Raw genomic sequence first — 72,089 nt, forward strand, 5'->3', positions numbered from 1 at the left:
ATTACTGGTCAAAAAACATTGGAGTAATTTGAGATATGAACTCTTCCAGCGTGCAAGATAGCTCATAATCTTCCACAATTATAGCTGCAGCCTCAGCAGGTGTTCTTCCTACTATTCTGTGAGCCTTTCTGCTGTCCCACTTCTTGCCGTAACGCATGATGAAAACTTTCAATACTTCATTTGTGATGGCATCTGTCACCAAATATTCATACAGAATGAAAACTATAAAGTATTAACAACAGAAGGGATTAAAGAGACAGCAAAGTTATACACACACATCCATCTCTCATTTTTATAGGTTTTGCAGTAATGGGAACGTAGATACATCTGCTTCGGGATATGGAAAGACATGCATAGGAGGAATCAGATAGAAGATAGTAACATTCAAGTGGAGAGGAGAGACACCTGTATTCAGAAGTGTACCATCCAAGTCAAGAATGACATGCGAGGTAGCTCGTGGCACAAAGTTGCTATCAGCCATTCCAAAGGTCAAACTAACTTCAAACGGTATGTGAGTTGTTAGGCAATGAAACTATGCAACACTGATGGACACATGAAAACATTATACATTTGTTATAAATCACCAAAAGAAGATATTGCACCAAATCAAAGTAACATAATGATGAAAAAAATCAGGACTCTTATCAATTTTTTTATTAGCTTTCTTAGAAATTCTATACTGCTTCTTACTGCAAAATATATTGCTTTTTAGAAACTTTATATTGTTCCAAATCCAATGTCTCGTGGGTAACTAATTTTGGATTTAGAAGTTGCCTTCTGCAGTGTGGAACTGGAATAAACATTAAGAATTGTCAATAACCTTTTAAAACATAAAGATCAAAATAACTAAAAAGGAATGTAATCTCAAGCCGTGCCGCCCAAAACGGACGGTTTTTACCGTTCAGACACGGGACTGGCAACGATCAGCACTAGCAACAATTTCGCGTGCGTCATTGTGTGCGTCACGCGCGCGCAACAGAAGGAAGAAGGAATAAATTTGGGGATGAAGACTTACCTGGAAGCATAGGGCAAGGCCATCGGCGAGGCGGCGGCAACGCGGCGCGGTGGCGGCGGCGACGCGGCGCGGTGGCGGCGGCGAGGCGGCGCGGTGGCGGCGGCGACGCGGCGCGGTGGCGGCGGCGAGGCGGCGGCGGCGAGGCGGCGCGGTGGCGGCGGCGAGGAGGTGGTCGCAAGGGGAAGCGTAATCAATAATGCGTAGAAAAGAGGAAAGCTAGGGTTTTATTAAATGTTTAAAGTGAAAATTTAAATGAAGACCTTATCACAACTAAATTTTACACGCAGTCTAGCGTAAAAAAAAATTATTTCCACTCTTAACTTAAATATAATAAATATAATTGATATAATTACCGCTCATACTTGATATATAAAAAATTTTAAAATAAATATAATTTTTTTTTAAATTTAAGCTATTAAATTAGAATTTAATATATTTTCTATCAAATTAAACATAATTTTTTTCCACCTCAATTGAATAAAAAATATACTAGATGGTGTTTCTATCAAATTAAACATAACTTTTTTCCACCTCAATTGAATAAAAAATATATTAGATGGTGTTGATAAATTATATTAAGCAAAAAAAATCGTACTCAATTTTAATTTAAAATACTAAATTTAAGAGAAATTATACTCATTTTTAGATTTTTTTTATACCTAAAAATATACGAGGAGTACTTATATAACAATATTTGTACGAGAGAGTTGAAACTTTGTAAGAGTGGAAATAAATTTTTTTTTTTTTTTAAGATGGAGAGTTGGAGACTACTTGCAAAGTTAAAATTATATTTAAATGTTTTTCTTCGATTTACCAATATTTTAATTACTGTTAAATTATAATATATATAATTAACTATTATATAAATTAAATTGTTAATTAATTAATATAATTATAATATGGTAATTTTATATTTTTATTTAAAATATAAAAATAATAGATAGTTAATATAATATATAGTTATATAATTTAAAATAATTTTAAAATAAAACTTTATTTTTTTAATTAAAATGATTAAACTTTATAAAAATAATTAAAATAATTTTAAAAGTTTATAAATAATTTTAAAAAAATAATTATTAAAAATATATAATTTTTAAATAAAATTAATTTTAGAATGCAATATAAACTATAATATTCAATATATATTATTTAGAATAATTATAAACTATAATTATTTAAATATATATTATATAAATTCAAAACTAAATAAATAATTTATATAATTATTATATATATATTAGAATTAATTTATATAATTATTATAAATAATAATTTTTCATCTTATTATCAATTTGAGATTTGGAACCACAAATATTAACATACTTAACTCTTTATTTTTGGTTAGTCTCGGTGTGGCCGGTAAGAGGAGAATGAATTGTCCTATAAGAAAAAAATAACACTTTTGTTTTTTTCTTTAGCAAAATCAAGGCACATTAGTTAGCCAAAAATAATAATATAAAAAGAATATAAGAGACTCAAGATTTACTTGGTGTGTAATAGGGAGGTTACTAATCTAAGACAGAATTAAATTCACTAAAAAGTCTCCTTTCTTGAATGTGAAGAAGCCCTTATAGTGTTGAAAGCACAAGTAGCTAGATTAGAGTACAAAGTTCGTAAACGAGTGTTGTACAAATGAAGAGGACCAAGGTTCTATTTATAGTCTGCTGGTCAAAAGTGTCCATTGGCTAACATGGCATCTCCGGGCGCCTAGAGTGGGTCCAGGCGTCCTCAGCGGTGCACTTTCTCTGCTCGTAATGACTCTTCAACAACACGATGATAAATCTTTTTCGGTACCCGAGCACTTGGATTGGTTCGGGCGCTTGGACTATCACTGACATGAATCTAAATTTTTTCTGTAGCAACGTCTCGACTAAGGTTGCAAACGAATCGAGCCGGCTCGCAAGCTTTTCGAGCCGACTCGAAAAATATTCAATTCGTATTCGAATTTATCGAATTCGAGCCGAACTCGAACATGTTCGAACTTTTTTCGAGTCGAACTTAAGCCCAAATTATATTGCTCGAGCAGCTCGCGAACCTTAATATTTATTAATATAAGTTAAATATATATTAAATAAATAAATTTCGAGCCTTTCGAACCTATTTTCGAGCAATAATTCGAATAGTTCGCAAACATGTTCGAATATTTCGAGCCGAACTCGAACCCGAGCCCTAATTTCAACCGAACTTGAACCAAACATTTTGAATTTTTCGAGCTTCGAATTGAGCTCGAACTCGAATATATTTATTTCGAGCCGAATTCGAGCCTTAAATTTTTCTGCATATTCGGCTCGATTCGATTCATTTACACCCCTAGTCTCGACAATAGGGCGCCTATTTGGTACTAGGCTAGTCCGGGCCCGGACCTAGTCTGGGGGCCTAGAGTATAGGCTCCTGGACAAAGTCAACACAGAGTTGACTTTGTCCGGCTGCTGCTCCGGTCGCTTGGGTGATTTTCCGACCATCTAGAGTTGAGCTCACCTGAACCCAACTTCGGCCTTCTCCTCGAGCAAACTTCCGCTCCATTTTCTTGTCCCTCGGAAGGCGTTTTCACATCTTTCTCGTCCATTAGTGTACTCTTTCCAGCACTTCGTCCCTCGGATGCACCGAGCCCGTCGACTTGCTTCTCGTGTCATCCTTTTCGCTAACTACATATTCCGCTCGACTTCTTGTGTTCCTAAGTCCCTACACAATTAAACACAAGATATCAAATACACAAAGTCTAACTTGACTTGGTTGATTACATCAAAACTTTCTCAAATATTTACAATCTTCCTCTTTTTAATATGCATCAACATCAACATAAGTTAAGTTAGCGTAAAAAAATAAACATTAAAATAACTAAATATGAATATTACAATTTATTACAATAATTTTATAATTAAAATAATCTTTAACACCCCTAAACTTAATTCCTATTCTCCCCTGTCATCACAGCCAAAACTAGGGGTATATTCCGAAAAAATTGAAAAAGTTTTTGAGGTTGACCAAGTTTGGGAAAAAAAAAATTCAAGAATTGTTTTATGAATATCCAAATTTTTAAAAGTTAAAATTTATGTTTGATAAAAATAATTTTTAAGTTAGGAAAAATACTAAAAAAATTTCTGATTGTCACACAGAAAGATTAAAATAAAAATTTTGATGATAAATAAATATTTATTTTTATCAGTACAAATTATTTAATCAGAAATAATAATTTTTGAAATTTAGACGTTTAAAAATAGAATTTGTTATCTAAAACTCGTAATAATTTTTATGAATATATAAAATTTAATGTCTATCCATAGAAAAATTAAAATTTTTATAAATAATGTCTATATAATTTTTAATTATAAAAATATTATTTTAATAAATAATTCAGAATAAATCAAATAATAGTTAAAAAATATTGAATTTTTTTCTTTAATAGAGAATATAATGTTTTATCAACAAAAAATAAAGTTTTATAAAAATACATCTGCAAGATATTTTTAATTTTTAAAATATGATTTTTGTTAAGAAATTATTTAATAATCAAAAAATTCTGAATTTTTTTCTATGGATAGAAAATAAATTCCCCCTTTAAAAAAGTAAAATCTATTTAATTGCGTAAAAGGTAGAAGGAATACAAAATAATTTATTTAATTTAATAATTGCAACTGTAAGACAATTTAAGTATGTAATTTAAAAAATTAAGGGAAATTAAAATTAAAACTTATATAAAAATTAAAATTAAAGCATGCAAAAAAATTTAAATTAAGTATGATTTAGAACCCAAAGTAAATTCCTTAACTATTAGATTTATCAAAAATTTTATATGGTATATAATTTCTAGGAATTTTTTTTATTTAATCTTGTGAAATCTAAAATACTAATTTAGCTCTTGATAATTCCTTAAATTTAGAACAATAAAATTTTTAAATTTTCTATTTATTCTTTTAACTTTTCATTTTTAATTTTAGTTTATCAAACTTCTAAAGCATGATTTTGCTAAGGTTACTCTTAATTCTAATTCTCCTTTTTTTTTTTCAATTATTCAATTTCTGTCTCTAGTTTACATGAATTTCTAAAAAGGTATTTTGATAAACTTCTCACTCAGAAATACGGTGCTAAATAATAATTAAATAATAAAGTTATTAGAGAAATAATATTATTGAATTTTAAAAAAAATTTGAGAATTTTTCGGAGCCCGTTTGACGTATTTTATGGGATCATTTATAGGCTAAGTGGAAGCCTGTTGGAACACCATTTTGGTGGGAGTTAATTGAGGAGTTATCTTATAGTTTAATTAACTTAATCTTAATAAACCCTAAGCCTTAAGTTCCCGATTCCTTCCTCATTCATGTCAACTCCTCTCCCCCTACCATCTCCACCCGACGCCACCTTCTCTGCCCCCTCTCGCCGCGATCGCCTCTTCTTCTCACCTTCATTGCCGATGCTAATCCACACCATCGCCCGACGGTTTTCATCTCCTCCCGATCCTCCATCACTGACGCCTGATCGACGTTCATTGTACCCCTCGGCACTAAGCCCTTGCGACTTCACCGCAAGTCGACGCCACTGCTGAGCTTGTGTCCCGATTTCCCGTCTACCTCACTCTCCTCTGCCGACACGAGCCACTTGTGAAGCGATCTCGACGTCGTAGCTGCGCCAACACAATTTCTCCATCGACCGTGCCCTAGATCCCTTCAATTGACCTCCGGTAACCTCTATCTGTGCCCTAGATCTGATCCAGTGAGGTGTTGGTCTTGGCCTAGACCAACAGTGCGGGAAGCCGACTACAACTGAGAGGTAGCTTGGTTCTGTACCCCTTGCACGGCTGAGCTGTTAGCCTGAGATCCATTGCCGCCCCTTTTTGCTCGATCTGATTTCACCACGGGCATGAGTCGACCGCTGCCGATCACCACCAAATCTCTCCTTTCTTCGCTAGACAGTGACCACCAGTCGGGTGCCCTCGCTTAGACCACTCATCCACCTGTTTGGTCTCCAAGCCTATAGACAGGGTGCGGCTCCACCTAACCATTGGTTGCATTTGGCTCCTTCACCGAGAAAATGCTGCAGATCTGGAATTGAGGTAACAAAACTAAATCTGAGCAGGATAATGAAGTGTGGTTAATTGTTAGCTTGGATGTGATTAGTGTGATATGTATTGGTTTGGAGTTAGTTAATCTATCGTTAAGAGATAGGTGGAGTAGATAGTCTTCATACGATGATTAAATCAATCTTTGGATTGGTTAACGATCTCGATAGATTGGTTTATTGTTACATGTAGATCAATGCAAGGGATGGATTTTATTTATGGAATAGAAATTGATTTAAGTTGTATTGGATTTATGATGCTTAGGTTGATAGTTGATTAGAAGTTGTGGATTCAGTTGTGATGTGTTGATTAAATAGCATTGGATTGATTAATGGATGAATTTGGTGAGTATTTGGATAGACCGTTGTTAATTGGACTTGGATCATCAGGTGAAATTAAATGAGATTACCTAATCGAATTAGGATTGAGTTTTGGGTTTAGCTAGTTGTCGTATATACGATTAGCTAAATTGTATATCGTGTCATTTGCAGGACATTGACTCGAGACGAGCATCGTGACATGGGATTTGTTTCGATACAGGTTCAGACTACATTTAGAGGCGGGTACTTCTTGCTTTATCTCTTTAGTATTTTGACCCTAGTGCATGAACTTTATATTCGGATAGATACTGTATTTATCTTGACTCCACTCTTATTTTTCCTGCGTTTGATACTTCCACTCAAGCTTTGAGCTACTCATTTCTATTTCTATACAGTCTCACGTTGCTATCTACGATATTTAGCAGATACCAGTACCATATACTAGATATTAGGTATTCGATACCAGATACTAGATACCTGATACTAGATGTTAGATATTGAATATATGGATACTAGTTGCCATGTTTACCTGCTTTGTATGTTGTACGTTTACATACCTTATTGAGCATGCTGGCTTCATGTAGCATACCTATTTTCTATTTATATATATGATGACTGCTGCATATTACGCATCATGTCCTTGCATGCATGTCGGCGACCATGTCTCCCTTGTGGTTGAGAGGGTCGTTGGCCAGAGCCGCACGCTCAGCCACTCATGGGTAGTGGCGGCTGGAGTAGTGAGTAACAGGGACCCTATTGCTACGTAGCTATATAGCTACTATGCGAACTGTCCACTCGGTCACTCGAGAGTAGTGGCGACTGGAGTGTCGTGCAGTTGTCATTGATCCGGCCTCTCGGCCATACAGGGGTCGTGGTGCAGAGAGGTGGGCGAGGTGACCATCCATGCATACGTTGTTGTTATTATGCTTGTGCTACTAGCTGCTTACTTATGTTGTTATTGCTAGTTTATGTTGCTGTTGTTTATGCTGTTATGTTTACATATGTTGAGATATACATCGATTGTATGTATTTAGACTGACTCACTTATTGGTATTATGTATATACCTCACATGCTATCCTTGTAGTATAAGCAGTACTGTAGCAGATCTTTGCTACTTGTGACCTATTACTAGCCTAGGATATGATTTCAGGTATGGACATTTACTATGATATCACTGTAGTATCTGCTATATTCCCTACGAGACTGTATACCTTTGTGTATCTCTAGTTCTTTACTATACTCATGCACTATATGTCTATTACCCGCTGAGTCTTTATACTCACCATCCCATATATTGGTAATTTCGCCAGGTAGCAGGTAAAGGATTTATGGAGTCGCCTGGAGAACCTGTCCGCCATGTCCCACGTCACATTTGAGGACGATCTTATGATTTTAGTATTCCTTACGCTATTTGTATTTGGTTTTGTACTTGTTCTTGTACTTGTGTATTACATTATTTGGAGTATCGTTTATGGTATCTTGTATTTGGTTGGTTAATATTGTGTCAGAGCAGCCTCGGGATTAGTTTTTCGGTATTTTATGTTCCTTATGTTTGTTTTCCATTGTGTTATGTTTGATGGTGTGTCTTATATTAGCTCTGGTTGTGTTATTTACCCACCGTGTGAACTATTGTATTCTATTGATGGTATATGTGGTTATATGTACTTATGTTTCATATTGTCACCGGTACAGGAGAGATGCTGTCAAAATTTTATCGGTAGGGACTCCTCTGGGGGCGTGACATCTACAATTTATTGAGAGATAGAGAACGTACCTCACTTACCAAGTGGATCTCGTTATTCGACGCTCCCCCTTTATTGTTGTTTTCTTCAGAAGTGTCTCCCCCCTTTATCAATGCTCATTTCTAATGAAGTCTCGTCTTCTCAGTGACTTGCCATTAGCGCAAATCCAGCATACTAATTTATCTCGAATTCGGATGAAGTCTCGTCCTAAGTTGCCCTCATATTTTTATGCTTCGTTCGTCTTGGTCTTTTGTCCTTATCTTTTTCTTTGATCTTCAATTTTGGGGCATTGTCTTTAATGTGTCCTTCGTGACAATTATAGTACTGAACCTTTTGTTTGCTTCGTAAAAGTTTCTTAGCTTGTGATTTATTAAACTTATTAGTCTTAAGGAACTTACTAAACTTTCTTATTATAAAGGCTGCTTCATTTTCGTCGAGTGATGTGTCAAAATTTGGGTCGTCTTTCTGGTTAGCTTTTAGTGCTAAGTTTTAAATTGACTCCTTTTTCCTTTTTAGACCTATGCATCTCAACTCGTGTAATTAAAAAGTGAAAAATAAATTTTCTAATGTGCTTACCTCAAGGTCTTTGGAGATGTAGAAAGAGTCTACAATCAACGTCCACTCAGGTGTTATTGGAAAAGCATTTAAAGTATACCTTAGTGGATCTCGATTTGTTATCATTTCTCCGAGATTTGTGAGTTCGGTGATCAACTCCTTGATTCTTGGATGTAGATGAGTGACTGTTTCTTCTTTCTCCATTTGGAGGCTACTGAGTTGATTCCAGAGCAAATCTCGTCTTGCGAGTTTGGCCTTTGAGGTCTCTTCATGCAACTGTAGGAACTTTTCCCAGAGCTCTTTAGCTGACTCGTAGGTTTCGATCTAGTTGATTTCTTGTGGTGGTAGAATGCTCAACAGATGAAATTCTGTTTTGTCGTTTGTCACGAAGTCGGTTTGCTCCTTCTTGCTCCAAAGATGTTCTTCTTTTTGTCGCCGTGTTGATCTTTGGGGTGCTACAAATCCATATTTGATAGTTTACACAAATTCAAAACAAGTCTTAAAGAATACCTCCATTCTTTTCTTCCATGTGGCCAAATCTCCCTCGAACTTTGGCGGTGAATACTCACTCTGGTCATCTCTGCGTTGCTTCAGTCAACGGTTAGTCCTTCTAAGTGTTGGGTTGTAAGGTTACAAACAAAGTCCAACACTAAAAACACATAGAAAAAATCATGAGTTAAAACACATGGAAAAAATCATGGGTTTATAAGGGAATGATATCTCTATTGGTATGAGGTCTTTTGAGTATAACCCAAGAGCAAAATCATGAGGGCTTAAACCCAAAGTAGATAATATTATATCATTGTGGAGATATGTAAATTCCTTTTGGTCCTAACAATTAGTATCAGAACCTGGACTGCCAAAAAGTCTAGGGTTTAGGGTTTAGGGTTTAACTGTTGGAGATCGCTACGTTGCAAAAGATTTGCAACTTTTATGTTGAGGAGATGACTGGTTCATCTCCCTCTATGTATATTGTGATTAAGAGCAATCAAAGCATCAGTGTGTAACTGATGCTTTCATCTTATAAATTTATGTGTCCAAGAGATAGCAGATGGGGTGCATCGAGGAGGTGATCGCAGGCAAAGTGAAGAACATTCGGGCAGCAGAGGGTTTTAGTTCATGAATCTTGCGGAGAGCTTTTCGATATCATTTCATGATCACTCATCTGACATCAAGCAGTAACCAAGTTCGTCTAGGGAGATCACTGTAAGTTGATTACCTGCTTTATTTGTGTTTCATGCGGTTAGCTTTTACAATGGTATCAGAGTCATTAGTTCTAAGTGCCCTGGAATTTTTCTTTGTTCTGCTCGTGATTTTGTTGATAAAATCATGATCTGCAGCTACTGAACAAAATCACGAACTGTGATTAATCGTTGGCAGGCTACCGACTTTCATGGTCGGTGAATATAGAGAATCATGTTTGAAAGGCCGGTGATCTGCTGACCACCGTATTTGTTACGAGAAAAGAAGCACGAAAAAAAGGGAAAACGAGGAAGATGAATAGTATTTTTATCGACAAAGTAATTTTTCCTTGTTTTTAATCGATTAATCAATCGATTCATTTAATCAAATTGATTAAATAAAATCTTAATCGATTAAGAAAAAGGATGTTTAATGTTTTTGACAAAGCACAGTAATGATGAGAAATTGTTTGATTTCTCTAAATCAAAAAGAAAGTCAGTTCTATGTCACTAATCAAGTTTTTTTATTAGTTAAAAAAAAAAGATAAATGACGTCTTTTAATTAGCTTTTGAAAATATTTAATTAATTAAATACATGTTCAATTAATTTATGATTTAATTAATTGAAAATTACACCAACTCTTAGTCTAATTAAATTTATGTCTGGTTTAAATTATTGATTGATTTAACTTTACCAGTTTAATTCAATAATACCTAAATCTGGTTCAAATCATTGATTGGTTTAACTAGAACAGTTTATTATTATATTTATTTGGATAATTTGATTACATGTGTTGGGCTAATCAAATCAGACTAGATTCATTCTAATAGGTCGGATTTGATCAAATGAGTCAAATTACCTAATGAGTCAAGATTTAATAAAAATCAGTTAGATATAAACCAGAGCAAACATAGATAAGACATCCCTGTCTAATTAAATTAATTCTAATTGGAAAATAGATCTAACACATGAGCTAGTCAACATACCCAATGTGTCAGTCACATGAGACTCCCAAATAAAAAAATATATATTTTTCTTATTTGCTTATGTATTATGTATATATTTGTTCTAGTGAGAATTGAATTGACTTGACTGGTTTTGTTACTGATTTATCAATTTTGTGCTGACATCAATTTTCAATTCCAGATATCACAAACAATATACACAATGACTGGACGTTATAAACGACAACATGAGCTTTGGGAGGAGATCAAGGAGTTAGAATATTACCCGGATCATGGAGTCAGATGGCTTATTGGTTGGCTCGATCGAGTATTCTCGAAACTCAAGCAAGAAGGGTATCTAGTCTAGGACAAAAACAGAAGATGGACTCTTGTTCAGTTACTGACAGAACATCTCAGTGATATATGTCACGCCCCAGAGGAGTCCCTGTCCGAAGAAATTTCGGCAGCATCTCCCTTGTACGGCGGACAATCTGAAACTTCTACATAACCCATATACCTCAGCCACATGCGGCTGGAATATTAACAATAAATAAAAACAATCACCACGCAGTTTATATAGATATTCAGCCTCTGGCTGTCACAACCACGCAGTTAATAATAATAATCACAATACTACACTGACTCGAAATCCACCCTACTCCACTACACTCGTAAAACTCAAATCCGACGAAACTCACCTCTTCTGTCATCCAGGCAGGCATGTAGTAAAAACATATCGAATAGAGCATCCATCAATATCAAAAGAAAAACATACGATGTCCAAGTATCCAAATAACCAAGTACACACATAAGCAAATAAAAACCAAACCAAATGGTAAATAAATCCTCGAGGTCTGCAGGGATCTAGCACTACGTGCAGTGAGGACTAGCAACTGGAACTCCCTCCGGACAGCATCAACCTGAAAATAACAACAATGGAGGCGGGGTGAGTCCAACACTCAGCAGGTACAATTGATATACAAAGTAGGGAAATAACACCTAGCACTAATCATGTGTACAGTCTCCTGATAAGAAAGATAAAAATGCATCTGAAGTAAACAGGAGAATCTTCTAACCAGTCTGAGTATAAGGTCAAACAATCAGAGGGATAGGGAAATCTATGCATGTCAAACATGGGTATCGAAACAATATGCGGCATATAAATGCGGCAAACACAAACCAGCAATAAATGCATCATGCATATGATGCCAATGATGCGTCCTGGTCACCCCTGACGCCAGTCGATCATCTCACACAATAGTGAGGCCGAGTGGGTAGGGCTGTGACAACCGTGCACTCTGTAGTCACTACTCCTGATGAGTGACCGAGTGGACGGGATGCTGTCGGAGTACACCTATCCTCCTACCCCAAATCATAAATGGGGGAGCGCAATGCTCTCAACTCCCGGTACACGATGACGGGGAGGAATCCCTGCCGGATAACACATTGTGTCACACTACCCATGAGCGGACCAACGGTGCCTAACAGAGTCCCTGCTGCAACACACTCTGCCTGAATCGACCACTAACCCATGAGTGGTGGTGTGTGCAGATTCATGTAACTGGCGATGTGCTCAACAATAATGGAGCGGACTATCGCACAGCATGCAATCATGCAAATGGTGCATGGCACTAACCACAAAATATCCTGACCTAATCCATGTGTATATAAAAGTGCACCATAGGTCAACGAATCAAATCAAATCAAAGGTACACAAAAGGTATAAAACCTAGGTCCTGAACATGGTGAAACATGGCATATCACTACCCCTTATAAGCATGTATAAACAAATAAAGTATACATGGGATGCAAATCAAGCAATCAATCAATCATGTATCAGATATTGGGTAGTGACTAACCGAAACAAATAAAGGACATAATTAATGCAACTTGTTAAATTCACTACTATGTATATCAAATGGCATAAGTCAAAAGTACCCGCCTCCGATAAAATGGTCCAAATCCGATAATCAAGATACCCGTCGAGATACGGTCTCGAATCAGAGTCCTGCGTTTATCAAACAGATAATGTATTTAGCTATATAGCTAAATAAAAATCTCTAACCCATTTAATAACCTTATCCTTCCTTAGAAATGGATTGATCCCATGTAACGAAACAAGCAATGGATTAAATTCAATACCAATCCAATTCTATACATAACCTCATTCATCATACTAATGATAACATAATTCTAGATCAATCTGTGCAACTCACCTTCAATCACAGCCACTGTGGCTCAATAGCAAAGATCGTTGTTGTTGGACCTAGGGTGGCTGCTGGACTAAAGGTCCTCCACAGTCAAGACCTCCTGCTAGAACTTCACTGCCGGAATAGAAATAGCCCACAACAAATCCTACTTCACCTCACAAATATCAAGAGAACCCAACAGGATGTCACTGATCAAGCATCAAACCTCTAATCTCTGTCGGCCCTCCTCCTTGAATCTGAACAACGCACGCATGAAACATTAGGGCACGGTAAAGAGATGACAGTGAAGATTCGGTGAAAGAAAAATCTAGTGATGACTGAATAATACCTAATCCGACAACAAGAGGAAACCTAAGGCACAATGCGGCTCAGGAAGGAGGTGAAAGTGAGACCGGCGTCGCTGTGGTGATCGGGCTGGCTAGGGCACACAGAATGCCGGCGGCACCTCCGTGCGGCAGCGGCACGGCTAGGGCACTAGTGGCCAGCGCTAGGAACTCCACGACAAAGGCTAGGGCTCCGGGTGGTCGACGGTGGCGCCGGCTCTGTGCAGTGGCGCTTGGCTTCAAGGCGGCAGTGAGGAGGGGGCGTCGGCGATTAGGGCAAGGAGGAGAGCAGGGTGTGCGCGCGAGGGAGATGAGGAGAAAGAAGAAAAGTAGGTGGCCGAGGGGTTTAAAGCTTCGGCGAGGAAGAAACCGCCGGGCCGACAGTTAGGGCTCGGCGTCGGACTTCGGCACGCGCGGGAGGGGAAAGGAAATGGCACGGGTTCGGCGTCAAGGGAAGAAAAAGAAAACGGGAAATCAAAATAAGGAAAAAGAAAATAAGAATTAAATATATAAACTTTTCCTCACTTAAATGGGGTAGCCTAAACAGGCTTTTCTTGACCCCGTTTTTATCCCCGTCAACTCGTCCGTACGAGCTCCGAAAAATTCTCGAAAAATTTCCAAAAATTCCGGAAAATTCCCTTATTAATATTCGCCTTATTTTCCGGTATTTTACATTCTCCCCCACTAATAAAAATTTGGTCCCCAAATTTCGTTATCTACCATCAGCAAATACCAACAACAGGTATAAATGCTGAACGGTAAGCCGAATCACATACCTCACGTAAAAAGATGAGGATATCGAGCTCGAATCGTATCCTCGAGCTCCCAAGTAGCCTCCTCGTCCGAATGATGCTGCCATCCGACTTTAACCAGCCGGATAGTCTTGTTCCGCAACTGACGTTCTTTCCGGTCTAGAATCCATACCGGAACCTCCTCATAGGTGACGTCAGGCTGAAAGGAGAACTGAGATTATCTATCAACACATGTATCAGATCAGGTACGTATCTCCTCAGCATAGATACGTGAAAAACATCGTGAACGCCTGACAGGGACGGCAATAGTGCCAACCGATAAGCTACTGCTCCAATCCTTTCCGAGATCTGGAAAGGTCCAATGTATCGCGGAGCTAGTTTACTTCTGAGGCCAATCTCTTCACCCCTTTCGTGGGTGAAACTCGTAGAAATAACTGGTCGCAAATGGAGAACTCTAAGGGTCTCCGACTCCGGTCAGCATAACACTTCTGGCAGTCTTATGCCTCTGACATCCTCTATCTGATAATATGGACCACTTTGCTTCACGTTGAACTCTATGAGGTCTCAACAACTGGGTCTCTCGGATTCTTGTCCTGATCGACGACTGAGCAACTATGGTAACAAGAATACCCTGCTCTGTCCGTCCCTTCTCCTCAATGTCTAATTCAGAGAAATCCTGAATCAAATCTGTGACCACAACTCGGTGGCAAGCTAAAGTCCCTCTGGACCTCTAGCTAAGTGCATCGGTAACCACATTAGCTTTTCCCAGATGATAGCTAATGGTACAATCATAATCCTTCAGGAACTTCATCTATCTCCTCGGTCGAAGATTAAGTTCCTTCTGAGTGAACAGATATTTGAGACTCCGATGGTCAGTGAGAATCTCAATGTAATATCATACAGGTACTGCCGCCAAATCTTTAGGGCAAAAATAATAGCGGCCAACTCGAGATCATGAACTGAGTATTTTCTTCTCGGGCTCCCTCAACTATCGAGAAGCATATAAGAATACTCTACCGTGCTGCACAGAATAGCACCCATACCCAGAGAAACGCGTCGGTGTAGAGGACAAATCCGTCCTCTCCAGAATGTAAAACCAAAAATCGAAGCCGACACTAGTCTCCGCTTCAACTCCTAGAAGCCGATCTTGCAATCCTCAATCCAAGTAAACTTTATGCATTTCATGGTCAGGCGTGTAGGTAGCATAGCAATCCGTGAGAAACCCTCAACGTATCTCAGGAAATATCGGCCAAACAAAGGAGGTTGCAAGCCTCTTCTATTGACTCTGTCTACTCCCGACGATAACAATCTCGATCTCATGTGGAACCACGATATACTTCTATTGGTGACGTGTGGCTCAAACATCTCACATAAGACAAACCCAAAACGCACTACTGAACTTCGCATATAGATGTTCCCATCGAAACATCTCTAGACTATGCAAAAAATGATGTGCGCGACTCACCGCGGATCCGAAATAGATCACAACATCGTCCACAAAGACAATGGAAACCTATCCAAACATCTCGGAAATACCAAAATCACCAAGTCTCTAAAAAACCTCTAAGGCACTGTAAGCCTAGGGATGGCAATTTTCCCCGCGGGTTTGGGGCCCCGCGGGGAAAACCCGAAATGGAGATGGGGATCCCCGATTTTTCGGGGATGGGGCGGGTTTGGGGCGGGTATGGGAATACTATCCACATCCCCGAACCCGCCCCGAATATATTATTATTAATATTAATAAATAATAATATGATTTTTTTTAAAAAGTATTAATAATAGTGTTAATATTAATATTAAAAATTTTGAAAATATTATTATTAATAATATTATTAATATTGATATTAATATTAATGGTTGGTGATGAATGATGATGATATATGTTCTTCAGTTTAGGAATACTTTCATAAATCATATTGTATAATTACTTTAAAAGGAACAAATAATTAAGTGGAAAAACTTGGTCTAACAACTCAGATCATTTTGTACTCTTCTCATTCAATTTCGCTGATGCACAAGGAACCTGAAAGCTCAGCCCATGTTTCATAACTTGTCGTGACCAAAGTTGTTCTCTAATTCGGTTCAAATACTAAATTTGAGAATGGGGCGGGGATGGGGAATCCCCGAACCCGTGGGTTCAGGTTCGGGGAATCCCCGAACCCGAAAAAATGAAAACGGGGCGGGGATGGGAATGGCAAACCCGCCCCGCCCCGTTGCCATCCCTATGTAAGCCTATATGGCAAAACCCAAGACACAAAATGTCCGTATAACAGACATTCCTATCCATAAGATCTTCGATAATAAATCGAAATATCTTATCATCAACAACATAAATCACCAAAGAATAAATCCTCCAGTGTGAGAGCAACGCTCCATCACAGGAAACACCACATATGTGGGAGCAACACTCCACCACAAATAATCTGAAATATGTATCTGCAATAAATATAGGAGCAATGCTCCGCTACCAGCAATCCGTGATATGTGGGAGCAACGCTCCACCACAAAATAATACATAAGTACCCCAAGGCACCTAACTATCCAGCTAGAGGCTATACAAGATCTCTCTACCACAATTCACTGTGGTTAGCCTAGGCTATAACAACCTAGTAACTAATCAAATCCATCAACTCTATCAGCATCCTAGTGGGTCATCCACTAATAGGAAAATTAATTGATGGGTTAATCCAACAAATGACATAATGCAGTCACTCCACATTCTGCATTCAGTATAAGTAGAATCATCATACTGCTACCAATAATACACCTAGCACACATGCTCACACAACATATGTATGATCAACAAAAACCTCCAATTATTATACACCAAACAAACTCACAACTCAGGTATATTCAGTATGATACCTCCAACAATACATACCGAACACGTGTGCAAAATCAATGCAGGTAAAATCAACAATACATCTCAAACAACACTCACATGACATATCTTCACCTATGCCAAGAGTATAACCAACATATACTTCCAATAAAGCATACTAAACCCAGGTGCACTCACATATCAAACATAATCAAAAAGATACCTCAGATATCACACCAAACACATATGTACATATCACAACTCAGATTAAATCGACAAAATGCCTCCATCAAAACACCACCGATGTACTTATACTACATCTCGGATTTAATCAACAAGCTATCTTCAATAATACCTCCAGATACATACACCGAACTACTTATCTATGATCCATAAGGAACCTTCAAATCATATCAGAAAATGGATACATATACTACTTGCAAATGGACAGTCTACCACAGGACTCCTACAACTCAAAACAATCATGATATACATGCAAAATCAGCATACCAGCTCAATCAAAGAGACCAACCTTATGCTACCAAAACTCATGGGTTATCGGTATATCTAAACAAAATTCATGCATATGTATCAAGCATGAATACATCAATCAAAAGCAACCCAAAATAAAGCAGCCTAATCATCCAGTAACAACCCTGCTCTAGGTTCAAAGGAACTGGTATCGGACAAGAATGATATACACACCGTGGTATAACATTGCCAGTCAATGTCATACACTACCAAGACTATATCCAATGGGAAAAATTTTATCATCATAAATCCAAATGTACTCTCCCAGTATATACTAGTAACGATTGTATCTCATAAGTGTTAAGCAATTAGCTCTACACTTCCTTACACCAGCGGGGTCACATATCCCAACGCACCCTCTAAGTTATCCCACCAGGTATATACAGTCCACGGTCAAAGTCTTCATGGAATAGGATACATCGATCATTTATAAACTATCCAAGATGAAAATGATTTATGACTAAATCAGTCCTTCCCACGTCAGTACAAAACATGTACTCAAAGGTGCTCTAGATACATAACTAAGCACAAATAACCTAAAGGTTCGAACCTCTAAAAATAGAGTATGACAATCCTCTACTGATCAACCAACAAAACTAAATCATTCATCTACTAACTAATCAAGAATACATTAATCCTCCACAAGCAACTAAGGTATATCTAACCACATAATATCATATGTATAAATGTGTACGACCCAAAAGAAAAAGTCAGAATTTAATAACATCAAGACACTCTCATCTTCATCCTCAAAAACATCAGCCCACACTATATCAGATGAATAAATCTCTACTCCCCATGAGGGTAAGTTAGCATTCAAAACATCAATCATTATTTATCCACATAGTCCCATATCAGAGGAAGCATATATCATTTTTTTTTATATATCATCCTGTTAACTATCCATAACCAACCAGGTTTATTAAAATCTCATAGGCACATTCAACCGTAAAACTCTCTAGCACCCAATTTATAATCTGATCACCAACCATAATCATCAAACCTGCGAATATCATAAATGACACTCACTATGTCACCATCAATGACAACCCAAATATAAATCATCAAAATAGTTATCCACTAATAGATCATCAAAACAAATATCTAGTAATTGATCATCAAATAACCACATAACATTTACTCTCATAAATCATTAGAAATCAACATATCATAATGTCTTTGTTGGTGCAACATCCCTCAGGTCAAGGTTGACCTGGTTAACCAAGCTGAGTCTTGGTTTGGGTTTAGATGTTTGACAATAAGATATTGATCGAAGAAGAGTCAAGTAGGTCAAGGTTGACCGGATACTTGACTGGGAAGTCCTAACTGGCATGTTAGGCAGGTGAAAATCCTGGTGAGTGAAGCCAGGTGAAAGTCCTAGTGAGTGAAGCTAGGCAGAAGGAAATCCTGGTGAGTGAAGCCAGGTGAAAGTCCTAGTGAGTGAAGCTAGGCAGATGGAAAACCCTAGTGAGTGAAGCTAGGTGAAAGTCCTGGTGAGTGAAGCCAGACAAAGGAAATCCAGATGGATCAAGGATGATCGGACATCTGGTGTTGGGAAGTCCGAGTAGGTCAAAGGATTGACTGGATACTTGGCAAGGAAGGAAATCCAGATGGGTCAAGGTTGACCAGACATCTGGTGGAAGTCCAAGTAGGTCAAAGGATTGGCTGGATACTTGGCAAGGAAGGAAATCCAGATGGATCAAGGATGATCGGACATCCGGTGTTGGGAAGTCCAGGTGGGTCGAGGGTGACCGGACTACTGGAGTGGAAAAGTCCAAGTGGATCAAAGGGATTGACCGGACACTTGGTGGGGAGTCCTGGCAGTCAAGGGAGTGACCGGATGCTAGGCATGATGTACCAACAGGTCAAGGTTGACCGGATGTTGGTTAGAGGTTCGGGACTTGGTTTTGGGCAAAAACTCGGATCGATCCGTTGATCGATTCAGCTCGGATCGATCCGTGGATCGATCCGCATTCTTCAGAGCTTACGGATCGATCCGTGGATCGATCGAGGTCTGATCGATCACCGATCGACGGACGATCGCCGCGATAGCGCGCCGGATCGATCCGTGGATCGATCCAGCGCGCTTCAGTGTCTGGATCGATCCGTGATCGATCCAGCCTTCGATTCGGAACATTTGAATCGATCGGATCCGACCGTTGGCGTCGTATGCGTGCGATGGCTGCGAGTAGATCTTCACCGATTCATTCCGGCTCTTCACCGGCTTCTCCACGCTCTCTACAAGCACGTGATCGCCAGCTCAAGGTTCTTGGAGGCTTTCCAAGTCAAGAGGCGGATCCATTGCAAGAGGAAGAAGTTAGGGTTAGGGTTTTCACTGCATTTCTTGTAAGCTTTTACTTAATCTTTACTACCCTTTCTTCTTCTTGTAGAGTCTCTTCTAGGGCCCTCGGTAGTTACCAAAAGGAGTGTTTCAGTGGAGGGTGCGTGCGTGGTGTGGATCCTTGGATTAGTCACCTCCTTTGAGGTGGATACCAAGTAAAATCCTAGTGTTAGCGTGGTTGTATTTGTTTATGTATTTTGCATATCCTTGAAGAAACAAGCAATGCCAAGCGACGAGCACGCGACGAGCTATTCACCCCCTCTAGCTACTTTTGGTCCTAACAAGTGGTATCAGAGCAAGGCCGCTCTTCACCGGAATCATCGCCGGAAGGGTCAAGCATATCAAGAAAAGATAGAGGGTGAAGAAGTTGGAGCAAATTCTTCAAGCTCAAGATCTTATCAAGCTCAACTTCAAGATGCAATTCCAAGATGGACTTGGATTTGACACAAGGGTGGCTCCACCATACACATCCACAAGCTTCGATTCTTGGAAATCAAGAATCGAAACCTTTCTTATGATGGAGATAGAGCAATGGTTTGCTCTAATGGAAGGCTTCAAGCTCCAACAAACTCCAAGGGCAAGCTTCTCAAGAAAAGCAAATGGAGCTCGGAGAAAATCCAAAGGTGCGAGGCCAATGAAAAGTGACCAAGCTTTTGGTCAATTTATTGCCAAGCACCATCCTTTGTAAAGTTGGAGAATTTGAAGATGCAAAGGACTTATGGAGCAAATTGGCCAAGCTTCATGAAGAGATCCTCCACTGTACAAGAGCAAGCAGAATCCAGAGAGGGTGACTCTTTGGAGCAAGACCAAGAGGAGGATTCCGAGGTTGAGAGATGCTCAACCTCCGAAGAAGAGGAAATCCAAGAAGCTTCATCCTCAAGGGAATGCAACGAAGGGAACAAGGAGGGAGCATACTCCTTGTTTCATATTCAAGATGATGAAGCCTCCACCTCTAGGATTGAGGGGGAGCAATCCTTGGTGACACCGGGTCAAGAAGAAGGAGAAGCTTCTACATCCGGGTCAAGAGAAGAAGAGGAGGAAGAAGCTTCTACCTCCACAAGTCAAGAAAAATCAAATGGAGGAGAATCAAGGTCCGATCAAGAGGAAGCTTCTACCTCCGGATCCAAAGAAAAAGATGCCACCCCTACAAGCAAAGGTATAAATATTTCAATTAATAATAAAAATCATATTATATGCTTTGAATGTAGGGAACATGGGCACTACAAGAGCAAGTGCCCTAAATTAGCCAAGAAGAAGGGCCAAGTGGCACAAAAGGGCAAGGTGAAGCCAAAGGAGACCATCCCCAACACAAAGAAGAGCAAGGAGCATATTATATGCTTCTCTTGCAATCAAAAGGGGCATTACCGGAGTCAATGCCTCAAGGGGAAGAAGATGGTCAAGGCTCAAGGAGGCATTAGTCAAGGGGGAGCCTCCAAGGTAAAGAAGAAGGTAACATTTATTGAGCCTACTCCTTTACATTATGGTAAAAAGCATGATAGTTCTAATTTTTATCATTTTAATGCGATTTACCATAAGAATAGGAAGCATGAGGGCTTTAAGGAAAAGCATGTGGCCCTACATGCCAAAACTACTACACCTAAGGCTAGGAATGTAGGTAAAAGTCTAGGCAAGAACTCTAAGGATTTTAGATACAAGCCTAGAAACCAAAATGCTCATGGACTTAATGAAAAACCAAATTCTAAGGATTTAATGATAGAAAATCAAGTCTTGAGATCAAGACTTGATAAAATGGAAAAGACCCTAAAAAGGATGGAAAATATCCTAAAAGGGCAAAATGAGCAAAACCTAGGGCTAGGAAAGTCAAAGCCATCAAATAGCCATAGAGGTTTGGGATACAAACCAAAGGCTAAGAAGGATGTGCCTAGTTATCATAGGGTTCCATATAGTTATGGAACAAACCCTAGGTTTAGTGGTCAAGTCAAGAATACTAGGGAAGTCATCCCTAAGAGTATTTTTGCAACCAAAGTGACTAAGACTTCTAAGAAGTCTAAGAAAGTCACTAACAAGGTCACAAGGAGGCTATCCCTAGGGTTGACCTAGAAAATGTGACCAAGGCTTCTAAGAAGCCCAACAAGGTCACTAGGAAGTTATCCCTAGTGAGTACCTAGAGCATCCAAGGAGCACCAATAGGTGTTGGGTTCCTAGGAGCATCTTCTCTACTCCATAAATGGGTTAGAGAATGTCAACTCCGATTAGAAGGGTAGTTAACCCAACTTTGAGGAAATTGACACTCAAGGAGCATTTTCAAGGTTTTTGTTAACCTTTGAAAATGAAATGGAACTATTATTTACTCCTTGAAAGAGTAAAATGTGCCTAGTGGTGAAAAGTTGATTTTAATCTTAAAAGGCACATATTGGGAAATTCATAAGAGCTACCAAGTTGGGATTTTGGTATGTTCTTAGGAAATTTAAGGCAATCCGGCCTTAACTTTAAAGTGCTACTCTTGTGGAAAAATGAAATATGCCAACATTTGAGGAATATGCTTAATTTCAATTGGCATAAATTAATCAAGGAAATTAGAAATGCCAATTTGGCGTTTTCTTGACGCACTTAAGGGCAATATAGGTTTAAGTTGTAAGTTTAGCTAAGGTTTTAAGGATACTTAGATAGTTAATCTAGGTATATTTTATTTATGCTAAATCTTGCCATGATTGTGTGTCCATCATATGCCATGACATCATGTCTACTTTTGCATTCATGACTTATTATGAAAAATACAAAAATAGCATGTCATGACATTCATACATCATGTAGTTATAGGATATTTTCTTTTGAAAATTATTTCCTTTTGATGTATGCCATAACATTATCATGCATTAAGCTTAATTCCTTGTAATCAAGGACAAAAGGCATTTAACAACACTTATTAACAAGTGACATCCTAGGTGGGTGTCTAATATCTCCAAAATGCCTAGATAGTATGCATGATCCCTAGATTAGGGCAAAACCAATCTCTACATCTCACAAAGACCTATAAGATGACTTGTATGTGTTTTAGTGCACATTAGATACAAGTGAGATGTTAGGATGATGAACAAAACTCAAGATGTTGATTTAGTGCATTCTTTTGAGTTTTAGTTTCATCAAAACACATAGATATGTGTTTTCCCATCATTGGGAAAGCTAATGTACAAGTCATGTGCATTAAGCCCAAGGAATATGGTGGGATATTGGTTTGAAAAAGTTTTCAAAATGATTTTGGAAAACCTTGGTGAAGGCTATCTTTTGATAGTAATCACCATTGAATAGTTAGACACAAACTTGAAGAAAACACTAAAGTTTTTGCAAGTTTTCAAGTTTGTGTCAATCTTTGAAAATATGATGTATTTTCATAGAAAACTATTTTTCCTTGATAATATATGCCTAAACAATGTCTACACGAAATTTCATAATTTTGGATTTTTGTAGAATTTTCTAGGGGTTTCGAGAATGAAATGGAATTTCAGCAACTATCGAGCTCGATCGATCCATGGATCGATTGGGTGCCTAAATCGATCCATGGATCGATTCAGGAAAGCAAATCAGGAACTCGGATCGATCAGCCGATCGATCCGGTAGCCGAATCGATCGGTGGATCGATTGAAAAATTCAATCGATTGGAACCCAACTCCAATCGATCCAAGTTGCTGATTTTGGCTGGGAAAGCCTGATTTCAGCACTTTGAACCTATTTTAGTCTAGGTAACCATTCCAAACCCTTAAAATACATTTGTATACATAAAAAGGGTGTTTTCGTGTTGAAAACAAGGATGGAATGGTTAAGGAAGACTTCATTGAAGTTTAGGTTGAGGTTTGTTTCAAATTTTGAACATTTGAACCTCAAAACTTCTAAATCTGGGTTTCCTAAAGGTTTAGGGATTCCAAGTCATTGTTGGTGCAATGACAGAAGTTACCACCATGTCTTTAGGGGGAGGGACTCTTTAAAGACATGAAAATTTATTTTTTTTATGAACCTTGGAAGGTGGTTAACCTTCTGTTTGAAAATGCTCAAGGTTGAGCGATTGAACTTTAATGGGGAGTGGATATCCTCATTGTTCAAGTGTTTTCAAAGGATAATGCTCAAGAATGGGCATTTACCTACATTGGGGGAGAATGTAGGGTAAGGATAATGAAGGGTATGGGACCTTCAGTATCGTGTTGATCACAATAAGTGATGTTGTGAACAACGATGAGCAACTCTTCAGGGGGAGAGTTTTTCAACAATGGATTTGTTGAAGTGTGCCCAAAATTGGAGCATCGGTTGATGTGTGTCCAAAGATGGGTTGATGTGTTTTATTAGTAAGGGGTTGATGTGTGCCAATAGGGGGAGAATGAAAGGGCTTGTGAAAGGGAGTAAGTTAGGCTTTCATTACCTAGAGGGAGTTTGCCCTCTTAGGGGGAGAATGAAGAGCTTAACTTATGCTTTCATTACCTAGTGGCATGAAGAATGAGGCTATGGGATTAGCCTAACTTACATGTGGTATTGTAAGTGTGATTGTAGTATTGTCAAACATCAAAAAGGGGGAGATTGTTGGTGCAACATCCCTCAGGTCAAGGTTGACCTGGTTAACCAAGCTGAGTCTTGGTTTGGGTTTAGATGTTTGACAATAAGATATTGATCGAAGAAGAGTCAAGTAGGTCAAGGTTGACCGGATACTTGACTGGGAAGTCCTAACTAGCATGTTAGGCAGGTGAAAATCCTGGTGAGTGAAGCCAGGTGAAAGTCCTAGTGAGTGAAGCTAGGCAGATGGAAAACTCTAGTGAGTGAAGCTAGGTGAAAGTCCTGGTGAGTGAAGCCAGACAAAGGAAATCCAGATGGATCAAGGATGATCGGACATCTGGTGTTGGGAAGTCCGAGTAGGTCAAAGGATTGACTGGATACTTGGCAAGGAAGGAAATCCAGATGGGTCAAGGTTGACCAGACATCTGGTGGAAGTCCAAGTAGGTCAAAGGATTGGCTGGATACTTGGCAAGGAAGGAAATCCAGATGGATCAAGGATGATCGGACATCTGGTGTTGGGAAGTCCAAGTAGGTCAAGGGAGTGACCGGATACTTGGCACGACGAGTAAAAGTCCAAGTGGGTCAAAGGGATTGACCGGACACTGGTGGGGAGTCTGGCAGGTCAAGGGTGACCGATGCTAGGCATGATGTACCAACAGTCAAGGTTGACCGGATGTTGGTTAGGGAGGTTTGGGACTTGGTTTGGGCAAAATCTTTGGATCGATCCGTGGATCGATCCGAGCTCGATCGATCCGTGGATCGATCCGATTCTTCAATGATCGAGCCACGGATCGATCCGTGGATCGATCGAGAGGTCTGATCACCGTCGATGCTGCTTCGCGCGATAAGCGCGGATCGATCCGTGGATCGATCCAGCGCGCTTCAGAGCACGGGACTCGATCGGATCGATCGATCAAGCCTCCCGATCGATTCGGAACATTTGAATCGATCGGGATCCGACCGTTGGCGTTAAGCTGCAGGCGCACGATGGCTGCGGTAGATCTTCACCGATTCATTCCAGCTCTTCACCGCTTCTCCACAGCTCTCTACAAGCACGTGATCGCCAGTTCTTGAAGGTTCTTGGAGGCTTTCCAAGTCAAGAGGCGGATCCATTGCAAGAGGAAGAAGTTAGGGTTAGGGTTTTCACTGCATTTCTTGTAAGCTTTTACTTAATCTTTACTACTCTTTCTTCTTCTTGTACTGAGAGTCTTGTAGGGCTTCTCCGCCCTCGGTAGTTACCGAAAAGGAGTGTTTCATAGTGGAGGGTGTGTGCGTGGTGTGGATCCTTGGATTAGTCACCTCCTTTGGAGGTGGATACCAAGTAAAATCCTAGTGTTAGCGTGGTTGTATTTGTTTCTGTATTTTTCGCTGCATATCCTTGAAGAAACAAGCAACGCCAAGCGACGAGCACGCGACGAGCTATTCACTATCCCTCAACCTCAAACCATTCTCAACAATGATCAAACATGGTAACCCCCAATGACCAATTTCCATCGTACCTGGTACCCTAATATCCAAAAGATATGAGTATAAAACTCTCCTGGCTAAGTCAATAGAAATATGTAGGTATCATCCACTACCCAGCTAACAATAGCAGAGGCTGGTATGTGCATCCATCTCCTACGAGTAGTAACAGAAGCTAACACTACTGATGGTATGATAAGAAAAATCACCAGAGATTATAATCCTTTATCTCTAATAAGGTCAACCATCCTCAATGGCTAACTCATCACAAGTAATATGTGCTACAGCAACCAGACAGGTACTAAATAAAGAATGCTAATACCTATCATAAACTATAAAATTAAACATCATACCTATATACCGTCTGGAGATGTTCCGTCGCTGTCCAGTCCCCAACTTGAACTCAAAATTTCCGATCATAAAAATCACCGGAAATCCATATAAATCCGAAACGGAAATCCAAACACAATTGTAATGGAAAAATCCATGTCACTCAAACAACTACCTAGTTTGACTCGCAAACTTGGGCTAATCCAAAAATCCAGAATACCTAAAGCAGGTGTCATAACCCACTCTAATACCAATAAATTGGTATCAGCCAAATCTCAAAAATCCGTAACACGAAAATAAATCAAACAAGTATCGCCAACCTCGACACTCTGATACCAAATAAATTGGTATCAGGTTATCCCAAATGTCCAAAATACGAAATCAAAGAATCGTATAACCTCGCTCTGATACCACTAAATTGGTATCAGATAAATCTCGAAAATCCGAAACCCGAAGGTCAACAAGTATCGCCAACCTGGCTCTGATACCACTAAATTGTCACGCCCCAGAGGAGTCCCTGTCCGAAGAAATTTCGGCAGCATCTCCCCTGTACGGCGGACAATCTGAAACTTCTACATAACTCATATACCTCAGCCACAGGCGGCTGGAATATTAACAATAAATAAAAACAATCACCACGCAGTTTATATAGATATTCAGCCTCTGGCTGTCACAACCACGCAGTTAATAATAATAATCATAATACTACACTGACTCGAAATCCACCCTACTCCACTATACTCGTAAAACTCAAATCCGACGAAACTCACATCTTCTGCCATCCAGGCAGGCATGTAGTAAAAACATATCGAATAGAGCATCCATCAATATCAAAAGAAAAACATACGATGTCCAAGTATCCAAATAACCAAGTACACACATAAGCAAATAAAAACCAAACCAAATGGTAAATAAATCCTCGAGGTCTGCAGGGATCTAGCACTACGTGCAGTGAGGACTAGCGACTGGAACTCCCTCCGGACAGCATCAACCTGAAAATAACAACAATGGAGGCGGGGTGAGTCCAACACTCAGCAGGTACAATTGATATACAAAGTAGGGAAATAACACCTAGCACTAATCATGCGTACAGTCTCCTGATAAGAAAGATAAAAATGCATCTGAAGTAAACAGGAGAATACTGTACTAACCAGGTCCTGAGTATAAGGTCAAACAGTCCGAGGGATGAAAACCTGTATGTATGTCAAATATAGGTATCCAACAATATGCAGTATAAATGCAGCAAACACAGCAATAAATGCATCATGCGTATGATGCCAATGACACCCCTGACGTCAGTCGATCATCTCACACAATAGTGAGGCCGAGTGGGTAGAAACGTGCACTCTGTCGTCACTACTCCCGATGAGTGACCGAGTGGACGGATCTTGAGTATACCTATCCTCCACCCCAAATCATAAATGGGGAGCGAATGCTCTCAACTCCCAGACACGACGGGGAGGAATCACGGATAACACATTGTGTCACACTACCCATGAGCGGACCAACGGTGCCTAACAGAGTCCCTGCTGCAACACACTCTGCCTGAATCGACCACTAACCCATGAGTGGTGGTGTGTGCAGATCCATGTAACTGGCGATGTGCTCAACAATAATGGAGCGGACTATCGCACAGCATGCAATCATGCAAATGGTGCATGGCACTAACCACAAAATATCCTGACCTAATCCATGTGTATATAAAAGTGCACCATAGGTCAACGAATCAAATCAAATCAAAGGTACACAAAAGGTATAAAACCTAGGTCCTGAACATGGTGAAACATGGCATATCACTACCCCTTATAAGCATGTATAAACAAATAAAGTATACATTGGATGCAAATCAAGCAATCAATCAATCATGTATCAGATATTGGGTAGTGACTAACCGAAACAAATAAAGGACATAATTAATGCAACTTGTTAAATTCACTACTATGTATATCAAATGGCATAAGTCAAAAGTACCCGCCTCCGATAAAATGGTCCAAATCCGATAATCAAGATACCCGTCGAGATACGGTCTCGAATCAGAGTCCTGCGTTTATCAAACAGATAATGTATTTAGCTATATAGCTAAATAAAAATCTCTAACCCATTTAATAACCTTATCCTTCCTTAGAAATGGATTGATCCCATGTAACGAAACAAGCAATGGATTAAATTCAATACCAATCCAATTCTATACATAACCTCATTCATCATACTAATGATAACATAATTCTAGATCAATCTGTGCAACTCACCTTCAATCACAGCCACTGCGGCTCAATAGCAAAGATCGTTGTTGCTGGACCTAGGGTGGCTGCTGGACTAAAGGTCCTCCACAGTCAAGACCTCCTGCTAGAACTTCACTGCCGGAATAGAAATAGCCCACAACAAATCCTACTTCACCTCACAAATATCAACCGAACCCAACAGGATGTCACTGATCAAGCATCAAACCTCTAATCTCTGTCGGCCCTCCTCCTTGAATCTGAACAATGCACGCATGAAACATTAGGGCACGGTAAAGAGATGACAGTGAAGATTCGGTGAAAGAAAAATCTAGTGATGACTGAATAATACCTAATCCGACAACAAGAGGAAACCTAAGGCACGATGCGGCTCAGGAAGGAGGTGAAAGTGAGACCGGCGTCGCTGTGGTGATCGGGCTGGCTAGGGCACAGAGAATGCCGGCGGCACCTCCGTGCGGCAGCGGCACGGCTAGGGCGCCGGCTCTGTGCAGTGGCGCTTGGCTTCAAGGCGGCAGTGAGGAGGGGGCGTCGGCGATTAGGGCAAGGAGGAGAGCAGGGTGTGCGCGCGAGGGAGATGAGGAGAAAGAAGAAAAGTAGGTGGCCGAGGGGTTTAAAGCTTCGGCGAGGAAGAAACCGCCGGGCCGACAGTTAGGGCTCGGCGTCGGACTTCGGCACGCGCGGGAGGGGAAAGGAAATGGCACGGGTTCGGCGTCAAGGGAAGAAAAAGAAAACGGGAAATCAAAATAAGGAAAAAGAAAATAAGAATTAAATATATAAACTTTTCCTCACTTAAATGGGGTAGCCTAAACAGGCTTTTCTTGACCCCGTTTTTATCCCCGTCAACTCGTCCGTACGAGCTCCGAAAAATTTCCAAAAATTCCGGAAAATTCCCTTATTAATATTCGCCTTATTTTCTGGTATTTTACAATATAACACACCAACTATGGGATTATTCTAAAGGGTGCATCTCATATTCGGAGATGTGCCAAAGTTACTTCAATTGGAATGGAATCCTGAAGAATCTGAAGAGGATCTAGATCCCGAAGAAATAGATCTTGCAGAATCTAAGGAGAATCCAAATCCCGTAGACATGAACCTCAAAGAATTTAAAGAAGATCTAGAAATGGATCTCGAAGAATTTGAGGATGATCCAAAAATATATCTCGCAGGGGATCTAGAGATGGATCTTGAAAAATCAGAGGAGGGTCCAAAAGAATGTGTGGTGGATCTAGAAATGGATCTAATGAATACATCTGAGGCTGGTCTTGCCATTGTCGAGTCCGGCATAAATAGGATAGCAGTACACACTGCACTAGTATATTTTCTAGTGGGAGTAGTGCTAGTTTATTTATGTTATTAGTGTTATGTTTATTGTCGTTATGTACAAACAATCTTAGCTCATTTTATTTTTTTTTGAAAATAATGGAGTGGAAACTATTATTTTTGTACAAGCAGTATTATATTCTATGAAAAAGAAAAACAATTATGTAATATGATTCATTCATATTCAATGATTAGTTTATGTGAAAATGATTAGTTCATTTTATTTATGATTAGTTCATATGATCCGTTCATATTAAATAATTAGTTCATTAGATGGAATGTGTGTAATATAATTGATCAATGTTGATTAAATTGTTACATACAAATGATGAGTGAAAACATAGTTATTACTTGATTTTGTAAACCAATTCTAATTTACACTGAGTCAATAATTAATTGCATATACATGAATTACACTGAAATAATAAATAATGTGTGTATTTATATAGATTATGGCAACTAAGAAGATCATAGCTGAACTTAATAAAGGAGATATTATATGAAGATAACTATAAAATCTGGCACCTCAAAATACAATACGTTCTTAAGGAATAAGAAGTTCTAGAGACTGTAAATCGATTCATGGAAGAACCGGCTGATGGTTCTACAGCGCAGTACAGACGTAACCTTGATGTCTAGAAAGCATGGAAAAGAAAGTACTCCATTGCTAAGGGATTATTGATTAGTTCAATGGTGGATGACCTGGTATTTGAGTATGAGACATTACCATCAGTTCATGCTGTTGTTAGAATGTATACTAAAAGTCTAGCTTTTGGTATAAAACATTTATCTAGAAATAAGAATCACATTGGTCAAATGTCTACATTTGTGATAAATGTAGTTGTTCAATTAATTTATATTGTAGATAACATGGTGTGTGGTGTCACACACAGAAAATCATGTTATCAGTACCTTATAAATTATAAACAGTAGCTCACGACCATGATGGAAAGGAACAAACCATTGGAAGGTCGTAGTGTAATTAGGTGTTAGTTTATTTTAACTATATAATTACACTAGTACACTAAGAGTGTATTGAGTAGGACCATTAGAGGTCGTTTCTTTTATACTGACTTTATAAAGGAACAAAGACCTCAGTTATTATGGAAGTGTGTGCTCTTAATCCTAATATAATAACAAGCACATATATTTGATATTTATTTCTTTAATTTATCAATGGGTGAGATTTAGTTCGATGAATCAATAAGTCCGATAAGTTGGGAAATGATATCACTTATAGTGTGTGTTGTTGATTATAGAAAGAAACTGTATCCTAGTAATCTAGGTTGAGAATGTCCCCAAGAAGAGCTCATAAGGATTGTCATGTTAAACCCTGTAGGTGGACTTAAGTCTGACATGATGATGAAGTTGAGTGGTACTACTCTTGGAGCTAGATATTAATTAAGTAAGTTGTCAGTAACTTACTTAATTAATGGACGTTTGTTATCTTAAACACAGGGAGACTAACACACTCATGATAAGAAGGAGCCCAAAATGTAATTTGGGATTGGTGCGGTAGTTCAATAATAGTTCTCTAGTGGAATGAATTATTATTGATAAAATTAAGTTGTGTGTTAAGGCGAGCACGGGATGCTTAATTTTATCGGGAGACCAAAACCAATTCCTCCTCTCGGTCCCTATCGTAGCCTCTAGTATATAGAGATTTATACCCACCGCATACCCACCTTCTTACCCATCCAATGGGGCCGGCCAAGCTAGCTTGGAACCCAAGCTAGGGCCGGCCAAGGCCAAGTGGATGAGCCATGTAGGTGGCCGGCCAAAGCTTGGGTCCCAAGCTTAGGTGGCCGGCCACTAGAATATTAAAAGGATTTTATTAAAATTATTTCTTATGTGGATATCATGATTTTAAAAGAGAGTTTAAAAATTAAAAATTTCCTTTTATAGTTTTCTACAAAAGATTAAGAGAAGAGATTAATCTCTTTCCTTATTTGTAGTTTAAAAGGATGATTTTAATTTTTTGTAAAAACTTTCCTAATTTGTAAATCATCTACATGTTTAAAAGAAAGTTTAAAATTTGAAATCTTTCCTTATTTGTTGATTAAAGAAGGATTTTAAATTTTAAGAAAACTTTCCTTTTTAACCATGTTCATGATTTAAAAGAGAGTTTAAAAATTAATAATTCTCTTTTATTAGTTTCTACAAAAGATTGAGAAAAGATTTGATATCTTTCCTTATTTGTAGATTAAAAGAGATTTTAATTTTTAGAGATAACTTTCTTTTTATCCACATGTTTAAAAGAAATATTTTAATTTATTAAATTTCCTTTTTATAAACCAATCATGAAGGGATAAAAATTATTGAGAAATTTTTATAAATTTCCGGAAGCAAATAAGGAAGTTTTAATTGGTGTTTAAAATTTTATTTGCTTGGAGATTTCTTGGTGTGGCCGGCCATTGCAAAATTGAAAATAAAAATTATTTTTAATTAAATAAATTTTTCTTTTCAATGGCAAAAGAATTAAGGAAGTTTTTATTAAATTTTCCTTATTTGCCAAGACCAAGGATTATAAAAGAGGGGGTAGAGGAGGCTTCAAGGAGAACAACTCTATTATTTTTCTCCCTCTTTTCTTCCTTGAGTGTGGCCGGCCCTTTCTTTCCTCTCCTCTCCTTTGTGTGGCCGAAACCTTCTCATGGTGGAGATAGCTTTGGTGGCCGGAACTAAGAAGGAGAAGAAGGAGAGAAAAGAAGCCTCTTTTCTAGCATATCTTGGAGCATGGTGGTGGCGGCCGAACCTCTTCATCCTAGGAGAAGTTTTGATGGCCAAAACTTGTAAGGAAGAAGAAGGTGCTAGGTGGTTTTCATCTCGGAAGATCGTTGCCCACACAACGTCCGAGGTTAGAAGAGGAATACGGTAGAAGATCAAGAGGTCTTTCTAAAAGGTATAACTAGTAATTTTTCTTTCCGCATCATACTAGTTATTTTTGGAAATAATACTAAATACAAGAGGCATACGATTCTAGTGTTTCGAATTTGTTTTCGATATAGTGTTCTTTTGTTTTTCTTTTCCTTGTGATTTGATTGTTCTTTTCAGTTGACCTAAAGTTATTTTAGGATATTAAATATTAGCTTTCCTTAAAAGGTTTTGTCTAGTCGGTGGTGGTTGCTCCCATATCCAAGAAGGTCATGTGCCTCGCCACGTCAGTACTGGGAACCAATTTTGGAAATTAATATTTAATGGAATTAATAACTTAGGTGATTTGGATCAAGCGTGTTAAGTTCCGCAGGAGATCCAAGTCAAAACCTAAAAGAACAAATAGATTAAGTTTTGGATCAAACGTGTTAAGTTCCGCAGGCGATCCAAAATTTAATTTAAAAGAACACATGGTAGCTAGGAAAGGTTCAGACCTTTGTACAAAATTTTTATGCAGTGGAACCTCTAGGTTTTCCGAGTAGCAACCAACAATTGGTATCGAGCTAGGGTTTTGCCTCTGTGTATTTGGTATTAGTTTAATTACGCATATGTCATACATAATTTATGCAGGTTAATAGTAGGATGTGCTAACTTTGTGAATCGAGATCCAACTATTATGGCTTATAGTTATTATGTGTGATTGGACCCTGACATGTCGAGGGCATTTTATTGTGTGTGCGTGATTGTATTATAAAATACAGGAGGTGGATTTAGTTTTATTAGGATTTTATTTTTGATCTAGTTACACGTACATTCCTTTTATGGAATATAAGATCGATGGATGTAAATTTTATTTTATGTTCGATCTAGTTTACATGTACATTCCTTCCGGAATATAGGATCAAATGTAAAATTCTATTTATGTCGGATCGAATCTTGCAAAGCGTGGAACCTTCTAAGGACCGAGGCGCAATGAACTAGGAGCAAGATGGATGCGACAGAGACCCGGTGGCGGTGGCGAAATATGGCAAGCTTGGGATGACAACACACTGAGGACAACAAGAGAAAAAACCATAATAGTTGAAAATTAGATTTTCTATTTATTGCTTTTATATTGTCTTGTGTGTGTGCATGTTAGTTTATATATTTAGTAGGCTAGCATAGTTAAAATTCCTCATTTATAAATAACTAAGTGGAGAGGGATTTTAAGTAAATCCATGGTCTCCATTCTTGGTTTGTAAGTGATGCAAACAAGCTTGGCGTTGGCTCTAAGTGTCTTCCTCATCGGATGAGCTTGTTTGTGGATCACTAGAACGACTTCCATTTTGGATGACTATAGGAAGTTAATTAAGAGCGTGTGATCTTCCCCAACGGAAGGGGCATAATCTTATTAATGGACTTAGTGTCAAGTAATGGTATACACTTAGACACATCTAATAGTATCCTCCCCATCGGAGTCACTGCTATTATTTGTGTGACCAAATGAAACCAACTATTAATTTGTCATAAAACTAGGTTGACAAGATAATAAAATTAAAGGGTTAAAACCCCTCTTACAAATGATTGATTTTGTATACGTCCACACTAACGTGGCATGCAAAATTCACGGTGTTTGAGGTGTTGGTGAATTTAAATAATATTGTTTGAGGAATCAATATTTTTTTAAAATTCAAAAGTTTTTGACCAAATATTTGATCAAAGACAGATCAACTATTAATTTTATTCATCATAAAGTAAAGTTGACGAGATAATAAAATTAATGAATAAAATCTCCTCTTCGATTTTGTATACGTCCACACTATCGTGGCATACAAAATTCATGGGGATTTTTAAGGAGTTGATCTTGACCAAGTATTTTTGTGATTCTTAGGATTTAAAATGTTTGTCAATCCCCTAGTAGTCATACTATAAGAAAGACTTAGTAATCCCAATTGTAATGATTGGAAATAGGACTTGGACATTAAGGTAAACTGTCTTCTTAGAACTAAGAACAATATAGGTGTATTTAATTCATTAGTTGAAACATGTTTAGTGGTGTTATCTACCAGAACCTGGAGTGTAGATACAGATGTCATTAATCATGTCCGCAATTCATTGCAGGGTTCCAGGAAACCCGGCAACTAAATGAAAATTAAAACACCGTCCACATGGGCACTACTGTAAAAATGGTAGCTGTTGCAGTGGGAGATGTTTATCTTTTGATAAGAATAAAACATGGATTTTTGAGTAATTGTCTTTACGCACCAAGTTTAGAAAGAACTAGTTTTCAGTTTCTAAACTATTCAAAGAACTTGATATTCTGCCTCTTTTAATAACAAAGTTGTTATTAAGAAAAAGAGGGAAGTACGTTGGTTGGCAATTTATAAATCCAATAACTCTCACGATGCAACAAATGGAAATTAGTAACACATCTTCTAACTTTAAGAGAAAGTAACCTTTGAAAATGAACCAATTATATCTTTGGCTTCTAAGGCTAGGTTATATTAACTTGAGTAGGATTCATTGGTAGCTGATGAAATTTTGGGTTCATTAGTAGTGAAAATCTTTCCAACCTACGAGTCTTACTTGGAAGGAAAAATAACCAAGAAGCTTTTAAGTCTAAGGGGTAAGGAGTCAAAGATATATTGGAATTGGTTCATTCTGATTTGTGTGATCCTATGAGCATCCAGGCAAGAGGTTGTTTCAAAGACAACTATTTGAGATACGGATATATTTACTTGATGTGCCGCAAGTCTAAGTGCTTTGATTAGTTCAAAGAGTACGAGGCTGATGTGGAGAAACGATAAAGTAAAAGTATCAAGACACTACGGTAAGATCGTAGTGGCAAGTACCTCTTGGGAGAATTTAGGAGTCATTTATCAGAAGTAGGGATTCAATCCAAACTAACTGCACCTGGTACACTCCAACAGAATGGTGTAGGAAAAGGAAGGTATAGGACTCTTATGGAAATAAGTAGATTGATGAGTTATTAAAGAATATTATCAAAATCATTTTAAGGATATACTATGGAAATGGGAGTGAATATAGTACCTTCTAAAGTCAGAACTCTCTACTCATATAGAATTGCTGAATATGCGTAAGCCTATTTCGAAGCATAGTCCAGCACATATGCAGAAGAGAGACAATGATAAGTTGGACAGGAATTCACTTGTTTGTGGGTTATCCTAGTAAAATGAAAGTAGGTTTATAGTCTTAAAAATCATAAGGTCATTGTTAGCATCAATGACCGATTTTTAGAAAAGGACTATATAATAAACCATGTGCCCATAAGAAAATTTGTTCTTAAGGAAATAATAAAAGGCATGTCTAATCTAGTACCAACTGTACAAGATGAGATACCACAAGGAAATTGCAACACATATCACAAATGATACACAATTGCAGAAAGTGTCTTGTCATAGTGGGAGGGTTGTTAGGCAACCTAAAAAGATTCATGTTTTGGGAGAGTTTTTGGACTCGATCCCTGGAGGACATGAACCTGATCTCCGGACATATGACGAAACACTCCAAGATAAAGATGCAATATCTTGGTAAATAGTAATAAATAACAGAATTAGAATATATGTATTCTAATAAATTCTGGAAGCTTGTAGAACCACCAAATGGTGTAAAAGCCTTTGGGTGTAAAAAGGTCTATAATAGGAAAAGAGAGATAGAAAGGAAGGTAGTAACTTTCAAAGCAAGGCTTGATGAAAAAGGAAACTTTTTCACTGGTAGCCATGCTTAAGTCTATTCAGATTCTTTTATCTATTTGGCAAGTGGATGTCAAGACAGCATTCCTTAATGGAAGTCTTGATGAAAGCATCCATATAAAGCAACCAGAAGGGTTCATTGCAAAGGGCTAAGAGCATCTTGTGTGCAAGCTCAATCAGTCTATGGACTGAGGCAAAGCTTCAAGGTCTTGGAACATCCGGTTTATCAAAGTAATCCAGACCTATGGATTTATTGAGTAAACGGATAAGTCTTGTGTATACAAAAGGTGTGATGGAAACGCGGTGGTATTTCTTGAACTATACGTAGATAACATTTTTGGTAGTTGGAAACAATATCAAAATGTTGTCAGAAGTAAGGGTATGGTTGTCCAAATAATTCGATATAAAGGACTTGGGAGAATGTATATATTTTTGAGATCAAAGTAATAAGGGATCGAAAGAAAAATATATTTTACTTATCCCAAGCTTGATACATCGGAAAATCCTTGCTCGTTTAAGCATGCAAAACTCTCGAAAGGTTTCTTACCTTTTAGGCGTGGAGTGTCTTTATCTAAAGAGATGTCTTGATGACATCAAAGGAGATTGAGGACATGTAGGCGTTCTTTATGCTGCAGTTAGACAACCTAATGTATGCTATGCGAGATGAAACTGTTTAAAGGGCATAGTTAGGAGATATCAAAGTAACCTAGACAAGGACATTGGACAGGAAAGCATATATTAAAGTACCTTAGAGCGCAGAGATTATATGCTAGCTTACAAGGCGATTAATTTGGTCCCTCACGAGTTTTGACTTCCAATCGGATAGGGACATAATAAGTCGACCTCGGGTTTTGTGTTTACTTTAGGAGGAAAAGTCATAACTATGGAAGAGTGATAAGCATAGGTGTTTTTGGACTCCACCATGAGTATATGGCAAGCCTCGAGGTAGCCATAAAAGTTGAATGACAATTACCTCAAGATAGACTTAGATATGATTTCTGTTTGTCAAAGATTATTACAATTTAATGTAATAATAATGGTGCATGTAGAACAAACTCGAAGAAACCATGAGTCTATAAGGCAAGTAAACACAATAGAGCGCAAGTACTACCCAATACGAGAAATTGTATAACGAGGAGAAGTTGTTGCCGCCTAGATTGCATCAGATGATAACCTAAGGTCCTTAAGGCAAGAGCTTTTTGAAAGGCATGGGAATCAGATGTATGGCAGCAGATCTGGCAACTTAGTCTTTTAGTATAAGTGGGAGATTGTTAGAATGTATACTAAAAGCCTAGCTTTTGGTATAAAACATTTATCTAGAAATAAGAATCACATTGGTCAAATGTCTACATTTGTGATAAATGTAGTTGTTCAATTAATTTATATTGTAGATAACATGGTGTGTGGTGTCACACACAGAAGATCATGTTATCAGTACCTTATAAATTATAAACAGTAGCTCACGACCATGATGGAAAGGAACAAACCATTGGAAGGTCATAGTGTAATTAGGTGTTAGTTTATCTTAACTATATAATTACACTAGTACACTAAGAGTGTATTGAGTAGGACCATTAGAGGTCGTTTCTTTTATACTGACTTTATAAAGGAACAAAGACCTCAGTTATTATGGAAGTGTGTGCTCTTAATCCTAATATAATAACAAGCACATATATTTGATATTTATTTCTTTAATTTATCAATGGGTGAGATTTAGTTCGATGAATCAATAAGCCCGATAAGTTGGGAAATGATATCACTTATAGTGTGTGTTGTTGATTATAGAAGGAAACTGTGTCCTAGTAATCTAGGTTGAGAATGTCCCCAAGAGGAGCTCATAAGGATTGTCATGTTAAACCCTGCAGGTGGACTTAGTCCGACATGATGATGAAGTTGAGTGGTACTACTCTTGGAGCTAGATATTAATTAAGTAAGTTGTCGAACTTACTTAATTAGTGGACGTTGTTATCTTAAACACGTGGAGACTAACACACTCATGATAAGAAGAGCCAAATGTAATTTGGGATTGGTGCGGTAGTTCAATAATAGTTCTCTAGTGGAATGAATTATTATTGATAAAATTAAGTTGTGTATTCGGGGCGAGCACGGGATGCTTAATTTTATCGGGAGACCAAAACCAATTCCTCCTCTCGGTCCCTATCGTAGCCTCTAGTATATAGAGATTTATACCCACCGCATACTCACCTTCTTACCCATCCAATGGGGCCGGCCAAGCTAGCTTGGAACCCAAGCTAGGGTCGGCCAAGGCCAAGTGGATGAGCCATGTAGGTGGCCGGCCAAAGCTTGGGTCCCAAGCTTAGGTGGCCGGCCACTAGAATATTAAAAAGGATTTTTATTAAAATTATTTCTTATGTGGATATCATGATTTTAAAAGAGAGTTTAAAAATTAAAAATTTCCTTTTATAGTTTTCTACAAAAGATTAAGAGAAGAGATTAATCTCTTTCCTTATTTGTAGTTTAAAAGGATGATTTTAATTTTTTGTAAAAACTTTCCTAATTTGTAAATCATCTACATGTTTAAAAGAAAGTTTAAAATTTGAAATCTTTCCTTATTTGTTGATTAACGGAGGATTTTAAATTTTAAGAAAACTTTCCTTTTTAACCATGTTCATGATTTAAAAGAGAGTTTAAAAATTAATAATTCTCTTTTATTAGTTTCTACAAAAGATTGAGAAAAGATTTGATATCTTTCCTTATTTGTAGATTAAAAGAGATTTTAATTTTTAGAGATAACTTTCTTTTTATCCACATGTTTAAAAGAAATATTTTAATTTATTAAATTTCCTTTTTATAAACCAATCATGAAGGGATAAAAATTATTGAAAAATTTTTATAAATTTCCGGAAGCAAATAAGGAAGTTTTAATTGGTGTTTAAAATTTTATTTGCTTGGAGATTTCTTGGTGTGGCCGACCATTGCAAAATTGAAAAGAAAAATTGTTTTTAATTAAATAAAATTTTCTTTTCAATGGCAAAAGAATTAAGGAAGTTTTTATTAAATTTTCCTTATTTGCCAAGACCAAGGATTATAAAAGAGGGGGTAGAGGAGGCTTCAAGGAGAACAACTCTATTATTTTTCTCCCTCTTTTCTTCCTTGGGTGTGGCCGGCCCTTTCTTTCCTCTCCTCTCCTTTGTGTGGCCGAAACCTTCTCATGGTGGAGATAGCTTTGGTGGCCGGAACTAAGAAGGAGAAGAAGGAGAGAAAAGAAGCCTCTTTTCTAGCATCCCTTGGAGCATGGTGGTGGTGGCCGAACCTCTTCATCCTAGGAGAAGTTTTGATGGCCAAAACTTGTAAGGAAGAAGAAGGTGCTAGGTGGTTCTCATCTCGGAAGATCGTTGCCCACACAACGTCCGAGGTTAGAAGAGGAATACGTTAGAAGATCAAGAGGTCTTTCTAAAAGGTATAACTAGTAATTTTTCTTTCCGCATCATACTAGTTATTTTTGGAAATAATACTAAATACAAGAGGCATACGATTCTAGTGTTTCGAATTTGTTTTCGATATAGTGTTCTTTTATTTTTCTTTTCCTTGTGATTTGATTGTTCTTTTCGGTTGACCTAAAGTTATTTTAGGATATTAAATATTAGCTTTCCTTAAAAGGTTTTGTCTAGTCGGTGACGGTTGCTCCCATATCCAAGAAGGTCATGTGCCTCGCCACGTCAGTACTGGGAACCAATTTTGGAAATTAATATTTAATGGAATTAATAACTTAGGTGATTTGGATCAAACGTGTTAAGTTCCGCAGGAGATCCAAGTCAAAACCTAAAAGAACAAATAGATTAAGTTTTGGATCAAACGTGTTAAGTTCCGCAGGCGATCCAAAATTTAATTTAAAAGAACACATGGTAGCTAGGAAAAGGTTCAGACCTTTGTACAAAATTTTTGTACAGTGGAACCTCTAGGTTTTCTGAGTAGCAACCAACAACTGTTTAGGCAGCCCTTAGAGAGAAATACAGTGGAGTAAATCTCAAGAAGTTCCGTCAGCTAACAATTATGTTTGATAACTGTAAAAAACACTCAAATGTTACCATGGTTCAACATCTAAGGGAGATAGGTAACATGATTCGAGAGCTTAAGACTGTTGGTCAGACGTTGTCAATAAACAACAGGTTCAAACAATTATTCATTCCCTTCCCGATTCTTGGGAAACGGTGAAACAGAACTTTACTCACAGTGAGAGTATCAAGACTTTCAATGACATCTCATGCCATATTGAACTAGAGGCGGAGAGGATTGAATTTGCAAGGATTTCTGATCAAGTTTTTATTGCTGAAGGTTTTGGTTCCAAGAATAAGAAAAAATGGTTTAAGAAAGGAAAGGGAAAAGGAAAGGAGGCTAATGTTGTTGCAGTGAAAAACCAAATCAAGAAGAAAGGAAGGAAATATGGACAAAGACCTAAGAGCAAGTTGACTTGCTACAACTGTGGTAAGAAGGGTCATTTTACTCGAGATTGTACTGAGCCTAAAAAGGTATATCCATATTTATCTTCTTTCCATGAGCATTATGTTACAAGTATAGTACTGTTGGCTGATTCTTATCCTTTATAGATTATAGATTCAGGAGCAACGAACTATGTAGCTCAGGATCGAGTTACATATGTGGAGTACCATCGAGTACCAGCTGGCAACAAATGGATATATGTGGGAAACAATGCAAGAATTAAAGTCAAAGGAATTGGCACTTGCAAGCTCAACCTACGTAGTGGACGAACCTTATTTCTACATGATGTCCTGTATGCTCTTGAGATTTAACAAGTCTGGTTTCGATCACTTGTCTTCTTGATTTAGGTTATTGTGTAAATTTTTATAGCCGTTGTGTGGAACTTCGAATTAACTCTATGTTAATTAGGCATGGTTATGTATAGAACCAAATAATAATGATGATTATTTTTCAAACATTGCTCTTACTAATAATGTTGATGTTAATGATAAAATTAAACATGCTAGACTAGGACATATATGACAAGAACGAATGAATAGATTTGCTAAGGAGAGCCTTTTAGACACTCATGCTAAGATTAACTTGTCTATATATGAGTATTGTCTTGCTAAAAAGGCAACTAGGAAATCATTTGGTAAGGTTATTAGGGTTAAATTACCATTACAATTAATTCATTCGGATATTTGTGGTCCAATGAATATGAAGGCTAGAAATGGAAGTTCTTATTTCATTACATTTATTGATGACTTCACACGTTTTGGTCATGTGTATTTGATCTCTCATAAATCTGAAGTATTAGATTGCTTCATTCATTATGAATGAAGTTGAGAATCAATTAAAACATAAGGTTAAAACATTGCGCACTGACCCTAGAAGTGAATATTTGTCTGATCAATTCCAGATGATGTGTAATGAAAGAGAAATTATTAGACAACTATCACTGGAACTCCACAACAAAATGAGATTGCTGAAAGAAGAAATAGAACTTTTCTTGAAATAATTAGGTCTATAATGGTACAAGCTAATTTTCCAATCTCCTATGGGGAGATGCATTATTAGTTGCAGCCTATATACTTAACAAAGTGTCTTCAAAATCAGTTTCATCTACCCTATATGAACGTTGAATAGGCAAAAAGCCAGATTTGAGTAATCTAAGACCTTGGGGGGTGGCTGCCTATGTTCAAGATAAGACTCATGAATATGAAAAATTATGACTCAGATGTAAGAAGCGTATCTTTATAAGGTATTCTAAGACTTCTAAGGGTTATGTCTTCATTGGCAAGCGATAGGATGGAACCATCTCTGAAATAGAGTCAAGAGATGTTACTTTTCTTGAAACTAAATTCTCAACACGAGGAGAAGTTGATAAGAATATTCCTCTATATGAGATAGAGGAGGAGGATAATATTCCTTTATCAACAAATCAGGAGATGTCTGAATCTAGTCAACCTAATAGGAGTAATTTGTCACTGAATGAGTCAATTTCTCAACAGTCTAACCTACGAAGAAGTAATCGACAAATTATTCGTCGGAGATGGTTTGACATTGAAAATGAGGTATTGATGATTCTCCCAGTCGACAATGAAGAATCTCGAATAGTTGAGGAAGCTTTGAGATGCTCAATTAGAAAAGAATAAAAAGTTGTAACAGATGAGGAAATTGAGTCAATGAGAAAGAATCAAGTTTGGAATTTAGTCGATCTTCCTCCGGACCGAAAGGCTATTAGGAATAAGTGAATTCTCAAAATAAAGAGGAAAACAGATAGATCGATTAATGATACAAAGATTGATTAGTTGCAAAAGGATATACCCAAATGAAATATATTGATTTTGAAGAGACATTCTCCCCGATTGTGAAGTTTGTATCAATATATGTTATCCTAGCTATAGTAGCACAATTTGACATGGAATTACATCAAATAGCTTTTCTTAATGATAATCGTGGCAAGAAAATCTATATGGCATAGCCAGAAGGTTACATTGTTGAAGGTCAAAAGAAAAGAGTATGTAGACTTAAGAAGTCTATATATGGGCTAAAGCAAACATCAAGATAATGGAACATAAGATTTAATGAAGTCATTTTGTCATATGGTTTTGAAATAATCAATGAGGATCATTATGTTTACTTAAGAAAGAAAAGGAAAGCTTATCATTTTATCATTATATGTTGATGATATGCTAATAGTTGGAAGTGACATAAAGTGTGTGATAAAAGTTAAATCATGGCTTTCATCATAATTTGACATGATAAATATGGGAGAAGCAGAGTACATCTTAGAAATAAAGATCATTAGAGATCAATCAAAAAGGCTTTTAGATTTGTCTCAAGAAGCTTATATCACTAAGATGCTACAACACTTAATATGTTAGATTGTAACATTGAACAGACACCTGTAGCGCGACTACTGCTTTGAGTAAAAGTATGTATCCCAAGACTCTTAAAGAAATAGCCGAAATAAAGAAAAAACCATATGCCAGTGCTATTGATAATTTAATGTACACTATGTTGTGTACTTATCCTGATATAAGTTATGTTGTTGGCTTAATTAGTCGTTTCCAAACCCGGGATCGAGACATTGGAAAGCAGTGAAAAGGATATTCAGATATCTCAAAGGGGCAGTGGATTATTGTCTTTGTTTCCAAGGATCATATATGAACCTAAGTGGCTACACAAATGCAGATTGGGCGGGGGACCTTGATGACAGAAAATCCATATCTGGCTATACCTTCTTGCTAAATGATAGCGGCATCTAATGGAACAGTAAGAAGCAGGCTTATGTAGCCCTGTCGATAATGGAAGTTGAGTATGTGGCTTGTGCAGCGGCTATGTAAGAGGTTGTCTGATTAAGAAGGTTCCTAAAGCATCTGAAAATTACTGAGGACAGTGGGAGTCATATTGCAGTGTACTATGACAGTCAAGCTGCTATAGCTTTTTCTAAAAGACCCAAATATCATAGCAAAAGCAAGCATATAGAAATTAAATATAATTTTGTAAGGAATATTGTTGATAAGAAAAAAAAGATAGTTCTTTAGTACATCCCTACACATTATATGTTTACCGATTCTTTTACTAAGCCATTAACTAAAAAGTCATTTCAAGGACATCTAGACATGTGAAGTCTTTGGGACTTCGAAAAAAGTAACTTATTGTAAAGATATTTTAATAAATAAAAAATGTCATGATCTATTCAGTGTATATGTCTTTGTTACATTTGAAAAAAAAAAGTCTCGATAAGCATGTTGGCAAATTGAGATTGGTCTACTCACATGGACAATCATCTCTATTTATTAAGTATAAATAAAGGTAAGACCGTTGCTTATAAGACAACTTATGTAGCTGTGAAAACAGGCATACTCATAAGTTAAGATCGTCTTAATAATTGTGTCATGATAAGATCATTTATGTAATGATTGAAGTAAATGCATCCACTATTTACTGAATTTGCTTAAAGCATATTGGAATTCATATGTTGAATTCATGATTAGACATTAGGTATGTCTATATCTAAATCTGTACGATGTTAAATTTTAAGAAAAACATGTGCTCTTTTTATTAAAGAGAATAACATCGTAACATGTGATTCATACCATATGTGTTATGACGACAAGAAGGGTAGTAGGAAAATGGATCTTTGCTTCTCTACTATGTGAGACTCTTGAAATTATAAATTAATTTCAATCTTACCCTAAGTGACTATTTAGTTGTCTACTTGAAGTTTTGATCAGTGTTTATTACTTTAGCATGTTTCCTATTGGGTATGGATGATTTGGTCTATGGAGCATAACTAGAAAAGCATCTGATTAAAATAAATAGATTATAGCTAAAAAGGAATATTAAGATTGATTTATATCTGTGACATTTATTCACTATTGTCAGTTAATTTTTTGTTCAAAACATAAAATGCAATTGTGAATAATTGTGTCGATTGGAGATGTTGAACATGCTCTTGACATCATAGTCATTATGAGGGATTAGAAATATTCATATTGATGTAAATAATTTAATCGAGGGTAAAAGCAAGTTATTGATGTTTTTGATTCATTCTATAGAGCAACTATATAAGGTGTAACAATCTTCTTAGCAATTATTGTTCAGTGTGTTTGTTGTCGCACGAACCATTTACCTTAAAGTATGGATAAAATGTTCTTGTTTAGTCTTTGTAACTGATTGTTTTGCTCTGGTCTTCATGACTTGATCATCATATAGTTTGTGTGACTTATTTAATCTTTGTGACTAATTAATATATTGCTCTAGCCTTTGTGACATGGTCATCCTGTAATTTATGTGACTGACATGGTTTATGTGACCATATAACCTTTATGGATTGACTTGGACGAGTAGGAGATGTTGGAGATTCTATGTTGCAAAAGAATTGCAACGTTTACATTAAGGAGATGATTGATTTATCTCCCTCAACGTATATTGCGATTAAGAGCCATCAAAGCATCGGTTACAAACTAATGCTTTCATCTTATAAATTTATGTGTCTCTTATGCATCCAAGAGATCACAGATAGGGTGCATCGTGGAGGTGATTACAGGCAACTTGAAGAACATTCGGGTAGCAGAGGGTTTTAGTTTGTGAACCTTGCGGAGAGCTTTTCGATATCGTTTCGTGATCATTCTTCCGACATCAAGTGGTGACCAAGTTCGTCTTGGGAGATCACTGTAAGTTGATTACTTGCTTTTTTTATGTGTTTCATGTTGCTAGATTCTACACTAACTGTCGACTGTGCACAAGATCTATGGTATAATTAAGACATGTGAGTAGAATATTGACCTCAAACAAAAGAAGTGGGTGTTCCCGTATCTGAATCAAGAGGACCAGACACCGGACAGGAAGTCCTAGTTGCGTCTAGGTAAGTAAGTCCTAGTAGGTCGAATGGACCGAGGGGCAGGAAGACCTGGTGGGTCAAGGTTCAGACGTGGGAGGCCTGTGGTTCTTCGTTTAAAGGGGGATTGTTGGGGTTGCAAACAAAGTCCCACATTGAAAACACATAAAAAAATCATGAGTTTATAAGGGAATATGATATCTCCATTGGTATGAGGTCTTTTAGGTAGAGCCCAAGAGCAAAACTATGAGGATTTAGCCCCAAAGTGAATATAATATCATACCATTGTAGAAGATATCTCCATTGGTATGAAACATTTTTGGTAAAACCCAAGAGTAAAATCATAAGGGCTTAGGCTCAAAGTGGACAATATCATACTATTGTGGAGATATCTAAATTCACGGTTGGACTCTGATACCACTTGTTAGTCCCAATGTGGTCAAGGGTGAATTGTTCTGTAAGACAAAAATTAACAGTTTTGCTTTCTTCTTTAGCAAAGTTAACACATTTTAGTTAGTCAAAAAATAATAACATAAAAAGAATGTAAGAGACTCAAGGTTTATTTAGTTTGCAACCAAAGAGGTTGCTAGTCCAAGACAAAATTAAGCTCACTAAAAAGTCTCCTTTCTTGGAGGCGGAGAAGCCCCTTACAGTAATGAAAGCACAAGTAGCTAGATCGGAGTACAAAGTTCGTAAACAATTGTTGTTGAAATGAAGAGTACTAGAGCTCTATGTATAGCCTGCTGGTCAAAAGTATCCATTGGTTGACGTGGCATCTCCGGGCACCTGGAGTGGATTCGGGCACCTCCAGTGGTGCACTTTATCTATTCGCAACGGCTCTTCAATGCCGCGATGATAAATCTTTATCGGTACCCAAGCGCCTGAACCGGTCTGAGCGTCTGGATTGTCGCTGATGTGGATCCAAATTTTATCTGCAGCAACGTCTCGACAATAGGGCGCATGTTCGGTACCAAGCTGGTCCAGGTGCTTGGACAAAGTCAACACATAGTTGACTTTGTCCAGCTGCTGCTCAAGTTGATTGGGTGATTTTTCAGCCATCCAGAGTTGAGCTCATCCAAACTCAACTCTGGCCTTCTTCTCAAATAGACGTCTGCTCCGGCTTCTCGTCTCTCGAAAGCGTTGTGCGCATCCTTCTCGTCCGCCAATATACTCTTCTGCAACACTTAGTCCCTCGGATGCACCAAGTCTGTCGACTTGCTTCTCATGTCATCCTTCTCGCTAGCTACGTTTTCCGCTCGACTTCTTGTATTCTAAGTCCCTGCACGCTTAGACACAAGACATCAAATACGCAGAGTCTAATTTGACTTGGTTGATCACATCAAAATCATTTTGGGGTATTTACGCTTTTTAGATTCCTAAGCATATGAAGTATATATTTTTATTGATATGAATGTCTAGGAAATATTTTAGATTATCTATCATTTATTTCGGATATTTTGAGAAACATATGCTGTAAAATTATATAAAAATAATATACAATTTATTTTTAATATATATATATATATATATATAATATCAAATTATATCGATACGGTACGATACGATACTAAAATTATATTATTTCAATCTGGAACTGAAATCTCGATTTAAATCTCTAAAAGACTCACCAGATAACTTACATATGCAGACACATATAGGGTTCCATAGATGTTCCATATTATATAAATAGAAAAATATATGTATATATATTATATAATATTGAAATTATTAAAATTGATGCAAATGAATAATCTTCTGCCAAAAAACGATGACATTAGGAAATTTAAGCTTCAAGTTGATCCCAGTGCCCTATATTAGAAGATCACCAATTTAAACCAAACTAACATGGGAGTATCTAATATTCAGTAAATTATAGAATAATTCGCAAACAATGAGTTGGCATCCAATTTAAATGTGAATGATCTCAATTGAAAAAAAAAAAAAAAAAATCACACACAATATGAACCTCACAATAACTCTAGTGTTTTAAAATAGCTTGCAGGGATGTAGCCATGCACATCGGTTGGGAATTTAAGTTTTAAAAAAATTTAAATTTGTAAGGTTTGTTTTGGTAGATTCTGTTTAGGAGAACAAGTCTTCAAATAAATTTCCAAGTCTTCTTATTTATATAGGCCTTTTCTATTCTTCCAAGTCAACCTGATACTGCCCCACAACAACACCACTCAACCCTCACTTTTCATCTTCACATCTTAGAAAGACCATGTGTTAGTGGTACACATTTGATCACTAGGCAATGGAGGAAAATACAAAAGCCTTGCTTGTTGAATGCCTCGATCAGATAACAATGCTCACAAACAATGGCTCATTGGAGGCAATGATTCACGAGACACAACTGAATGATCAAACTCAATTACTCATATTGTCAGATGTGAAATCTAATTTCTACAAGGTAAACAAATAGACTGCATACTAAGTACACTTGATAGGATATAGTATTATAGATTAAGTTCGATCATTTACCGATTCATATTGATTTCTTCCAGATTTCATGGGGATTCATCTACAATGCTCATTAAGAATGTCACTCATTGTTATATAATAGAATTTTTGTATCTTTGTTGTTATAATCAAATATCATATTTTCCCCATGTATTATATCATTCTGCACAATTTATATTAGATGTTAACGTATTCTGACGAATAAATACATAAATCATAACATCTTCTATGGTAACTTCCCTAATAACTGTGTTGTACAAGAAGTCTTCTATTTTTTTCAATACCATAGGTTCAAGTAACTGGATTTAATAAATCAGGCAAATCAGAATGAGAAATAGATGAGGAACCGCAGAAGAGAGTTGATACCGACAGGAGGACGGGACTCTGGAAGATTGCGGTCTGCAACTGTGGAGAGAGGCAGCAAGAAAATCTGCTTCAGAGAGTCGCGAAGGCCCCGCGGTCTTCGTCGGAGTTCGCCACTGCTGCAGATCGTCGCTGCCTGCCGCGAAGTGGAGAGAAAAGTGCCTGGGATGAACGAGAATTAGATGGTATGCTGCCGTCTTATCGCTCAATTATTAAAATGGAGATACAATCACAGAATCGGCGGAGTAATTCTAGCTTACAATAGCGTGAAGTAATCGAGAGAGCAATCGTGGAGCAGCGGCGTGCAGCAATCGCTTACAACAGCGTGAAGAAATCGAGATTGTGAAAAGCAGTCGTGGAACAATCGCGGAAGGGGAAAATAGGGATAGCCGGCGGAGCAATCGCGGAAGAGAAAAAGAAAAATAGCCGGCGGAGCAATCGCGGAAGGAGTCGGCTGGTGAGGAGGAATAAGAAAAGGTCGGCGGGTGAAGAGGAAGAAGAACTCGGTGGATGAAGACTGAGGAAAAATAGAGCATTTAGGGAGCGGCTCCCTAAGAACTCGGCAAGGAGCGGCTCCCTAAGAACTCGGCAAGGAGCGGCTCCCTAAGTGCTCCTATTTTTCCTATTTTCCCTTTTCTTTTTAATCTTTTATTTCCTTCCATATTCGTATTCGTAGATCAGGGGACCACTATAGTAACAAATGTACCTTTTATCTGCTGATCTGCGAGCTCGAGCTCGAGCTCCTTCCCTTTTGGCCGGGAGCGTTCAGGAGCCGCTCCGTGCTTCTTTTTAATAAATAATAAGTTTTATTTAAAAAAACAAAAATAGCAAAGGAGCTGTTAAGAGTTTGTAGTTTTTAATTGTTATTGTCTACTCTTGCGAGCGATCAGATAAAAATGTAACAAAATACAAATATAAAACTTCCACTCGATGTTATAATTTTATAAACTTAACAACCTTAGCCTTAAACAAAATGTAATAATAAATTTTATTGTTCCTCACATAAATAGAGCAAAGGCTTGTAGATGAAAGCTTAAATATTATTCTTCCCTGGAAAACATTTATAATTACTTTTAAAGTTTATTTGTCTTGATCATTTAACAAAGCTTTCTACAAGGTGATAACAGACGCTGAAATAACAAAACTTTTACTACATAAAAATATTTTTTTAAAAAAAAAACTTCAGCTGCTACATGAAGGCATAACCTGCATCGATCATTCATACAAAGAATTTACCAGAATTAGCAGTCACTACAATAAATGCACCTGATTGCGAGGAGAGGAGAGAAATTGTAGGTATATAAAATTGAGAAGAAAAGAAACCCACATATTTCTAAATACTACCAACCAATGTCACTCCCAGGGAAAACCTCTCCTATGTGCACCAGAACATAACCAAAATCCAGACCAAAAAAGAGAGGACAAAAGGCATTTTTCTCCACCTCTCTGGGTTTTATTCACTCGTTTCCGGAAACATTCCCCAATTTTCTTTCACTTCAATCTCCATTTTCATTTTCTCCGGTATACATTAATCCACCGTGCACGACTTCGAATAGATGAGAAATATATTTATCTATCTATCTATCTATCTTGCAGATCATGGTTGTCATTCTCAAAACCAATCACCTCGGTTGAGGTCGCACAGAGAATGACCTTGAAGGTTGAATAGGCTGGGTGGGAACCCTTGGGGAAGGGGAAAATGTCTGTGAACGATGCAACATGTCGACCATTGAGGGAGTCTGATAAGCATGAACGAGGCTAGCAGACTCTGTGGAGTCTCCGCGTGCTGTTGCCCTCTGCCATGAGTGTGAGCTCAGCCCTGATAGCAGATATGCCCGTCCCGAAGATTCGTACCTCTGCTGGCTGGCCATCCTCTCTTGCATCTCTCTTAGTTCTGCATCCAGAGCCAAGCAAAGTTGGTCGCCAGACAGTCCTGCTAATGAGTCAGTCAGTTTCCTCCTCTGCTCCCCAAGTATATATACTGCTTCATCTAGAGCACCACGATCAGCAGCATCCCTCGCATCCTGCATTGCCTCAGCAGCTTGGACGCGAATTATCTCTCTGTCAACCACCACAGATGGTGTGTATGATTCGACGGTTTCTGGCCTTTCAATTTTTACGTCATCTCGCAGACTAACAGTTTCTTTGGAGACGGCATCTGTGTATGTACAGCACACCCTGAGCTGGGGGGTGTCTTCGGAAGGTGGAAGGTTAATATACACAAGAAAATCCCTCTCCTCGTCTGCATAGAGGTCGCCTACATTGATCGATCCAGACAGCATATTATCTTCTACCCGATTCGCATAGCTGCCAGATTTAATTGCAACAATTTGCACACCGGGTTGCACAGACTCCACCGTCAACTGCATCTCTTTCACAACCACACTCAGCAGCCCACCAATACACTGGGCAAAAGCATCTTGAATCACAACCTCAGTTTCAATAAAAGAGAATGTTCCACCAGAAATCTCAGAGATTGAATGCATTGCAGTGGAATCATGGTCTGTACCAAAACCAAAAGCATGGACCGGAATCTTGTGGGCTGTGTGACCAAGAATTGACAATGGAATAAGTGACCTGTAGTCTTGATGAGTCGAAGGATTTCTACTCCAACTGGAAGCCATAGTGTATGTGTCCTGCCCGTCAGATAGAAGGATAATACTGCAGACTGGGTTCTGCTCCTTGCGTTCTTCGATCACTTTGGCACCTTTTCTGAGGGCATCTGCAATATTAGTGCCGCCGCTTGATACTAATGAATTTACAGCTAGCAGTGCTTGCTGCCTGCCAGATTCTGTCATCCTCCTGAGGGGGAAAAGTCGCCGTGCAGATGATGAGAAAGCGATAACTGAAAGCCGATCAAGGGGGCCAAGATTTTGGATTACAAAACTCATGGCACGTTTCAAAAGTGCTAGTTTGGTGCCTGCCATGCTGCCACTGACATCAAGTATAGTGACAAGATCTACAGGAGCACGAGAACTCCACAACATTCCAGGAGCAACATTGAGGTTTCTACTAGGGCTATTTTCGCTGATAGCATTAGGAGACTTAAGATGTACCAGTACAATGAAGTTTTCTTGGGAGACTGATTTTGGAATGGCTGAGAATAATGGAACCGATTTGATTTCTACAGTTCTGACACAATTTTGCTGCATAATTTCCCCTGTTACTGACTGGAAGTTTAGAGGCTCATCGTCATTGAAAGTGCTCGGTTCAGAAGCATAGAAATAAGAAAAGGGACGATGTTGCTGATTAGTTGAGTTTGTTCGACGAAGCATGTGCATAACCGTCATTTGGCCATCTTCTTGTGACCAGTTGACTGGATTTACTCTAGCTCTACCATGAGGGTGTTCAGTGATGAGGGGGGCTTGAATGGGCAACTCTTTCCACTTAGCTCTGCAAACTGGACACATATAGTTTCCATATTTCACATTGAAGGCGATGCACTGGAAGTGAAATGTGTGTGAGCATTCAGCAGTGAAGAGTGCATGGCCTTGCCCAGCTTTCATGGTACCAAGACAAATGGAGCATATCTTCTGAAAGTATGAATAAGATAGTATACTGTCAGAAAACTACCACAACTCAGTGCGATAAGAAGAATGCAAACTGAAACAAATAGTAAAGGAAATCAGCTGCAAACGAATAATGCAAGACAACTAAATAAGTGAGAGACAGATGAAAGAAATATGTTTCATTTTCATCATAAGAATGATATCTCCACCATGGAACGATCATAACTCATGGCTATAGAACTTGCTGAGTTAAAACAACCTCAGTACAAAGGAATTTAAAAAGGAACAACAAAAAGAGGATATATGATGGCCAAAAACTAACAAAACAAACTGAAAGATATTGCGGTAGAGTATGGTTCTTTACTTAAAATCTATAGTGGTTATTCAGTTTATGCATACTCTCTAAATCAGGTAAGCTGCAAGTACACTTCAACAAATAAAACTCTTTAACCAGATTTTAAAATTAATAAATAAATGCAAGATCGAATTCAGACGTTTATACATTCTCAGATACAATAATATTTACTATGGCTAATCAGCTAAATCATATATGAACTAAGGCATACATGTTGCCAATGCATATATGATTTGGATCATTAACCCTATTTAATAACACATGCACTAGAAATGCACACAGTAAAATGCTTTGATGCCCCTACAAAGAAGATTCACTATCAGACGTAGCTTATAAAAATCTACAGAAATCACCAAACTTATTGGTTTCTTATGAGTTTAACACATGGAGTAAATCATACCATTGCAGAAATTTGTTAGTAAATGATGTGAATAGAAGTACCAAGTCACGAACACTAGATATGGACGAACGTCAACTAAACCGGTTATTAGAACTTAAAAGTTACCAAGAACTTTTATTATCGAATCGTAAGACATTGAATGAATCAGTATCATGTGCACTCTGCAACCATAAATATAAGGAGTCATCATAGAACAACCATAAACTTCAAAACAAAAGGGCAAAAAAAAATCCATCACGCAAGTTAATTTTCATGTAGGGCCAGCTTCATAAAAGTTCAATGAGCACCGATCATGATAAATACCATTCGCTGCTACTAAATTCAGTAGTGTAATGAATGTTTATGTTGCAATTCCCATATAGTCCAAACGGTGGTAGTTGAACTACTTCACATTTGTCATTACAGCATTTGGAGTACAGCTCATAAGAAAGTACACATCTGCCACTGTCGATCAAATGCTACAGCCAGTTAAAGTCTTGATGCCCCTTTAGTCCCCCACCACCTCCATCCACTATACTTTATACTTTTTATATATAATTTTAGCAATGGAACTAAATGGAAATTTTTTTGAAACACCACATGCTGCTCGGGCAGAGTCAACACTAGTAGAGTGTGTAATCTAAGAAAGCTCGAATAGTTTTTCTTTATATTTGGGTGGTCCTTTCATCCTTGTAAGTTTAGCCTTGGCCATACTTAGTCAACAGCCTCTAATTTGAAAAGAGAAAAAAAAAACAAAAGAAAACAAAACCTTCACGCTTTCACATGGTCATTTTACCTTCCGAGGATTGAAGAAGAATAGAAAACAAAACCCTGCCCTTTTTCCAATAAGAGAAAATGTATTGGTCCATAAAATGATCGTAAGACGTTGCCCGGAAGAGCACAAGCGACGATAATATGAAATGAGGGAAATTAGCGAAGATAAAATGAGAGTTGCTTCTCTAAGATATTAAAAAAATGAGAAATTTGACTGCTTTTAATACACCTAATCACGACAAAGTTTCTTGAAATCGCAAGAAGCTCAGCAAAACGAAGCATTAACCCATCGGAAAAGAATCAATAGCTTGCACAAAACAAATAGATATCGCAAAAGCACAAACCTTTGACGATCTGCTTAAGGATCTACGAAGCCGGAGGCCGCCGGAGGTCGGAGTCGGCGTTGTAGGCATCCGCGGCTGGAGTTCCGACGTCTCTGCCGAACCACCTGGAGAAGACACCACCGAGAAGGCGGAGGGACTCGACGCCCTCCTGCCTCCGGTCGCAGCCTCGGCCGTCCGAGGGCCGTTGTCGTCGACGTCCGCGGTCTGGGGTACAGAAACGCAAAGATTGAGCACAAAGGCTCTCTTCGCTCGACTCCACGGGTTCGCCATGTCTTGCTCCGCTGCAGAGAAGGGGCGAGGTAAAAATACACTTACAAAAACGGTGTCAAGGCGACACCTTTCTTTTGGGGCGCTCTTCTAGGAGCAGAAAAATCGGGGTTTGTGATAAGCCGATAGGGTTTCCGAAATCTCCTCTTCACTCACCCTTTGCAGCAGATTCTCAAACTGCTACGGATGAACGAGCCCAGAGGAGCAAATGGAGAAGTGAATTGTTTCTCCGTGGAGCTGGGAGCCGCGAAGCAGAATTATAGAGGAGAGAGATGTGGATCGCGGAGCGGAGGAAGAGGGGTTTTGACCTTTGCAGCATTTCGTCTCGGACGACGCAGAGAGAGAGAGAGAGAGAGAGAGAGAGAGAGAGAGAGCACAAGATGTCATTTGCGACAAAGGATCGTATGTTTGGATAATCTTTTAGCTTCCAGATCTGTTCATGCCCACGGTACCTATTAACGGAAATGCCACCGAGGGGCCACATTCGCTGCGTAGTTAGCAAATTGACCCTCAAAGTTTCAGGAATATGTCAACCCACGTTATGCACTTCGAAAATGTGTTCAAAAAATATCTCACCTCAGTCATGTAAATGTGAAAAGTTTTAGTACCCTCCAATAAAATAAGAATAAAAGATAGGGTGAGTAAATCGAATTAAACGATGAACTCATAGAATTTACAAATTCTTAATTCAGAAATTTGATTTTTTTTTTTTTTTAATATTGATTCATTCGAATATTTTTAAAAAATTAAATCAAAATTATCAATCGCTCGATTGATATAGGAGTCAACTTCTAACGACATAGCATTAGACTATTAGACTTAAAAAAAACAAAATAGAATGTTGGTAATAGATTACTCGACTATCTATCACTAGTCCTGAAAAGCAATGATCAATTGCTCGTGAAAAAATCAATTATTTTAATTTTTAACCGTTCGAAAAAAAAATCAATTTAATCAATTTCAAATTATTTATTCCTCATTTTCACATGAATATTTACTCTAATAAATTTTAGATTAATTTTCAATAAATTTAAAATGTAAGTATCCTATAATAATTTTAATGTGATAAACCAAATTAAGTTAGGTCCTGTTTATATTTGATAACTTATGTCTGAATGTACAAAAATTTAGGAGTACAAGAAGTTAAACAGAAAACGCAACTAGCAAGAAGGATGTTACAAAAAGATAGTCGACGAGCTCGGTACATCTGAGGGACGATGTGCTGCGGAAAGTACACCGATGGACAAAAAGAATGTGTGCGACGTTCAAGAGATGAGAAACAGGGGAGGAAGTCTGCTCGAGGAGAAGGTCAGAATTGGATTTAGGTGAGCTCAACTTTGATTAACTGGAGCATGCATCACCTACGTGAACAAAATCAGCTAAGAGACTGCTTCATGGAAGGCACCTTCAATGGTTTGGAAGGCACCTTACATGAACAGTGTGAATGCGCATTCAAACCTGTTGAAGGCACCTTCAAGTCTGTTAAAGGCACCTTCAAGTCTGTTAAAGGCACCTTCAATATCCGCTAGTCGAAGATAAAGCTTTATCTTCGGCGGATAAAACTTAATCTATTGAAGGCGCCTTGGACCTACTTAAAAGTACCTCCGAGTCACGGATAAAGCTTTTCATGGGCTATAAAAAGACACCTTGAGTTAAGAAATTAACAACAATTGAACTATAAATCCTATATTCATTTCCTAATTTTTTGTAAGCTTAAAAGTGTATAAGAGGTTACTCCGCCTTCAGTAAAGGAGTACTTTCTAGTGGAGCTTTCTTCAACACCTTTACTTAATAACTACCTAGGTTATAACCAAGTAAATAGACCACCCTCTTATTTTCCTTTCTTTAATTGTTTAGTTTTACTATTTTTTAATTTAATCGTGCTAATCTAATCAAGTCAAAGATTAAGAAAGGGTTTGAATTTTATTTTGTAGGAAATTTACCTCCTATTGCCGACCGCACCGAGACCAACACAAGATGCCTCGTTAGATGTCTAAGTACCTCCCCCATGCAAAAGGACGTTATGTTATGGCAAAATACTCTTTGTGATTTACCTGTTGGTATCTTATCGTGGAGCCGATGGTATTGTCATCACCTTTTCTCTAACAAATACTTCATTAATGTTCATGCAATCAACACCGATAATCAAATATATATTTTAATGTATGACAAAAAGTTTAAAGTTAGACATTATGTGTTTAATGGGTGAGCTAAGTGTACAGGTCACTAAAAATGAAAAGTCCTAATGGGTAAGGAAGACTAGACATTAGGCATTAGGAAGACTTAGTCGGGCAATAAGACAAGACATTAAGCAAGGACACTTAGTGGATCAAAAGAACCAAAAATCAAGCACAAGATCAAATGAGTTACACTGCCAGTGGACTTGATGGGTCATCTATAGATGATTGATTTCCGGAAGCGAAGCAGTCTCTTGAAGGCGAAGAATGAATTTCTTACTTACTTGTTGTCAGAAGAGCGATCACAGAATCAGAAAGCCTTTCACAAATTCATGAACCAAATTTCGCAACATTTCAGATGTTCTTCTTCTACGGTAAAAACGAATATCACATTCTGAACCCTTCTTCTCACCCTTGGACGCTTCTTTTATAATGAGAATTATCTCAGGAATAAAAGTGGGCAACTCGGGCATGTCCATGTTCCCATTTCCTACATCTCCCACTCATTCAAAATAAGTCAGTAAGACTAGTTAGTTACAAAGATTAAATAAGTCACACAGACTATATAAGAGTTTAATCACAAAGACCATATCAGAACATTCAATCCATACTTAGAGAAAATTGTTCGCGCGACAACAAGCACACTAAGCGATAGTCACTAAGAAGATTGTTACATCTTACATAGCCACTCTTCGAGCGATCAATGCTAACAAAGTTGTTACACTTTACTTAGCCGCTTTTCCAAATGAATCAGTGTCACTCTCATAATGTCACATAATCTCTTTCCTAGTGGTACATATATGTTATCTAAAAAACATTCAATCTCCCGATGACACACAACCATTATCTTAGAGATTTTCATGTCTTGATAAATGTTGAACTGGTCGATTGGGAAATTGGACCCTGAATTTGGTTCATTGTCCTTGTTAGAACTAATTTAATTAGACAAGGATATCTAACCTATGCCTAATCTCACTTAATTAGTTTTGACCCAGTAGCTAATCGGGTCAATTTGATCAATTTTGGCTCAATTAGAACAAATTTAGTTCATTTGATTAACACATCCCTATTTAATCAAACCATCCCAATTGGATTCAATCCGATCTGATTGAATCAAACTGGTCTGATTAAATAAATCATTTTAAATCAAATCGGTTCAAGTTTGGATCAAAATTGGTCTGATTAAACCAACCTGACCGATCTAATTTAGGTCAAAATCGGTCTGGTTCGATGAACTTGACCCGATTCAGTTTAAATCAAAATTCCTATTTTGATCTATATATTAATTAATACTTTTTTTTATTAATAATGCAGTAAATTAAATCTTTTTGAGTTTCTGTTTATGTTTTGATTTATTAAAAAAAAACACAATCTACTTTCCCCCGTTTTCTTCGTCGCGCTACACCCACGCCGCACATCACAAGCAGCCTCAACTATGCAACCGTGACAAACATAGTCGTCGGCCACGACAGTCAATCACCAACCTACTAGGGCATTCGTCAGTCCTTTCCGACGTTGAATCTCAGTCGCCCTTGGCCCGACGACATTGTCGTTGGTTGTTCACACAAAAACTACGAGAGGCGATTTTCAACGCGCCGTTGGCACTGGCACATCACCAACCAGTCGGGATGCTTTCTCCGTCCCTAGAATGCCATCGTCGGCATATTCCATGATGCGATGCCGACTTCAGTGGAAATCGCGACTCTGTTGCAATTTTCCAACCTCACACAGCACACTGCCAAGCAGCAGCACTATTGTTGGTGAGCGACTCAGTCGCTTACCTGTGACCCTATTACCGGTCTCCCTATCATGATATAGTCGCCCGTGCTTCATTGCAGTGACAAAGTCCTTGACCATGAGAGCATGGGAAAACTAAGATTTCGAAGAGATCTTCGGTCGTCCAGTCACCTCATGACTTGTTGCGGTGTGTTCAACAATGAGAAATCGTAACATATAAATCCCACAGTGCTCTGATACCAATGTTCCTCTGACTCATATTTTGGAGTCAGAGGAACATCAGCTGGACCAGACATCAAGTAAGGAAAATCCTAGTGGGTTGATCAAACATTGAGAAAATGTAGAAGTCCATACAAGTCAGTCAGTCAGTCAATTGTTTGACAAGTAAATTAAGGTCAGCTCCTGGAGTAGAGTACAGTGAAGTCGTGTCCTGATTGGATAAACCTTAGACGTTGATCTGACTGAAAAAACTAACGGAAATTTCTAAGTGAAATCAGATAGTCATATCTGTCTTCTTTATATATGCATATTATATCTAATTCTGTTTTGCATAATCATAATTATTATACTATGCTAACTTTATTTTATAAAAAAAATGAAGTTCAACATGATCTAAGGCTTTGGTCCACCGAATCAGGTAGTTTAGTCGGCCGATCCTCAGTAATAAGACCATATCATATTCAAATTAAGCTGGAGTAGGAAATATTGGTTTAGTAGATAATATGATAAGTCAACCAAATACATTTGGTAAGAAAATATAAGATCAAATCAAACAATCAAAGGAAGTTCTTGGTATTTAGTCGACCGATCTAATTGACTATTCTTGCAAAAGATACGATTTGGATAGATCGTGAATTTGGACGCGATGTCGAAAAAATTTTGAACATCAATCGATCAAAAAAAGATTAATCGACCGAATAAGAAAATTATAAAAAAAACCTCGAGATCTAAAATTGATCATCAATTCTTTTAACGAATCACTCGCTTCTACTTTAGTTCTATTCATTTGTTGGTAACTTTTATTATTTACTTACATTTATTACTATTAAAGGAATAGTAATGTATTAATGTCACCTTCATCTTTGTTTGTATACTTTTTTTTCCTTCTCCGAGTATTTTTTGGAGAGGAGATTTCAGTAATTATTCATGCAACATGATCCTATGAATTATGTATTTTAAAATAATAGTCACTGAACTACAAATTAAAAAAAATCAGCTCTTATATTATTTTATTTTTCACTTCCTATCTCTATTTTCATTAAAAAAAAAAATCTACTGGAGATATTCAATTCTCCTTTCTATTAGGGCCTTCGCTTTTGGATCCTAGGCTAAATTATTTATCTTATTTTTATATTAGATATCGAAGAAGGAAAAAAAGAAACATTTGTACACCTGACCAATTTAGCTTTGAAATCGTTTAATGTTTCATGATTCATGCACTAACTTCCTTTGTAAGTCTCACCCTAGCTATTTCCATCAGAATGCATATCCCTAATACAATTCCCACTACTATACTATACGGCTATATCAATTTCTCTGTTTGTATCTTACGATGGTACTAATGATATTGAATTATTTGAAATGATATCATCGTTTACGCTAATACAAATAATTAAGAAGCCTTAGGAAATAGTACAGTGACATGATCTCAATTAATCTAAAAATGTTCGGTGATAGACCATTGGTTATGAGCACTCTTAATATATCTCAATTTTCAGATATAAACTGAATATTGCATTCCAACTAAAAAAAATATAACAATTAAGAATCCGTCGGTCTAATCGGACTCCTTAACTTAATTATATATGATCAGATTATTATTCTTAAAAGAACAAAAAAAAACCACACATGTTCTGTGAACAGTAGAAGCCACATATATATATATATGCTGGAATCTGATTCTCTCCGTAGTCTGTATATATAATAGATCACGAACAAGCACATCTCAATCATACACATGGCATGATGAAACAAAACACAGTCTACTGCAACAATCATCAGTTCCACCAGCTACAGAGGCTATAGGACTCCCTTTGCAACTGAATTAAAGCCCCACTGCGTTACGACCTTTATGTTGACTCGCCCCATAAAGGGTGACTCCAGGAAAGAGGCCTCTGAGAGTTCCTTCCACACAGTGAGCCTCCAAGTTGCTGTGACAAGGCAAGTGTGTTGAGCATATATGCTCTCAAAAGGAGAGGGGATCATGGCCTGGCGCAGCAGTGTTCCCTTGTGGAGGAGGAAGGAGGAAATGGAGAATAATATTAGCTTTTCTTCCACAAAAAGCCATCATCACCTTTTCCTTTAGGAAAAGAGGACTTTATGGTGCCTATAGTATTTAAGTGGATAATTGGGTGCATAATCATCCATGCATGGCATGTAGTAGTAGTAGTAGGGAGTACTCTCCGAGTGCTGGGCATATTCAAGTTGAGCTCCAATGAAACTAGAAACCTATGCCTCTTTTGCAGTGTGGGGCATTTTGAGAATCCTTTGATGCCATTGTGCTTTTTGTGTGGGAGACCATGATTATTGATGGCAGGTAGGTGATGAAACACCACCATTTATAAATTTTATGATTTTTAAATTTTTTATCTATCAAGTAAATCTTAAACCCCTAAAGATCAGAGATAGGAGACCTCCACTTAAAACACTTAAAACAAAAAGAAGGATAAATCAAGAGAAAGTATATAAAACAAAAAGGATAGAGAGAGATAGGAAGGGCTGGAGTTTACGATGAAACAAGTCAGGCTGACAGGTTGCCTGTAAGTTCGTATAGTATCTTGCAGTTTGCATTGATGTAACAAGTCAAGTGATTTTCAGGTGTTGACATTTCCATTCACCCAGATTAATCTGCAAGACCTGGAAAGATCTGATGGGTTGAAACTCGACAGGTTGCAGCCACGAGCAATTGATAAGAATGTCCTACACTAGCCCATTATCGTCCAAATAAAAATAACTTGCATTCATTAAGTCGAATCTTCCTTCCATGCTCTTTGAATTTTACCAGACTTTGGCGAAATTCAAAGTGGCATGCCGTCAGCTAAAGGATATCTCCACAAGAGTGGAGTGGGCCATTTTTATGCTTTTCCTAAAGCATGGTTCAGGTGCACAGAGTATCAATGGAAAATTGAGTGGGCTTGGACGTAAAGTTGATGCTAAGGAATGGTGGAAACACAACTAAATCATAAAAAAATAAAATGAAAAACCCAGAAAGATGGCATTTTCAATTTTATTATTCAGGTGCACACTAATAAAAGTTTCGATCAATGAATTCAATCCGATGATTCGATCTAAATCGATCTAAAAAAATTAAGTTCGGATTAAAAATTTTTGGATTCACATCAAATTCGCATTGGAGGGTTTCGGATTGAATTCATGTTAGCCCGAATTTAGAGTTTCAAAATAATGAAAACCAAAGCCTTGTGCATGAACCAATTACAGAACATCTAATTTTAACTTTCTTGAATGTTTGAATTGTTTCCACTATATAATCTGGATCACAGGAATCAAGAGCTGGGCTCAGGTAATATTCATGAACTAGTTCTAGGGCATTCTGTGCGGAAACATCGCCTGAACATTCAAGTTTTCCCATTAGCTAGGGCCTTAATCTGTGACTCTGAGCTGCCTCCTAGATCTGTTAATCGATGAGCAACACCATCTTTTATGGTCACAAGACTAATATGAGACAATGAATTCTGATCAAAGAACTCGATCCCTAATAAAAGCCTCTGCACATTTGGCAACAGCAACCATTCAACCGGGACGATAATCAGTCTGTGAAGCTGCCTGAAGTTTGAAAAATAATTTAGTAAATGGCACTGATTCAACATGAATATGACTTTTCATAATTCTTGAGTTCTGACCCATAGAGCAAAAAATAGAACACGCTCAACAAAATGATAAGACAAAATTTCACGGATCAGACAGTGTAGAAGATCACACAAGCACATCTATAGAGAACTGCTAACCTGATTAAATTGTTGAAGAATAAATACGGATGATTCTGTCGAAATTAGTGAAGACGGTGAGCTGGGGACGTGATTCTACGGTTGACCAAATAAAAACTCAGTGATATCCTGCAACACAGGGAATGTTAGTGCCGGGTCAAGGAAGAGGTCTTCGGCATTAACCCTCCAACGCTGATCGATTTGGGAGAAGAAAATAGTGGAAACAAATTATAGCAAAGAGCGTGTACCTCCGCCTGTAAATGGAGACCATTTTTATAGTGTCACTGTTGCGTTATGCATGCATCTCAAAACATTAACACGTTTTTTCAAAACATTCCTAAGAAAGGACATACCATAAAGTACTTCTGACATATTTTTTTAAAAGAACACGCAAATCTATATGATTTGACAGGTCAGAAGCTTTTAAAGCACGATTTATCTGTGGGATAATCTTTGTCCTTTATAATACAAATTTCTAAAAAAGTACGACATGACATGTATATGGGTCTCACTATAAGCCGACCGACTGTCACTTGATCAGGAGATCGCCAACTCAGCCTTACAAACTGCAATCAACAACTCGATCTTCACTCGGCCCTTCATTTTGCTTAGGAGGCGCAATATGTCCGATCGATCCTTAGAGCTGATCGGATAGGGTGGTGGGCCGAGTAAATTAGTATGTAGCTTCAAACCTCATCCGCAAGTTGTGAAGGACGGCTGCGCGGAAAGTCCAATCTGCCTTTCACGTCCTACTGGTGATGAGAGGCTCACTCAGCCAACCTAGCCTGGTCAGCAATTTCATGTCCGTCCGACCATGGGACTTTGACTACTTGACTTTGACCTCCACGTCAACTAATCCTCCCTACTTTGACTCGCTATTGAGGGGGTTGATGTGAGTAAATTATATATATTTTTATGTATGTTTTTACGCACATCTATTTATATTTCATGAGCATAATTTATGTTTATTGCACTATATTTTATTATAATGTCATATTTCCACTCCTTTGATTCGAATATCTACTTTTTGCTTGTTTTCATTAATAAGACGTAATTGAGAGCAAAAATGGAGCAAAAGACGCATATTGGAGCAACTTATGAAAATTAAGCTCAGGTCATGTGAAACCACACGGCTGTGTGTTCTTGCCCGTGGCAAAGCAAGTTCAGGCTGTGTGAAACCACACGGTCGTGCCACCTCCCCACCAAAGGCAAATCAAGCTCAGACAGTGTGAAACCGCATGACCGTGTCCCTTCTCCTGTGGTCAAGTAGCACACAGATGTGTTAAAAGACAAGACCGTGTCATTCTTCCAGAGCCGAGGAAGCTGGCCATTTGATTTCACACGACCATGTCTTTTATCCAGAGAAGAAGCAGAGTCAGACCGTGTGAATCCACATGGTCGTGTGAGATTTTCAGAAACCAAGTAGACCTTGGCCATGCGGATCCACACGGTCGTGGCACATGTCGCGCCCAACCCATGCCAAGTACTAGAAAGGGGGGGGGGGGTTCTCCCCCTTTTGAGGAATCTTGGATCTTGGGGAATTCGCGGGAGCCCTAGGCTTCATCCTCGCCAATTTTCACTAATCTATCCACCTTCAAAGCAAGGGAATGCCTCCAAGGACGTTACGCTTCAAGGATAAGCATTCTCTTCTCTTTTAATCCATGTTTTGAGTTGTATATACTATATTTATCGTCTCTTGGCTGTATCTCCCTTGTAATGGAGTAAATCTCTAGATCTAGGATGTAGGAAGTAGGTATGTTATGATGTTGATGTATGAACTTATATTTGGACATTTTTCTATGCAATGATGTGTTTACTACTTGTTCTATGTATTATGCCTTTTATATATTTCACGAAATGTGTGAATGATGTAAACATGTAGACATAAGAGGTTTGTTTCTATGTTAAGGTTTCTACTAGATTGGATAACCAAGGGATCCTTAGTGATAGAGGATACTCATTCAACCGAACATATTATGCCCTTAGTGATATAGGGCATCGATACTTACCCACTTTCTAGAGTAAAAAGATCTTAACATAGGGACTAATTCTTGTTAGGACATTGTAATTGAAATGGATACTCCAGTGCTACCGTTAAGAAGTGACTGTGTAATCTAAGAACGTATGACCGAGGGGTCTTATTGACAGGGATTCTCTCTTAACCTGGCTTCCTAGGTTACCTCTCTACTTAATGATGTTGGAACTTGGGTAAACTCTCTAGTGCAATTTACGTGGGGTTGTACTAGGTTTTAGTTAGATTCCCTACACGAGCGTAAGCATGAAGTTAGGTAGATGAATAATGTATAGAGACATTAACTAGTATCGTAACAAAATTAAAATCTTAGCATCTATCATCCATCCCCTTTCAAGATCATCTCTTATTCCTTCTCTCTCTCCTTCTCCTTAATCTTTCTCTCACTCTTTCTTTTCCAACCAATCTTACGTTTGTCTAGGAAATTTAATGTGCGAAGTCAACTAATGCTTAATCAACAGTACCTATGGAATCGATATTTATATTACTGACGACCTAGCCTGGTCAGCAGTTCTAGGTCCGTCTGACCATGGGACTTTGACCGCTTGACTTGACCTCCACGTCAGCTGATCGATTATCTTTATCACCATATCAAAATTCTCCCCCAAGTCTAATCGAAGGAGGTTGTAAGTCCCACTGACTGAATACTTAGTATTATTTGCAGCTCTCATTTCTAATTGAGAGCTTTGTTGTCTGGGCCGCCGCTCGGCTTAAACGATTACTGCTCTTACTTACAAATCCTCTATAAATTTTGTACTCCCTGGTCGGGGGATTCCAAGTGTGACGCTGCTCGGCTCGATGCCGGTGGCACTTAGTTATTTGTTATCTTTTTCTTCATCTTTTTCCCGAGCGATTTCCCATCCTCTATAATGCTTTTTTTATTACGACTGATGTGACTTTAATTTCTTAGAAATCCATCAAATCCCCTGGCAATAATGCAAAGCATGTCGAGCATACTTTTTTATAATAAGCCTATTGATTGCCTCCATTCCTCATAAAAAACTTTCTAAGTGTTAAAAAAATTTTGCAAGATAAGTAATTAAAAAAAAATTAAGTTTTTTCTGTATAAAAAAATTATTTTAAACAAACATTGAAAGCATTTTAATTAAATAGTTATCAGTTAATCAATTAAATATTCATTTCAATAATTATCTTCTAGGTTGTGGCGGGGCATTAGGCCTTCTTGGTTATTGGAGCAACAATCACTTTCTTGACAAAGTCTCTTAAAAAAACTTAAACATTTAATTTTCTTTCTGAAAGCCCTATTAAAAAAATTAATTTATGTAAGATTTGGAAACTCAGTATAGGTTCCTCCCAACTAGATTAATCAGAAATTTTTAGGGATATATTTTGTTGATAATTTTCTAATTTGGTCCCTATGATATTTGAGATGCCAACTTAGTCCATTATAATTTTGAGTTTGTTGAACATTTGAGCATGCATTATTTTTTAAGTTTTCTACTTCTATTCTCAATTTATCATTTTTCCAATTTCAATTTATTAAAATCTTATAATAGACAAAATTTAGCTAAAATTAATTTTAACTCTTTATTTTCTTTTTCCAACTTGCAACAGTTTTTTGATAATACTTTAACGAACTTGAATAACTTATCAGGAGGAAGAGATCGTACTGGACTTACTTCGTCGATCCCGTTATCCGTAGCTCCCCCTGAAGTGCTGCTTTCTTCCTGTTGGTTAGTCTTAAGAAAATAGTACCGGTTCCACTGTATAAAAATTTTTATACAAGTGTCAAACCTTTCCTTAAATAACCTATTGTGTTCTTTAGAAGTTAAATTAGGAATCGCAGACGAAACTTAACATCATTGATTCCAAACTTAACTTATCTGTTCTTAATGGTTTAGATTTGAATCGCAAGCGGAACTTAACACTATTGATTCAAATCTACCTGAGTTATTAATTTCATAAATATTAATTTTCAAAATTGGCTTCCAGGACTGCATGGCGAGGCACATGACCTTCTTGGATATGGGAGCAACCACCACCGCCTAGGCAAAACCTTTTAAGGAAAGCTAATATTTATTTCCTTAAATAACTCTAGGTTAACCAAAAAGAATAATCAAATCACAAATTCGAAAAAGAAGAAAACACAAACTCGAAAAAACTATTTCGAAAACTCTAGAATCATATGCCTCTTGTGTTTGGTATTTCCATAAATAACTATACAAAGAAAATTAGTATGATGCGGAAAACAATTACTAGTCATACATTTCTTTGTAAGCAAAATAACCTCTTGATCTTCTACCGTATTCCTCTTTTAACCTCGGACGTTGTATGAGCAACCATCTTCCGAGATAAGAACCACCAAACACCTTCTTCTTCTTTGCAAGGTTCAGCCACCACAAGACTCCAAGAGAGGATGAGGTTCGGCCACCGCCACCAAGCTCCAAGGGATGCGAGAACAAAGCCTCCTTTCTCTCCTTTTCTCCAAGCTAGATCCGACCACCACAAGGACTCCAAGAGAACAAGATGAAGAGAGAAGAGGAAGAGGCTGACCACCACACCAAGGAAGAGAGGGAGGAAAAGAATAATAGAGTCGTTCACCATGAAGGCACCTCTACCCCCTCTTTTATAATCCTTGGTCTTGGCAAATAAGGAAATTTTAATAAAAACTTCCTTAATTCTTTTGTCATGAAAAGAAAAATTTATTTTAATTAAAAAACAATTTTCTTCTCATTAAAATAATGGCCGGCCACTAATCTCCAAAACAAGAAAAGTTTTAATTAACACAAGAATTAAAACTTCCTAATTTGTCTCCGGAAATTTATAAAAACTTCTCCAATAATTTTTCCCTTCATGGTGGATTATAAAAAGGAAATTTTATAAATTAAAATCTTTCTTTTAAACATGTGGATGATTTCCAAAAAGGAAAGGTATCTCTAAAAATTAAAATCTCCTTTCAATCTACAAATAAGGAAAGATATCAAATCTTTTCTTAATCTTTTGTAGAAACTTATAAAAGAGAATATATAATTTTTAAACTCTCTTTTAAATCATGAACATGACTAAAAAAGGAAAGTTTTCTCAAAAATAAAATCTACCATTCAATCTACAAATAAGGAAAGATTTCAAATCTTCTCTTAATCTTTTGTAGAAAGCTATAAAAGGAAAGATTTAAATTTCAAACTCTCTTTTTAAACCATGATATCCATATAAGAAATAATTTTAATAAAAATCCCTTTTTAATATGATGTGGCCGGCCACCTTAAGGCTCAACCTTTAGGCTTGGCCGACCCTAAGCTTGAGCTTCAAGCTTAGCTTGGCCGGCCCCTATTGGTTGGGTAAGAAGGTGGGTATATGGTGGGTATAAATCTCTATATACAAGAGGCTACGATAGGGACCGAGAGGAGGAATTGGTTTTGGTCTCCCGATGAAATTAAGCTTCCCGTGTTCGCCCCGAACACACAACTTAATTCCATCAATAATAATTCATTCCACTAAAGAACTATTATTGAACTACCACACCAATCCCAAATTACATTTTTGGGCTCATTCTTATTATGAGTATGTTAGTCTCCCTGTGTTTAAGATGTCGAATGTCCACTAATTAAGTGAGTTACTGACAACTCATTTAATTAATATCTTAGTCCAAGAGTAGTACCACTCAACATTATCGTCATGTCGGACTAAGTCCACCTGCAGGGTTTAACATGACAATCCTTATGAGCTCCTCGTGGGGACATTATCAGCCTAGATCACTAGGACACAGTTTCCTTCTATAATCAACAACACACACTATAAGTGATATCATTTCCCAACTTATCGGGCTTATTGATTTATCGAACTAAATCTCACCCATTGATAAATTAAAGAAATAAATATCAAATATATGTGCTTATTATTATATTAGAATTAAGAGCACACACTTCCATAATAACTGAGGTCTTTGTTCTTTTATAAAGTCAGTATAAAAGAAACGACCTCCAAATGGTCCTGCTCAATACACTCTAAGTGTACTAGTGTAATTATATAGTTAAGATAAACTAATACCTAATTACACTACGACCTTCCAATGGTTTGTTCCTTTCCATTTTGGTCGTGAGCTACTGTTTTTAATTTATAAAGAACCGATAACACGATCTTCTGTGTGTAACACCACACACTATGTTATCTACAATATAAATTAATTGAACATCTACATTTGGTATATATAAATGTAGACACTTGACCAATGTGATTCTTATAAATGTTTATACAAAAGCTAGGCTTTTAGTATACACTCTAATACTTCCAATGTTGCTCTCCCTTCATCGATGCTTTCGATGCTCATTTCGGATGAGCTTGCTTTGTTTTCATCTTCTTTATAACTTGCCATTAGCGCAAGTCCGGCGATGACTTCAATCTCTGATTTGGACGATGTTTTATCCCATGTCGCCTTTAGGTTCTTGTACTTATTAGTTTGGGCGGGCTTCTTGTTCTTGCCATTGTCCTTGTTCATCAATTTAGGGTAGTTGTCTTTTATGTATCCTTCTTCATCGCAATGGTAGCATCTGATCCTTCTTTTTTTTTACCTTCCAGATGATTAGATTTTCTAGATTTAAATAATTTTTTAAATTTACGTACCATTAGCGTCGTTTCATCATCACCAAGAGAGGATTCTGAGTTTTATTTGTCCATCTTTGCCTTAAAGGCAATCTTGTGCTTCGACTCTTTCAGATCTGCACATCTCATTTCATATATTTCAATGTTTCTAGAGAATGTATTAAGTGTGTACCTTAGCGAATCTCGGTTGCTTACCTTTTCTCTGAAATTTGTGAGTCCGTTGATGAGCTTCTTAATCCTTGATTGAAGGTGTGCAACAGTTTAGCCTTCCTCTAATCGAAGGTTGCTGATCTGGTTTCTAAGCAAATCTTGTCTCACGAGTTTCGCCTCCGAGGTTTCTTCGTGTAGTTCCAGAAATTTCTCCCAGAGCTCCTTGACAGACTCATAGGCTCCGATTCGGTTAACTTCTTGTGGTAGTAATATGCTTAGCAGATGAAATTCTGCTTTTTCGTTTTCCATGAAGTCGGCTTGCTCCTTCTTCACCCATTGGTATTCTTCTTTACCTTTAGGTACTACAAAATCAAATTTTATTATTAAAAGTAATTCAAAATTAGTTTTAAAGAATACCTCCATTTTCTTTTTCCATCTAGCGAATTTCCCCTCGAATTTTGGTGGATAGATGTTCGGTCCGTCCATCTTGTGTGCTTTGTTCGGAGATTAGTCCTCTTAAAAGTTGTCTGGCTCTGTACCACTTGTTGGTCCCTTAAGCGACTGGCTAGAGGGGGGTGAATATCCTCCACAAAAACAAACGCAACCTTTCTCAATCTTTTATAACTTAGTTAAATAAAGCACTTGCATAAAAAGAATTGAGAAATTAAATAAAGAGGCAGAGGTACAATCGATTTACTTGATTACAACCTGGGGAGGTTGTTAATCCAAAGAAGTTAATGCTCACTAAAGTCTCCTTCGGGCGGAGAAGCCTCTTACAGCAGTCACAGCTCAAAAATAGAAAGTTAAACTCAAACATAACTAATCGCAAGTGTTGTTTCTCTAATTTCTTGTTATTCTTAGCTTCTAGGACCAGGGTTGTATTTATAACCCTGGTCGGGATGTCTGGAAGGATTTCAGGCGCCTGGAAGGGGATAAAACTTTATCCTTGTAGTAATGGATCGCGTTTAATGCGATCAGTATAAAGATCCTTGTCCGGGCACCCGAAAGGGTTTCAAGCACTCGGAGTTCGGTGAGTCCGGAAGGTCAACAGCCTGTTGACTTTCGATCCCAGTCTTCTACTCCTGTTCCGCTCGCCTTGATCCGAGTCTTCTGCTCCAGCTCCACTCGCTTGGGTGATCTCAGCCATCCGGAATAGGGCTCACCCGAACCTAACTTTTGCCCTTCGAGCAAGCTTACGCTCCGACTTCTCATCACTCAGAAACGACGCACCTCCTTCTCGTCCGCCCATGTACTCTTCTACAGCACCTCGTTCCTTGAACTCATCAAGCTCATCGGCTCTCTCCTGTTCCATCCTTCTTGCTAGCTGTGTCTTTTGCTCGACTTCCTATGCCCTTAAGCTCCTATACACTTAGACACAGGGTTAAACACTAACAGGACCTAACCTAACTTGGTTGATCATATCAAAACTATCTTGGGGTACCAACAATAACAACCTACTATCTTATTTGAAATCAAGTACATTGCAAGCTAAAATAATAGTATACCGTAAAAGATAACAATGAAGATCGTCGGCACTTTGTCGAAGTAATAGCTTGCTTGATGATGAGTAGCAGAGTAGTACCACAAATAAAGACTTTGCACAAAGATGAATAGAAAACTTCGTTACTACCTCGGACCTCAAACTTCCTTTTTATAAGCATGGTTCGGTCAACTGATAAATCCTTCAGTTGATTGATTCATTCGGTCGACCAATCCTCCTATCAGTTGACTGAACCCTGTGCTTACCTTCTTTGCTGAGATCCAATCTTCACGCATTTATGAGCTTTAATGATTCGGTCGACCGATCACCTTGTTCGGTCGATCGAACAATATAGGTTCCCTGTTCGCCAAGATACGCCATTAAGCCTTCATTAATGTAGTGATTGTTCAGTCGACTGATCTCTGGGTTCGGACGATCGATCAGTCTGGCTTCCTTCTTTGTTTCGGCTCAATTTGATCTCTGCCATGTCATCATGGTTCAACCGATCGATCTGATGGTTCGGTCGACCGATCAAGCTTTGATCGAATTCTGCTTTGTTCTACTCTAATATGATCTCTGGTCTGAGTTTATCTGGTTCAGTTGATCGATCCCTTGGTTCGATCGACCGATCAAGTCGGTTCTCGCAAACAGAGTTAAACAAAATTTGTTCATGTAAAACAAAGGTTAGCACAGTATAGTATGATGCATGAGTAGTAAATGACAGTAACACTATCTTGATCTCAACTTGAAAACCTTCCCGATTTCTTCAGTTGGATCAGCGGCCTAAGGTTTGTTACTTTTCAGAACACGACCTCACTGTCGCTCTTCTCTAGTTGATTACCTCAACCTACTTGCTAAATATGATCCTCCAAACCTGTTTGGACTTTCTCTGCTCAGTGTCTGATCCTTGATCCACTAAGGCCTTTTTTTGCAATACTATATTAGCTAAGAGCAATAATAGTAATTCAGAACACTATGGTAAAACTAAACTTAGATTTACAAAATCCGTTGGTTCGGTCGACCGCGCACGGTCGACCGAAAATCATCTAATCAACCTTACTTGGAGTTCACTCCTCCAAGACTTCTTGTTACCTAAAGTTACCTCCCCTAGGATTTTCTCCATCTAACTTCAGTCACCATAACCTAGAGTTACCTCCCTCTAGGGTTTTCTCCACCTGACTTCACTAACCTAGACTCTATTGGTTGCTACTCGGAATATCGTATTGGTTCAACTGTACAAAAATTTTGTGCAAGTGTCGACTTTCCTAACAACCTATTGTGTTCTTTAGAAATTAAACTTGGAATTGCAAACAGAACTTAACATTATTGATTCCAAGTTCAACTTATCTGTTCTTAGAGGTTTAGATTTGGATCACAAACGATGCTTAACATTATTAATCCAAATCCACCCATGTTACAAAGTTGATTAAATATTTATTTCAAAGATCGGCTTTCAAGTTAAATATGACGAGACACTATGTCTTCTTGGGTATGGGATTATCCACCACTTCCTAGACAAAGTCTTTCAATGAAATTCAATATTTAATCTCCTTATAGTAACCCTAGGTTTAACCACTAAGAACAATTGAATCACAAGATCGAAAAACAAAAGAAATGCAAAATCGAAACATAAAATCGATTGCCTAAAACCGATAGTCTCTTGTGTTTGGTATTTCAAGATCCATACAAAGAAAACTAGTATGATGCGAAATAAGATAACTAGTTATATCTTTCTTTGTAGCTAAAGACTTCTTGATCTTCTGTTGTATTCCTCACCTCCTGTTGGACGTCGTGTGGGCGATGATCTACCAAGATGAATTCCACCGGGACCACTTCTTCTTCTCCAAGACTCTTGAGCCATCAAGGGATGCCAAAATAGGATATTTCCTTCTTCTTCTTCTTCTTCTTCTCCTTCAAGCTACCGGCCACCAAGTGCTTCTCCTCTTCTTCTTCTTCCTCTCCAAGCAACCGGCCATAAGGATATAGCAACCCTTGATGTCGTCGGTCCTAAGGAAGCAAAAGAGGTGACATGATGAAGGTAGTGTCGCCG

The 72,089-nt window shown here is 37.8% G+C and overlaps 2 protein-coding genes and 1 long non-coding RNA gene across 8 annotated transcripts in view; all 3 read right to left on the reverse strand.

The window, feature by feature from the left end:
- Window positions 1-1,149, reverse strand: part of LOC121992863 (bifunctional riboflavin kinase/FMN phosphatase-like) — a 2,548-nt gene extending 1,399 nt beyond the window's left edge. The window contains exons 1-3 of one of the 2 annotated variants that reach the window (XM_042547468.1): window positions 1,016-1,141; window positions 406-498; window positions 6-192 (exon numbers count right to left, since the gene is read on the reverse strand). In XM_042547468.1, coding sequence (XP_042403402.1) covers window positions 6-192; window positions 406-498; window positions 1,016-1,025 — 290 coding nt within the window. In that variant the 5' untranslated portion in view covers window positions 1,026-1,141. Of the gene's footprint in view, window positions 1-5; window positions 193-405; window positions 543-1,015 lie in introns of both variants that reach the window. The other variant, XM_042547469.1, reaches the window with a different exon arrangement.
- Window positions 1,150-27,020: 25,871 nt separating this feature from the next.
- On the reverse strand, window positions 27,021-48,943 carry LOC121992864. Of its 5 annotated transcripts, none has more exons than XR_006115012.1 (3): window positions 48,592-48,942; window positions 48,339-48,493; window positions 27,021-27,082 (listed from the first exon to the last, which is right to left on the reverse strand). It is a non-coding gene; the product is annotated as an uncharacterized LOC121992864 (long non-coding RNA). The 5 variants fall into 5 exon arrangements; XR_006115009.1 differs by having other exon boundaries at window positions 48,335-48,493; window positions 48,592-48,941; XR_006115011.1 differs by lacking the exon at window positions 27,021-27,082 and adding an exon at window positions 28,053-28,131 and having other exon boundaries at window positions 48,335-48,493; window positions 48,592-48,943.
- An 833-nt stretch (window positions 48,944-49,776) lies between these two features.
- Window positions 49,777-54,369, reverse strand: LOC121992865 (E3 ubiquitin-protein ligase WAV3-like). The gene is made up of 3 exons (XM_042547471.1): window positions 54,116-54,369; window positions 53,693-53,973; window positions 49,777-51,864 (listed from the first exon to the last, which is right to left on the reverse strand). Exons 2-3 carry the CDS (start codon window positions 53,960-53,962, stop codon window positions 49,954-49,956), a joined length of 2,181 nt encoding a protein of 726 aa, XP_042403405.1. The 5' UTR covers window positions 53,963-53,973; window positions 54,116-54,369; the 3' UTR covers window positions 49,777-49,953.
- Window positions 54,370-72,089: the final 17,720 nt, after the last annotated feature.

The sequence above is a fragment of the Zingiber officinale genome, chromosome 6B, assembly GCF_018446385.1.
Source record: "Zingiber officinale cultivar Zhangliang chromosome 6B, Zo_v1.1, whole genome shotgun sequence".
Classification (NCBI taxonomy): Eukaryota; Viridiplantae; Streptophyta; class Magnoliopsida; order Zingiberales; family Zingiberaceae; genus Zingiber; species Zingiber officinale.

Coding starts and splice junctions, on each gene's coding strand:
- LOC121992865 (XM_042547471.1), bottom strand. CDS start 53,962: ATGGCGAACCCGTGGAGTCGAGCGAAGAGAGCCTTTGTGCTCAATCTT. Junction 51,865..53,692: donor CCTTAAGCAGATCGTCAAAG/GTTTGTGCTTTT, acceptor TCATACTTTCAG/AAGATATGCTCCATTTGTCT.